At 38.3% G+C, this 72089-nt stretch overlaps 3 protein-coding genes across 3 annotated transcripts in view; 1 reads left to right on the forward strand and 2 right to left on the reverse strand.

The window, feature by feature from the left end:
• The first annotated feature begins 5261 nt into the window (after nt 1–5261).
• On the forward strand, nt 5262–38263 carry LOC140235399 (uncharacterized). Its single transcript, XM_072315425.1, has 15 exons — nt 5262–5942; nt 19511–19581; nt 29705–29831; nt 30231–30305; nt 31084–31172; nt 31664–31737; nt 32400–32640; nt 33400–33477; nt 33806–33866; nt 34368–34467; nt 35285–35388; nt 36018–36302; nt 36831–36962; nt 37311–37370; nt 38042–38263. The coding sequence occupies exons 1-15, from the start codon at nt 5262–5264 to the stop codon at nt 38261–38263; spliced, it is 2400 nt and encodes a 799-aa protein (XP_072171526.1).
• Nucleotides 38264–40976: 2713 nt separating this feature from the next.
• On the reverse strand, nt 40977–56438 carry LOC140235400 (uncharacterized). Its single transcript, XM_072315426.1, has 14 exons — nt 55590–56438; nt 54617–54687; nt 53862–53997; nt 51553–51627; nt 50987–51078; nt 49985–50147; nt 47744–47827; nt 46325–46540; nt 44843–44969; nt 44025–44243; nt 43486–43538; nt 42761–42865; nt 42113–42256; nt 40977–41108 (listed from the first exon to the last, which is right to left on the reverse strand). Exons 1-14 carry the CDS (start codon nt 56436–56438, stop codon nt 40977–40979), a joined length of 2466 nt encoding a protein of 821 aa, XP_072171527.1.
• Nucleotides 56439–62837: 6399 nt separating this feature from the next.
• Nucleotides 62838–72089, reverse strand: part of LOC140235261 (cholesterol 24-hydroxylase-like) — an 18944-nt gene continuing 9692 nt past the window's right edge. Inside the window, exons 6-13 of the mRNA XM_072315294.1 lie at nt 71890–72003; nt 70406–70640; nt 69373–69445; nt 68904–68988; nt 66175–66285; nt 65192–65280; nt 64431–64503; nt 62838–62978 (exon numbers count right to left, since the gene is read on the reverse strand). Coding sequence (XP_072171395.1) covers nt 62838–62978; nt 64431–64503; nt 65192–65280; nt 66175–66285; nt 68904–68988; nt 69373–69445; nt 70406–70640; nt 71890–72003 — 921 coding nt within the window. The remainder of the gene's footprint in view (nt 62979–64430; nt 64504–65191; nt 65281–66174; nt 66286–68903; nt 68989–69372; nt 69446–70405; nt 70641–71889; nt 72004–72089) is intronic.

The raw sequence follows: 72089 nt of genomic DNA on the forward strand, positions 1-72089 counted from the left end.
AGCAGTTCCATTTTAATCTACACTTCTACATCATGAGGCATTGTGGCCATCGGTATAGACGTTTGTTCCTACCAGGCCGGCATTGATCCCTAAAAGGCTGATGACAAATGAGATGGTCACCTCAGGTCAAGAAAGGGAAGACATTATAGACAATCGGTCCCGTCACTGACAGACACTGTGGTCAGTGTGGATTTGACGTGAGAGATGTTTAATCCGAGTTGCCAGGCAACCACCGAGAAGGTGATGAGATGAGACAGAGCTGGAGTTGAAGAGATGACCACTGGTGTCACCATTCACATCCCCTATATAAACTTAAAGAGGAACTGTTAAGACAAACCAAGGTCAGCATATACGTCACTACTACTCGCGGTAGAGGCTTGTTGGGTTCACGTCAACCACGAGTCATACAGCTCACGAGCTTTACACCAAGTAAATGGGCCTAAGGCCCATGAGCTCGACATCAAGTAAAATAGGGCCCGAGCTATACTGTCCTCGAGATCGACACTAGGCAAAAAAGACCCATATGTGCACAAGTTCAATATTTCATAAATTAAGCCCATCACGAGCATAGTGTCGAGCCCGTGGACCTTCTTGCCTAGTGTCGAGCTCGTGGACCGTACTTGCCGAGTTTCTAACTTGTGGGCTGTGTGACATGAGTGTGTATGACTCGTGGACCGTTGTTAATGTCTAGCTCGTGGGCCGTATTACTTGTGAGTGTCTAGCTCGTAGGATGACCCCGGCTTGTTATGTGGACAGCGAAATAGTTCGTCACGAATCATGTCCTGAACGTGTTTCAGAAGGGAAAACTATAGTTCAGACCTTCAGGTAGTTTATAATTCCCTTGGGCTTGCTTATGCGGAGATTTCATCACATACTTTATCATACTTTATATCTAAACTTCCATACACTTTTTGCAAGCACGACGGATTTTATAGCGACCCCATTCAACTATAAGAATATAGAAATATATAATTTTTCCGTTTCAAATGTGAGGCAATGATGAAAGTTCAGATATTAGCAATGTTTTCTCATCACTATAACGTTGTGAACCTGACTCATGGGGGAAGGAGCCATTCCATTACACGCTGCCGGTGATACATTTGATGAAATGTTCTCTTCTGTAAAATGTCATTGTTATTTTCTTTTTTAACTGCAATGATACGCATTAACCAAACCTTATTTACATAAATTGAACTATGTATGTGATTACAAAATGAAATGATTTACTAGTACTCAAATTTTGTAAACACAACTTGTGTATTCACTTCATTTGAATAGCATTTTTAAGTACGAAAAATCCAACTAAACAAAGAAAAATTATTTTATGATGTCTTTTCAATCGCAAATGTGGTTTGATCAAACAAAGATGTACTTGGTACACAAAATAAGCTCTTATTATAATATTCTTTCATGGTAAACATGTGATTATTTCTATTTTTTCATTTTCCTTCTAGGACTTTTAGAAAAAAAAGAAAGTAAAAAGAAAACACCAATTAGTGTCTAGTTTGATCTTAACTGCTTGTAACACACAATGAACTTTCCTTGAGCAGGTATTATGAAAGACGAGGCCTTTAGAAGACAGCACACAAAAATAAGAACATACACAATTCAAATGAAATAATGAAGAGAGGATGACTCTGTGAGGAAAAAAACTGCACAGAAAAGTCGGAAGTTTGTGACGTCAGTCTTAATGAGTCACTATTCAATAACTAAGCGGTCAATAGATGCAACAATATTGAATCCCACTATCTTCGAGGAATTGTCGCTGCTTGATATTACAAACACAGAAACTGGTGTTTGGGGCTTTTGTTTGGCTGGCTTTGTGATATTTCTTTCTTTAGGCTGTTCTATTCCAGTGAGAATAGATAGCCGTAAAGATCAATAAACGACATAAGAAGTGCGCATGCTCTATTATGATGCCCCTCTGCAGTGAAAGCAGGTGCGTCTGACAAAAAGGTGGGCCCGCCGGTGCGGAGGAGTGCTACTCTAGTTTGACTCAGTCATTACAGAAACAGCCAGGCAACATTCTTCCTCCCGCTTTTCTCTCTCTCCCTTTGATCATGTCAGACCCTCTTCTATGTCTCATCCTCCCCCCCCCCCCTCTGCACATAAGTGTTTCACCATGAATCCATCAAATATATTACAAATCAAAAGAAAAAAAAGACGAATACGGTTTCAATCTAAACTTTGACGTTTCGAATTTTGTTAATAAGAAGTGTGTGAATGCCATGGCACTTCATAATGTAGTTAAAGCAATCGTTCTTCGCATGTCCCATCGATTTCATATGTGACTTAGGGTGACAAGGTGATTATGAATCATGCTATAATGCAATATTCTTTCAGTGAAGCAGAGCGTATAAGACGCCAAATATGGCATGGCCTTTTTCGTAACGAAATCAGCAATTTCGTCGAAAAAAATGAACATTTCGTTAACAACATTTCGTTACGAAATAATCATTTCGTCGACGAAATGACTGATTTCGTAACGAAAACGGCCATGTGACACTTGGCGCTCCATACAAATTGTCCATGGTTTAAACCATGGTTTCAATTGTACCACCTTCGTGAATTCGGGCCATTGTGTCTATGTGAGTAGTTTGTCACTTTCAAGAGCCATCACGATGGTATGTAGGTGTCACTACTTCACCATGCGCCAGATCATTGGCTGGAAGCCTACGCTGAGCAAAGGCATAGAGGGCGCTGATCTCAGAGTGCATGCTATCTGTGACTCCATCTCATTATTATTCATTTGGTTTGACGTACTTTTTTTTCCTCGTCGGTCAAAGGTAAACAACCTATACACAGCAATTGCCTTTTTTTTAAAATTAAACTCATTTTTTTTAAATTGGCCAATTCTTATGTACCAACACTGTCAATGTATATACTAATGTAGAGCTATGGGCTTCAGTTAATACACTTTTATTTAGTCATTAATTTTGTCTGCCTGTCTTTTAACCATGCAAGGGACCAGAGTGGTTTTGAGAAGGGGAAGGATTGCTTTTTAATCTGAAGGTACTGGTTCGAATCCCTGATGCGTTCATTCTTGGACATAATGACTTTGCATGACATTATAGGGTAACTGTGATATCATATCATATCACACAAGAGAGGTGGGAATATGTCTAATAATCATCAATTTCTGTTCTGTTGAGAAAGAGACATATGCAAGCCGGGATTACTATTTGTATTTATCAATTCTGGATTACACCTGAATATTTTGGGCTGACAATCAATATAAATGTCTTGTGACATATTAATAGATATGGAAAATAAATCTATCATTTTTGAAATATGTCTTCACATTTTCATTATGAGCCCTAATGAGGGAAAAAGTGGGCGTTTTCAGTTATCAACGCTGAAACGATTAATGTTTCACAAAACTAAAGATATGACAAAATGAAAAATAAGATAAAGAATTGTCCCCATGATTCTTGGCTGGACGCTGAACAGAAGAGTTTGCTTCATCATTATTTGACAGATCTGAGATGACTGCTGGCCCGTCGGATTTCGTGAGGAATTTTGTATTCCAAGAATTCAATGATGTAATTCTTTTGAAATTATTCACCTAGTAACAAGTACTTTCTCACAGTCGATTGAAAGATGGAAGCATCTTATTGTTAGTGTTGCTAGTGGAGTAGGAGATGCAGTGTCTTGCTTTCGTAGTTGATCCAGTTGTTCTGGCAACTCCAAATGTATAGCACCCTGCAAGTATCGCCGCGCTTTAAGTATCTTCCCCTAGCACAATGCACATCAGCTCGAGTCAAATAATCGAATATGAAAGCGAACGATTAGCGGGGAAAACAAAGAGCATTGCGCCGGAAATCGATTGAGTTCTAAATGTGGGGCTGCGTCCATCAAAAGCGATGAAAAGATTCCTCCAGCGCCGCTTTACTGCTGATGTCACGCCCGCCTGAATGGAAGGCCACTTGACGAAGACACCCTCGGTGTCGTCAATGACACTTGACTTGCTCCGTGCTTAAAAATAGAAAATGCATCTTGCCGAGAAACTGGTGATAGCCGGAGCTGAACAGTAACTGTTTCCTAGCTGCAATTTTCGGTCAAAATGCTAATTCACTCCTATGCGTATAGACGAAGGGTTTATATTCGACAAATATTTCGTCAATTGTTAATCAGCATTTACGAGTTTACAGAAACCACAGTCTTACATGATTTTAGAAAGTTTTTTTTTTTTAATCAGTGGCAGATTATCATTTTATTTTATGTCAAAGCTGAACTTTTGTAGCATTGACGAGTAATACCATGACTATTTCGATAATGTTTTATCTTACGCTATGCTTCAAATCCTTGCAATAAGTTATGCAGACGTGCTGCTGTTTAACTTCAATTTTCTAATGTTCAGTCTTTAAAATTGACCGTTTTATGGTACACTAATCAATGTCCTGTGCTATTCTATTTCTGTGTAAGTGACCATAGCATCAACACATCATCAATTATTTCCGCTGCCATTGAGGCATTTTGGTTTCCATGGCCATGGGATATTCACGTTAATCTTTAACCTACCTATGCACGCGGTTATCCACTAATCCCTTACTATCTGGTGTGCAATCGTGACTTGCTGATATCGATACAAGCAAATCGTCTGCAAAACATGTAATCAATAATGCGGAATAAAGGCGCATTTTGTAGCGGGTCGGGCGAACAATGTCACAATCTGTTTAAAGCGATATAAGCAGCGAGGCATTAAACTTAATGCTGTCCCTTCAATGCCTGACTTGCATGAGCATGCGTCGCCAGGACAACTTGATAAGCTTTGAGAAGCATTCGGGGGACATGATTTTGGACATAATCACGTAAGAATGACTCTAAACTGTTGATCCGTCATTTTATCATCTCTTTACCGTGTCTATTAGTTTTTTGGCGGAAGTCTTTAGTGATATTCGGTGTGAAGCGACCTGGAATCGAAGTTTCGTCAACAGAATGCCTAATCAATGCCTAGCGTGAATGTTTGCGCAGTGCAGCAGGGATTTGCGTGTCCACGAGTGAAGGAGTCGAATGGAGCCTTGATAATGCTGTGGATATTATCATATTGCTTGCAATCACATCGTTATGGGAATATTAAATCATCGTTTTGTTTCTATGGATGCTACAGTGCTTTGATCGTGACTACCTGTGAATGGCATCACTGATATTTTGTGCATTATGTTCCAGCGAATCGTGTGCAATCTACTCGTGTTTATTAGAAACGTACCAAAAGTTTATAATCGACATTGCGCGGGCTTTACACACATTCGATGACAAGAATGGAGCAACCGGGGAGTGTAAGTGGAGATCAGACACAAATGGAAGTCGAGCGCAATACAGACTCAAGAAATCAAGCAGTGGCCAATTTCTTCGCCCGATCAAAAGTGGCTCCCCTCCCAAACCTCACCAAAGACCTGACGTCGAAATTTCTTGTCACCGGCTCGGGGGAAAATGGCGGTGGCACGCGAGGTCCTGCTGGCCGCGGGTTCGGCTTGGCTCGACGTCGTGCTAGCAGTTTCAAGCTGGTGCCCGATTTGATGCCGAACATCAACGAAAACAACTCGGTCTCAGACACCTCCCAGACGACCAGTCATCATAATACCGAGGCACGGAAGTGTAGATTGAAGTCGATTGATTCGGAGACGATTACGAGTGAAGAGGATGAGGAAATCTGGAAGGCATTCACCAAGTCGAGACGCGCTGCACGTCGTCGGACCAGCAATAGCCGAGATGGGCGAGGAGGAGGAGAGCGGCCAAGTGATGTCGAGCTCCCACCCAACAGGAAGCTGATGAGGAGACGGAGTACGAGGTTCAGCCTGGGGCAGCTCGGCCTCGATGAGGTCGAAGGGTCGTCGGTTCAGAGTTTCAGCCGGAGGATGTCCGTCAGAGACAGAAACTCGGAATGGAGGAGAATCAGCTTTCTTGTTCAGCAGCAAGAGGAAATGAAGAAGAGAGCTAAGGTATTCAATTTGTAGGAATATGCCTTTAAAGGGGATGGCTAGTAACTGATCAGTGGGAATTAGTGGGAATGCTGGGGGATGATTGTTCCAATTCTTATGGGATTCATTTAAGAGTACTATCTATTGTTGTGTGAAAATTATTTGTTTCAGAACGGTCTCATATTCAAGTAATGTGCAGTTTAATGCCCCGTCACTGTACAGGCATGCTAACCTGGACATTACTTGAATATGAGACCATTCTGAAGCAAATAATTTTCACACAACAATAGATATATAATGTACTCTTAAATGAATCCCACAAGGATTATTGGAACAATCATCCCCCAGCATTCCCACTGATTCCCACTGATCAGTTACTAGCCATCCCCTTTAAATCATTATAATGATTATGATACGTGTTTCTACAGAACATCACATGCTATTTGTGTCCTAGTTTGATGCAGCTTCAGTCGAACTGATGAGTTCGACACAATGCCTTTAACTATACAATAAGGTCACACATTGTACATTGAGTTTTGACATAACCGCTGATAGGAACAACTGGCGATAATTGAAGAGTATCTTAACAGGTCATAATTGCATATAAACGTTCACTTGAAAGGGCTTCTAATCATCGCAGAATGTCCCTTTCAAAGTGAATTCGAGCATGGAGATTATGATTCAAAATCAACTTCTTCGATTCTTACATTCTTTAATCATGGCGACTCGATACTTAATAGCACAACTATATGACAATCGTAGCACTCTTTACACAACCGTCGTATTTTCTATACTCATAATGATATTGAAAAATATTACACATCCTAATGCATTCCGTGACGCAAATAACAAAGAAAAATAGTTGTTGGTATACCATGACGTCGATATTTGAACACTAATAAAGATATGTGCTGTTACTATGTCATTAGGGGAGTTGTACAGAGCGTATAAAAAAAGTAATCCAAATTTGGAGGGCTACCATTTCATAATTGTCAGCTATGGAGAGCTCAATTTGTTTGTAAGGAAAGAGGAACTCTTCCTCTTTTCGTTGGTACCTAATTATGCTGACAAATGTCATGCATGATTGAGCACATGAACTTTACAGACAACAATGACAAATTGCACTTTTTCCAAGTTTGCGTGTTATTGTGAAGGAACAATGCATGTCTCACTGAATGGATGGTATCTCTCAACGAAAGTGGTAACATTACAGGTCAGCCTGCATAACTGCAAGTATGTGTTTAGGGTTAGTGTTTAGGGTTTCTTACAACATTTTATGGTTCATTACCTTTTACATGGCCACCTGTCAGATAACTTGGTCACTCCTGCTAAGGCAAACCCACACAGTCATTTTTTCCTGTCCATATTCAACACATAGCTCGCAGCGCCAAACCAAGTCTTGAATGTGTAGAGAGAAAATGGATAATGGTTTAGCCTTTGTGGGAGTGACCAAAGTAGCGACAATGTGGCCATATTGAAGATTACAGACCATAGAAGGTTAGAAGAAGCCCTAAACACAAACCTGCAGTCATGAAGGCTGGCCTGCTGATGTTACTACTTTCATTGAGAGATCCCATCCGTTCAGTGAGACATGCATTGTTCCTTCACGATAACACTCAAACTTGGAAAAAGTGTAATTTGTCATTGTTGTCTTTAAAGTTCATGTGCTCAATGATGCATGACATTGTCAACATAATTAGATATCAATGGAAAGAAGAAGAGTTACCCTTTTCTCACAACCAACATTGTGCTCTTCATAGCTGACAATTTTGAAATGGTAGCCCTCCAAAGTTGGATTACCTTTTTTTTAATACATATACGTACTATAGATCGAACTTTCTATGAGATATTGACCAGTACTTGATTGTGCTAATTGAACAGTCTCTATGCAATATGCATAACATACCCATGTGTTAATTAATGGAACCTTCTCAAAACATAATTAAGAGACTTCACGGGCCTGTTTCATAAAACTTGTGACCGGTGACAAGTTGTCATAGATGTGACAAGCTACTGAAATCCTTGCATCTGATTGGCTGAGAGCAAATTTGTCATAGATATGTGGCAGTTGTCACTGACAACAAGTTTTATGAAACGGGCCCCACGTCTTCTTGTATTCGACATATTTTAAGATACAGCATACTCAAAAAGCACTTGACTTATTTTCGAAAGCCAGGGGAATGATATTACCCTTAACATGTATGTCAGTAACAAGTTTAAGGAAAGTGTACTTTTCATAAAAAGTGATTTTTTTTAAACAATTGTCTTTATTATTTCTGCAGTACTGTGACATAACAAATTGTTGTAGTCTTCTTATCAAGCCATGACGGTACATGGATTTAACTAAAATATAACTTTTATACAGATAATCCGATTTTCCTAAGACTTCACTAATGTATGACACAAATAATTCTGCATTCATTGAATCCACAAGTACAACACACTCTTGAGGTTAAATTTCCCTTAAAAACCGTATCTCACAAGCACTACCTATGAGACAGCAGTGTGTAATCAGGTGCCTTTGAACTCGGTAATATTGAGAACCTGCAGCGTCTGTAATTTGTCAGTATCGAGTCGTATTTCCGCACTGCACACGTTAGTTTGAGTATCAATCTGTCAATGTTGGTGGTACGGCTTTCATGGATGGCGACCTCTACGTTGGGACAAAAAGTGATGCATTTGTTTTCACGACCGTGCACAGAACAACAAAATGTTTCAAGGAACAGCGAGTGCTCGATCGATTTGGATTTGAGACCCTTCCAGTACTACCACGCAGGTCACGCATTGAAAATTGACACGCACTAATAGTTGTAGTGAACTTTTTTTGTTTTAGTACATGAAATACTAAAATGAGCTCTCTTATTATCATTACACTGACGTCAGATGCCCAACTGCACGCAAAAACAAAAAAAGCAAAACAAACAAACGAACAAACAAACAAGCACGCACTAAAAGTTGTAGTGAACTTTTTTGTTTTATTACAGCTTTGATTAAAAAAAAAAAAAATCCGGATATTTCAAACTAGGGGTAACTTCTGATAACCGTACTAATGCATACACTATACAACATCGACTTTTATACTTGTATTATGTTGGTGAAAAAAAACAACAATAAACAAATCTACAGACAACAATAAAAGCATAACGCACATGGTTGAATACAGCTGGGCTGCGCGTTACGAAATAGCTTTTCTTTGCTAGTACCAGAGAGATTACCAATAGATAAAAACGAAATGATCATCATTTTCAATTAAGTTAAGACCTTCTAAGTGTAACGGTTTTAGAACATCCCGCGGTCTCCAAAACTGATTAAGAAAGTTCACGAATGGTAAAGAAAACGCCTAATTGAAAAGAAAAATGACCGCATTAACGCAGGGCCTATCTAAAAGAGAAAGCACTCCTTCCTAAAATGAGCTCTCTTATTATCATTACACTGACGTCAGATCCCCAACTCTACCCTATGCAAGCAAAAACAAAAAAGCAAAACAAACAAACAAACAAAAACAAGAACAAAAACACAGTTTGCCTAGGAATGTTTACACTAGGCAGGATTGGATCTCAGCTTTAATATTATATATACACCATTTTACAAATTAAAAGCATAGGCCACTGACACCATCCTCTTACCACTGTCGATGCATTTCTGATCGCAACCTACCATACCCAAGTACTCATCAGACGTAAATGACGTATAGTAAGGTCACGTGTAGGCCCTAAATGATAGAGGAATCTATAAAACAATGCAATCTCCCCTACTCCGAAGAATTGAGACTTATATCTCAAGGCGTTAAAACTGAGTCAGAAATAGCCGAGAGCAAGAGGGAATATTGTTATGAGCTAGGCCAGCAAAGGACCGAAAAGAGGTAAACCAGAAGAGAGTGTCGCAATGAAGGAATCTGTATTATCCACTTATCAAGTTCCACCCCTAAAAATGTGTTTACATCCGACGTTTCCTTTTAAAGGATTAAGTAAAGATGTCTGTTCATGGTTAAATCACTAGAAAGTGATGTTAACTCTATCCCCTTCGAAATTCTGATCTATTCTTATGTTTTCCCAGGTTCAGTTTAAAGTCAATGGGTTGGCATTACACAAGTATAGGGGGGGGGGGGGGAAATACAAGAAGAAGAGGAATTCAGGTGCGAGTTTCTTCACTTTGTCTCCCTCTACAAAGTGAAGAAACTCGCACCTGAACCTTCACCCCTCTGAATAATATCTTTCTTTCAAGAAAAAGGAATTGTCTGCGCACTGCCGAGGAGGACAATGAAATCCAACTGCCATTATCATTTTGTTTCTGTATACGATCTCCGTATACGATTCCTCCGTAACGTTTGTGAAGCATGCCTTCTTCTTTTCATACCAGATTGCCTCGTTATAACCTCCTTCTTCTTGAAATAGTGCCATAATCCTCCTGAGCTAGGGTACGAGACAAAAACGAGATGGCAGCGAAGTGCTCAAATCAGGGGGACGAATCGAGCGTTCTTTGGTAGTATTTGGGGATAGTTTCATTGTTGACTAGCTTAGGAGTCCGATTAGTAAACACGAGGTTAGATTTGTGTACAAATTCCCACTTTCTTTTGTCCCCCTCATCGGTTGATCTCTTTGATCAGATTTTTTTTTTTCCGTCAGGAACGTACCGTTATTCGTCTCTCAAAATGCCCCTTTCCTTTTTCACAAACTGCTTATTTAATGCGACGCTTTCTCACCCTCTCATGATATACCGATCTACTGGTGACATTGCTTTCTACTGTCTGTCTGACGTTGAGTTATATCAAAGGTTTAAAGGTCAACGCATTGTTATTGATAAGTGACATCCAATGTCTTGATAACTGTTCATGTATTCATTCACTTTCTATGTCTCGTCCTTGTTGCTATAATCAATACATATGATTCAAGCGTAAAATATGCTTGATATTGAAACTCTACCATTACTTGTAGAAGTCTGATACACATTTTGTACTTAAATGTATATCTTGCCATTCTTCGCAGCGCTGTTCCATCGATGAAACATGCAATGCCCAGCAGCAATACCACACATTTAGACTTCCTCTCAAAGTGATTATATTCTATTACTTGAAAGATGGGCATCATTGTCAGCGCGCAACGCGGCACTGAATTCCAATGTACAGCGAGTGCAATCTCACCAGTTCCAGGTCATGGGTTAATTACCATAGCAACCGGGAAATCGATTTGAATGGGACTTATAGGGTGAATACGGGAGGCGTCGAAAAACATTCATTTTCTGTGCACCTTTGGAATAACATATCAGTCACAGTCGAGTGTCGGGAGAAGTTTCAACAATTGCGGTTAAGTTGCAAAAAGGCTTAAGAGATTAAACCTAAAGCGAGAGGAATTCCAATAGTAGGGTAGAAAAAATAAATCAATCACACAGTCATTGTTGATTAGGGTTGATGCACCTGTGCATCAACCCTAAGACGTGGACATTATTTTTAGACTCATGTGGTTAATATACAGGTGTTGCTCCACGGACAGGTAATGATTTTCCCCTCCACACTCGACTTTCTCTTAGTTTGGAGTTTACAGAGTTGTTGATTGGATGGCTACTCTAATCAATTCTGTGTATGACCGATCCATTTTGATGAATTTCCTAACAGCCTAAAGGTGAAGGGCGGCGAAAGGTGTACGTCAAGATGGATATATAAATGCATTGATGAACGATGCACCAACAGTATCTATCACAAGTAGCCCTTGAATGTTACGCATCATGCGTATTGTCATCATTCAATTCTTCATTCAGTCAGACATTTATTTCTTCTTCTACTGACAATACAATGACAATACAATAGCATAAATGTACGGATCGTAAGGAGAGCATTCGAATCTGAATGGATTTGATCTTTTAGAAGGCCACCATCTTGATAATTACCAAGTTATAGCAGTAACGATAAATTAGCTGTAAAATATACATATTCTTTTTCTGAAGTAGCAATAAAAGACCCAGAACAGATGGTGATATCAATGCTTTAACAATTCGCCTCATTCCCTCTCGATTTTTTTTTCTTGAATTATGCTGATTTCTCTGTGAAAGACAGAACGTGTTTACTGGTATTTCGCTTTCGATCTAACTTGAAATCTCTACCCTTCCCCCCCCCCCCAAAAAAAAAAAAAAAAACACACACACACAAACAAACATGACAGACATTATGTAGGCCTATCCATCTTGCTCCGTACACAATCCCAAGACAGAGTCACAGGGACGATTAGTTGTAGCTTCATGATTAAAGCCTGAAATCAAGTAATTGATATGGCTTTGTAAACTTCCCTCATAGTGAAAAAAGCTGCATTCTCCCAGCCGTATAGGGTGAGAGAATGAATTATGTACTTTGGTATTGTACACGAAGTTACTCCGTTTCTCCGGAGTTCATCAAAGTGCAAGTTAGTCAGTGTTAGTAGTTCTCTATGGCGACATACTAACAAACGACCGGAAAAAAGTCTTCAATTTTGAGCTTTGTGAGATTTGATAACATCAGCAAAAGAATAGAATCGCATTTCAATGAAGGGAGTAAAAAGCACAGCAGCCCAGGAACGCTAACAGGGGTTTATTTTTGTCACCACACGAAATTTTGCTCCTCCCTCTTAAAATCGTCCAAAGTCCATGGCAGCTCTTTGATCAACTTTGGAGAACAATTTTTTCTACAGCGAAGTTGTTCTGCGACATTGAGTTTGGTTGAAAGCGGTTTCCCCCTCACGGAGTCAGTGAACCGACGCGAAGAGGTCGACTCTCGGTAGAGACCGCACAAATAGCATTGAGTGTTGTTCATTTGCAGAGCTGAGGGGATCGGCGACAACATCACTGGAGTCGCGCGTGCAGGTGTGTTGACGCCGCGGCTCTCTCGCTCTTTGAGGTGCCTGTGATCATCGTCAACCGACGCGATCGCTTTATGAACGCCACTTGTGGACATAATTAGGTGATCCGAGTATCCTCTCGGATCACCTTCTGTATCTGTACTGATTCTTTGTTCTTCTTCTTTTTCTTCTTCTTTCTCCGCAAAAGTTGTGTAGAGGTAATCTCGGAAAGTCCTCTTCCTATCAATGTCAAAATTATACCATACATGTATCATGTCCCAAAGACGATCCTCCTAATAAAATCATAGTGATTAGTCGACCGTGACGTCACTATGACGTCATTATATGAAAACACATTTTCATTCATATCTCATTAATGGAATAGAATTTTGCAATGAAATCTACGTCACATACATTTCAAATTATGCGCATTTAACTCATATTCTCAAAATTCATATTTTCTCTTAAAACGTGCGCGTACGCGCGCGTTGAAATATTTGTATGCTCAAATCGAGCTCAAATTTTTTTGCACACGTTTCAGACCATTTGGAGCATTTTTTGAAAAATTGAAAAAATTGGACGGACGCGTACGCGCGCGCACATATTCGCACACACAGCTCATATGCAATGGAAATTTCCCGGTTTTTTACACTAATCGGATGCCTGAAATGTCAAGGAATATTTCTACCAAGTTTCAAGTCAATCCGACTCAATATGACGTCATACGGGCCCGTCAAAGTTGAAATTCCGCGCGCGCGTCAATGGCGATATACAGTGCAACTATGCAAAAAAAAACGCCAATTTTAAATCCGATTTTAATCGTCAGGATGGACGGTAACCCCCCATTTTTTTTACATATTCTGAAAGCTGATGATTTGGACATGTTATTTCATGGGTTGGCGATGCTGGCAAAATGAATAAAAGATATCAAATTCCTTTATAAAGTAAAAAAAGTAAATTTTCAAAATGACGTCATCAAATTTCAAGTTCACTCAAGCGTATCTCACTTATCCTTTGCCAATTTACACCCAGATTTCAGTATGTTGTAGCTTAATATATGATCTTTCATTAATATAATTACAACATTTTGATTGGATGACGGCATCACCTCGTAAAAAGGGATTGAAAGTAATATTGTCAAATTTGATCAGTTTACGTGTTATCTCTATGGGAGAGCAGTTTTTCTGGCAGTGAAAATTGACATGACTCTCTTTTTTGAGCACTAGCTCACTTATGCTTCGGTGAATTTCTCCCAGATTTTAGTATGTTGTAGCTGAGACCTTGGGCTATCTTAACTGTGCCCTCCATTTTTTCATACGATGTCGGCATCACGTCGAAAAACTGGGTTGAAAATGGCACGAGGCTTCGATGCAGCGTCATTTTGCGTAATACACAGGGCCTATGGAGAATGAAACAGGTCATTGCGTAGCGCATCCGACTCGTAATCCTAAGGTCCCTGGTTCGAGGCTCACCCCTGCCAATTTTTTTTTTCTAAACACTTTTGTTCTTTTTTTCTTTAGTTAATCTTAATCTCCCTTTCCTTACTTTATCTTTTTCTGATTTTTTTATGCTTCTCCTTCAAATTTCTATAAAATAACATAGTTTTTTCTTTATTTTTCTTTCTTTGTACTACTTTCTGTGCAATAGATGAACAACAACAATGGCTATCAATCCCATATTTTGCACATGTTTAGTACATGTCACGTACATTATTTCATAAAATAACAACTACTTGATCGGACACCATCTTGGGTATGTAAATTAGGGTCAAAGGTCATAAATATTTCATCCTGTATCTTAGTAAATAAATGTCCTATCTTTCCCATATTTTGCACACGTAAAGACCATGTTACAAGAATCATTTCACAAAATAACTACTTTTTGCTCAGATGCCATCTTTGGTGTGCAAAATGGGGTCAAAGGTCATATGTACTTTTTTCTGTATCTTCGTTATGACGTGTAATCTCTATGGGAGGGAATTTTTCTAGATGTGAAAGTTGACATGATTGTCCTTATCGAGCACTAGCTCACTTACCCTTCAGTGAAATTCTCCCAGATTTTAATATGTTGTAGCTGAGACTTTGCGCTATCGTCTGTGTGCCTTTTTTTTTTCATACGATGTCGGGATCATGCTAAATAACTTGGTTGAAATTAAAGCTTATCTCCGATGTATTGAGATATTTCTTTCTTTTTGCAACTTTCTTTGCAATAACTGAAGAAAAACAGCCTCTATCACCCCAATATTTTGCACATGTTTAGTTCATGTCACGTACATTATTTCATAATATAACAACTACTTGATCGGACACCATCTTGGGTATGTAAATTAGGGTCAAAGGTCATAAATGTTTCATCCTGTATCTTGGTGAATAATTGTCCTAACTTTCCCATATTTTGCACACGCAAAGACCATGTTACAAGAATCATTTCACAAAATAATCACTTTTTGCTCAGATGCCATCTTTGGTGTGCAAAATGGGGTCAAAGGTCAAAATATACTTCATTCTGTATCTTCGTTAGTGCATACGGAATTCGGTACCAAAGATGGCAGGTCTGACTCCCTTTTCTAAATGAGACTTCAAACATCACATGGCCAATGTCCCCTCAACACAGATGAAACCTGTATGGTCATGCCTATTGGGATCAGGACTCAAATCATTGATTTCCCAATAGATCGGATCACCTAATTTGTCAGTGTTGACAAATTCCGAGTCTAGTTGTTCTATGCTTTATTATTCATTATGTTCGTGATGGATCCTGTCAAGCGTATGGCATTTCTTCAGACACCTTGAGACTGGATTCGCGAGGGAGATATTGTCGCTGAGTGGAAGTAATAATACAGCGCTTGCAAATCTCTGCTTAACTCACCGACATCAGAAATACCACAACGGAGGATCAGTGTGGGGGATGCATGGGAGTCCACAATTGAAATCAATCAATTCACTAAAGGAATACCTGTAAAGTGTCCACTGCATATTTCCTGCCGACACATGATTGCAAAATTTTGAGAGAAAGAACTTTAACCGATCGTTGGTCACAGTTCGAACATCATAAATGTATATTTCTCGGGATGATAGTTAAAGGTTGATAACCTTATTTTGAGCCGGAGCTTTTGAACATGATGATCAAAGGAGTACGATGCAAGGACTGCTTGCGATGCTCATAATCCTCCATTAGACATAATTATATGACGGATGTTTTGCGGTAATCTTCTTCCACAAACGTTTTTATCTAATCGGTTGTTCGAGGACGCAAGTTCACTCCGACATCTGTGGCCATTGTACTGTGACACCAGCTATCTGGACGGATAATGTTTCTCATACAGTGACAAGATGATAGTAGAAGGATCTGTGATTAGGTGTTGCTAAGATAATCGGCTCCTGGGGGCTTTTACCTCCCTCTCTCCCAAAAGCGAATAGTAAGTCGATGGGGTTACTACGAAGTTAATTTTTGAGACTTTGACATTTGACTACATTAACGCAGCAGCTGTCGGGCTCCGCGAGAATGGAGCTCGGCGTCATGACATCGTACCGTGTAATACCTTCAATGGACAATAATACCTGGACACTGAAACCGTGACTGTTGCTTTAATTTGTCTTTCACATGGCAGACGATTGAGGCTTTCCCTTTTTGGTCATCTGATATCTGGGAACACGAATTTCAGGCGGTTACATTGTATGAGTTTGGAAGATAGCGTTTGACTTGGATAGGTGCACCGCTAACCAAACCTCATCGTCATAAGAGTTGAATAGACGTCAAGCATCAAGAACAGCATGATGAGTTCAGGTGTATCGCCATCCGATTCCTTCGGTAAACGCCCCGGCACAATGCCTGCTGGTACACCGGGCAGTGGTTCGAAGCCCCTACATCAGCTTCATCACCAGAACAGCCAACATCATGGTCGATATATAACACGTAATCGACGTCGAGCTCGTGCTAGAGATCTCCGCGGTCTTCTCGGTGTTCAAAGCAGCGAACCGACCACACCGGATTCAGGCGAAATTCATTGGTGTCCTAGGCCCGCGTCGCCGTTCAATGTAAGTTCCCCTATTATCTCAGAAAGTTCCCCAGAATTCGCGATGGTATCTTCGTCTCTGTGTTTGGTCAAATTTTACACTATAACATGCAGTATAGCTAGCTGCTCTAGTTGTTATGTTTCCGTGGGCGTCATCTTCCCTACGTCAAAACCAGTAGTCAAAGCCAGTGACTGCTCCAACGAAAATAGAATACCGATATCATTTCTATCTTCTAAAACAAAAACAAACAAAAAAGGAACAAACGAACAAGCAAAACGAAGACGATGATTATAGTCACTTACACACTTATACATGAACTGTATATATTATTGATTATTTACACCACGCATTGCTCATGACGATAGGATACATGTTTAATCGATGAATTACCATGTCCATTTCCGAGAAGCGTTACTACAGCAAGGCGCTGAACTAACGGGTGCTGTTCGTTGTTCCGAAGGTTAGCTATTTCGAAGGTTCGTTATTCCGAAGGTTCGTTAATCCGAAACACACAAATTCCCTATAACTAGAGGTTCGTTAATCCGAAAATGAAAAAGGGTTCGTTAATCCGAACATTTGTGGCGTTATTCCGAAGGTTCGTTATTCCGGAGATTCGTTAATCCGAAAATGAAATTCGGAATTACGAACCTTCGGAATAACGAATCTTCGGACTAAAGAGCCTTCGGAATAACGAACCTTCGGAATAACGAGCTGTAACCGAACTAACAACTTCCATGCAGAGTTAACAGCCGGAGACAATTATAAAACATTCTTATAAAAACTGAATGTTGATTTCAAATCATTCTTCTGCCTTTATAGCGATATAAATGTCGTGCAACCAAATCTTCTCTAGCAAGTTTGTGAGGTTTGGAACCGCTCCGACTATAACAAGAGGGAGATGCGTACAGGCTTAATGATTACTATTTATGCCAACATGATACAGATAATGATGATAATGAATTTTCTGGCTGACATACGAGTCTTTTAAGTGAGAGCTGGAGATACTTCACACAGGAACAATTAGAAAATGGTGCAGGTTCATAGATGATGATTAAGTGTGCAATGCTCCATTCTAGAGAGAGAGTGGCGACTCTTTGCTCCATGTGCACCTCTCAAAGCAAACCTTCGAAGTCTTGTTACAGGCAACACGACTTTTCCGTGCAATAGGTGTTATGGTATTTGGATGAAACTTATACCTCACTATAAAAGTGCATTTTTATAGGGACTCTGCAGCATTCTTAACAGTGATCAGACTCGCGCAGTTCCACGAAATGCACAATTTTGATCACTTTATAGAGTAACTCACTATTTTGTAGTCGAGGACTTATAGCTATCACAAGTTTGTTTTCACTGTTTTCCGTTGTCTTCATTCTTATTTTGTTTTCTGAATGGAGGGTAGTTTACACATTTGTTGTCAACGACGTGGATAATGGCATCGTTTGACACTTGTACAGCAGTTTCCACAATCCTTGTGTCTCATAAACCTACATAACCTTTCATCCACATCAAAAGTTACATCTTCTTTCCACTACTAAAATGTGCTTCTATGGGATTTTCTCAATTCCTAGCAAGTTGTACGAGAGTCTGATCCGATAGCTCTTAAAAATATAACGCCATGTGTTAAAACGTTAAATGGGAATTATTTGATACAGCTTTGATGATTATCGGAGCATGTTAACATCAGTTAGTGACATTAAAACTTGCCTACTGTCTTCTCTTCTAGATCAATAAGTGCGTTTACGTATAGAGAAGTAAGATTATCATTAATGCGAATGTTTTCTTCTGACTTTTCCGCTCGATACTGTCTCGAACAAAGATACCCTCTAGCCAGTGGCTTTCTGAAGGTAATCATTGATTTTGCGGAGAGCTCCATCGCAGCGTCTGTCTTGAATGAAGTGTTGGGGATCCTTGAGAGACCAAAGACAAGGACCTGATAAAGAAAGTTTTGTTTCTAGACTCACGACTGAAATGAGCCGTGCTATCGGTATCGATATCAGTCCAGACTGATATCTCCAGCGATCGATACAGGGGATTTGTCTAATAGATTTTATTCCAGATTCCTACATCCTGCTGAATTGCCTGTTTAATAGACTTATCAAACAGGAGCTGCCCTGTCGGAACAGAGCGTTTAAACCCCTTGAAGCGAAACTTGCTGGATGGGAGATTAACGAGAGAAGATAATCAAATCAAATCAATATGGCATCTTAGCCAATAAAGGACCAGTTGGAAGACATCCCGTGATAATACAGATGTAATTGTGTGGAATCAATTCACTCACAAGAAACATGCAGAGTAATTCCAGGGAAATTTATTGTGTGCATAGATGGAGGATTACAAGAGGCGAGAATCTTAGTTGATATCCTTGACACGCTTTTCAAAGTTTTAGCTGTCCTAGTGGCACAGGAAGAACTCCCTGCTGATTACCATTGCGAAACCATAATCAAAGACTAGGCGATTTCTGAATTAGGCCTTTACACGGTAAAAACTGAAGGCAAAATTATTCTTCAAAACAATCGGTAATGATTAACAATTACAATTTTGTGACGACCACTTAATGAAAATCAAAATACATGTAGATCAACTGCATAAATCGGATAATCTAGCTCAGACAGAGACAGATCTCCTCGCATATTACGCACTATAGTGAGGATATCACAAGTGTGTCTTATAATGATGTTTTTACATTCCAGCAGAGTGGAATATGCCTTGCCTGTATTTTCGACATAGGTTTTGAACACAGTCATTGTTTTTCTCTTCGTTGCTATGACAGGCACGCAAGCGGTTCATCCACGCAGCCAAGATGGTCATCATTCTGAACAGAGTCTACAAGATCATCTTCAAGTGAGTCTTATATAGTGCTTCAAATTCTCGAAACATTTCATTCTCAGTCTTGATAGGACCAATGCAACAACACTCAATGATGACAGAATACGTGTCTCAACTTTTGTCACACGCTTCGTTAATAAGAGACACTCGGATGTTCGTTTGGAAAACTTACAACAGTGTTTTATTCGTATATACAAACATCCATTGAGACCATTGTCGGAAGAACTTGCAAATAGCAATGGTACGCTTCAGTTGTAAGAAGAGTGTTGATCACAATGAACTAATTAGCCATCTATCCATGTTACGTTAAAATATAAGATACATTATACTCTCCTAGTACCAGGCAGATATGGCTTATTATGTTGGTCCTGCTCTGGAGTTAACCTTTAGCTCTAAAATGCATTATATGTCAGGAAAAAATGGATACTGACTGTGTAGCGTCCACCTCAACCATGTCTTGGTGACATCCACTATCACGATTTTCTTCTAAAGTTTGTAATTGTTATCGATGTCTCAGGCCCATCAAAAAGAGGAATCTGTCAGACGAACTTGACTCAAGGTAGGATTCCTTTCATGGTAGAGGTCGGAAAAAAAAAGCTTTTCTTCTAACATTGTTTTTTCCGCATGTTAAAGAGAACTGCGATATGATTTTAGTGAGCTGGATGAATGGTGGCTTAATGGCTCTGCTCAAGCAATTAACCTTTATCATATCATTCAGTATATCGGTGATGTTTTTTGTTTTTGTGTCGAATTGAAATCATGATGATTGTGATGTTATGGTGTCAATGCATAGATAACTTGGTGATGGTGCTGCTGATTTGGGGGAATATAAAGGATAACTAGTGGTGACAGAGGTACATTAATGTGCACAACGATAAGTACGGTTCGTATACCGTCAATCAGCAAGGGTTTTAAGTCACAGAATATGTCGGGATGCTTGAAAAAAAAAATGGCATCCATAACGAATTCGCTGTTGATGATGACCTTATGCTTGAAGTATTTTGATTCATGCTTGCTCCCTTTACATATAACAGCAGCGTTCGTGTTTGCCATTCGAAAACTATCATAATGTATATTTCAACATTGCCTCGTGAGACTGATGGCATCTTGGGTTTGGTTCTTGCATGCATTTTGACTAACAATGATATCAATCCTTGACGGCAAGCATGTAGGAATCGCCTGACGACTGTTTTGATGGCAAACGGTTGAGGAATACCCGCATGCCGTTCGAGTTGAAGTGATTCAAATTTTGTCGTTGCTGTTGTTGTCTCCCATCCATTGTTGATAGGTATGTGTTTCCACGTGAAGAAAACCGCTGAAATCAGGACAATAAAATCCATAGATCTCCCCGCCTACTGTCCTCGCAGAAAGCCTCGGTTAGACTGTATGGCGATGTATTATTATTGACAAAAAGAACGACAAAGATCGATGTCGGAAGGTGCGAGTTTTTAGCAGTCTTGCACGTCCTGAGAACATTGATGAATAAGTAATGCTCAGTTACCACCTTGAAGGACATGGACGATGAACATAGGAATACTCCCCATTCAACATCAGCCTATGTGCATCACAGATTTAATACATTACTACGGTGCCCAGCCCAGCATCGCTTGACTTGGAATTTACGTCTCTCCACATCATAGTCCTTGTACAAAAATATCCTCAGTACAGCGCATGCTACGTTCTAGTATGGTTGCATTTTACTGTACAGAGCTAGGCAAATTTATGTAAATAATTGCAATTTTTACGATTGAAAAGAGAATAAGGGAGAGATGTAATGGGAGTATGCAGAGTTTGTAAATGCTATATATATTGTTCCTCAGCGAGAACATTCGTAACTGGGTTGGGGTTAAACAGACCGCAGTCATTCCAAGAGCCTTATACCAGGGTCATCGCTGCACCTGGCTGAAATCCCTCCCGCAGACTATGACCTTTGACTTCGATTATTGAATGTTCCCAAATGTCGCATGCAGTCACCCATGCACTACAACTTTGAACATGAGGCAGAAAATTTGAGATGTTTGATTATGGACTCCCCTAAGAATCTGTATTAGAGTTTGTGTTGTTCATTATACCGACAAAGGAAGATATATATCTTGAAAGTAATATCAAAATGATATATATTTGCCATACCCGGATCAGAGGATCTAGAAACATAAATCAAAAGTATAATGATTATTCAAATGCTCTTTGATGTAAAATACTCACCTAACTCTACTGGAAGAATGGTGTAGGGGCCTATAAGTATTGATTAAAACTTTCACAAACATAACATCCTATGGTGTCGAGATGTTTAAATCTAGAAATTGTCCTTGCGCTTTAAAAAGAAAAAAAAAATGCCATAATTTCCATGTCCAGAGTTCAGACAATCTCCTCGAAAGGTTTTCGATTGTGAAATTTCTGTCAACAGCAGTAAAAACTTTCCTGTCAGAGATATCTAGAGAGCAGAATTATTCGCTTGTAACTTTACAGTGATGAGATTCCAGTTACAGGCCTACAGTTACCAGTTTGCTATATTGTATAATTCCAAGTTATAATGGTTTCTCACCAACTGGAGCATTGCAAATTTCATAGTTCATTACTTTAGGTAGGCTTTTGAAAAAATGTCATAACAATTTAGTTGAAAGGCTCCAAACAGTCTATTGAATACGTACTTCACATAGACTTGCATGCATCCATCATATATATGATATATATATATATATTCATGGGCTCCTTTATATTCTTTTTGTTTTTCTTTTTTTAAGTGATATAAAAATGTATTTTTGTCTAAACGATGTCGGTATGTAGGCCTATGTCTGTGTGTAGCAAAGTGTAGGTGTGAAGTACATAAGCACAAACCAGCAGATGAAGTAACCCTCCCTTTAGTACTCAAAATAAAACAGGAAAAGTACTCAGAATGTTACCGAAATACATGACAGATCATAAAAAAACGCACATATCTTCGTCAAAAGGGGTCCATGTGTTCCGATGAAATAACCCCTGTTTCACCTTCCCACCTCCGCCGAGGTAGACCAGGTGAAATCCGACCGCTGGACTGTCTCGCCGAGCACGTAGCACTGTTCGATCTCCCGAAGGAGATGGTGAGCGTGTCGTTGGGGTATTGTCTTTCTACCCGAAGTCCCTCAAGCTTTTTCTGCTTGTTCACTAAGTCCAGATTATCAAAATCTCGAAGAATGTTGCTTCTGATATCTTATTCCTGACAGCCGGAATGATGCTGCAACACTTACATTCAACTTCTTTCATGATTCTTAGTTCTCACATCAAGTCCTTTTTGGCCCTTTTCGTTTCCTTCAAAATCATCTTCTCTTCATTTTATTCTGCATTTTCCATCTTTCTGTTTTCTGCTTTAATGTTCTTTTACTCCGTCTTTCTTTCCTTCCTTCCTTCCTTCTGTCTGTCTGTCTCTTTTTTTAAATTCTTTTTCTCCTCTCGGGCAATTTGTCCTCCTTCTCGTCCGACTTCGCCGTTTTCATAATTTTCCTGTTTTCCGTCAGGTTTTAGTTTCTAGAGTCCAAGTTATATCGATACACTTCTATCCTTCCTTCTCTGCTCGTTACTGGATTCTTCCCCCTCCCCTCAAACTTCGAGGTCCCATTGTCCTAGTTTATATTAGCTCTCGACCTACAATTGCCGAACCCCCGAACACCATAGCATCGGGTCTTGTGCTATGACGTGTCTCCCCACTTGTGTAGGGTTAACTTGAGTAACCAGGACAACATCACGTCCCCTTCTCTTCCCTCATCCACATGTCTCCCGCGGAGCTGTTATTCAGAGCGAACTTCAGTGATGGGGTATAGAGTCGTGATAAAAAGTACTGAATATACTTGTACAGTAAACTGCATGATATTGCATTTCCTTTGTGATTGCACTATACTTAAAAGCTTTGAATATTGTTCTTGTGATGAAAAATACTTCGTTAATAATATCCATACAGTCAAACGTTGTATTGAAACGTTATACTCAGAGAGCCGGCTTTAGCCTAGATCTAATCCATGTTACTTGAATGCATGAATGTGATGATGATTTAAGAGTATTTTTTGTTTGTTCTCTCGTTTGTTTGTTATTGCTTTCGTGCTTACTTAAGGAGATTTTTTTTTCTTCCAATTTTAATTCAGGACGCTTGGCTGATCACCTTTCAGCGAGTATTGTAACCCAAGACTTTGATGAATTTACCCTGCACCTGTATGACATTGACCATGAAAGATTTTCCGCTATAAACACGAAGGATACCATGTAGGATACCTGCATGTACATTACGAACATTCACTTATCAAATTTCACCGCTTCCACATCAGGTGATAAATCTTCGATAAACCGACGGGAAGTGACGCCCGTGTAAATCATGTTATGTTGCAAACTTGTAACACTGTCGTAGATCTCTATCATTCCAAGCTCGAAAGTCAAGAGTGCGTAACCTAGTTTGATTTTCTCTCTATCCCCTCGCCCCCCCCCCCCCCCGATACATGATACATACCAGTACTTCTCCGCTGTAGTCTTTCCCCCGATAGAATAAAAAAAAAAAAAACTCGCTATCGATCGATACTGTCGATCTCGTCCTCCGGCAAAGAGAAACGGTAAAATAACTGCAGCCAATCGACAAGTGTTTCGTATGGAAAAGAACAATACTTCCGGATCGAATCATATCGTATCATGACGTCATCTTGAAGAGGCAGTTAAAATGAAAGAAACAACGAATCATGACCCGCGGGATCTTTTTCATTCCGTGAAGTGATTTGCATTACAATCAACTATAGAATACCCACGTGAGTTTACATCAACATTCGGGAATGACTTTTAGAGGTGTTAATTTTATTATCAGGTCCATTTGTAGGATTACAGTTTATGTAATAGTAAGTGCTCAGAGTTGTGGGGGGGTGGTGACTAACGAGGACGTAGAAAAAGACGGACACAAAGAAACGAAAGAAAGAACGAAAAGAACGAAAAGAACCAGCAGAAGAAGTGTAAGCAGCATTAACTTTTATTGCATAGTATTTTTTTTTTTAAGTGGCAACTGCGCTAGTAAAAGACACTGCCATGTTCGTCGCTCTGATATAACAAGCATTAAAAGAAATTGAGTTCATATATGTGTGTTGGGGGAGATGAAAAGATAGGGACAGTGTTGGAAGGACTGCAAATACATTGTTCTGTCTCTTTGGTATTTCTCCATTATCAAAGTCACAAAGTCAACTTTGATATCGAGAAGAACTTTATGATTCAAGTAAGGAGTAAGATGAAGGTAAATTGATTTAGTGCAGGCCTAGTCGTTACTTTGAATTTAAAATTCCCACGAGCTTTCCTTGTATGTTTGTATAACCATGTGAGTCACTGTTCAGTTCAATTATTCAGTCTTCGTCTCCCCCCCCCCCCCCCCAGTGTGTAATGCACGAAATCATTCCATTCAAATCTTTCTTGCGGACAATACACTAGTATCCTTTACCATCCATCTGGATCGAATGTACTTTCTGATGGTGTTAAAGTGTTGGCGAGTGGGTGCGTGTATGCAGACGACGGGATTTTTAATTCAAAACACTTGGTTCAGTTCTCTCTGTACGAGTTTGGTCCTAGAGAAGTGCTATGAGATTCTAATCTCTATTTCCTATTTGCAATCACATTACGCAAATAATCTAATCCCTCCTCTCACAGTGACACTGAGACATCTACACACAAGAAAAGAACACTAGCTTAACGATGTTTGATTTGTTCCAATATCTGCTTGATGTCGGTACAACACCACAGCCTGAACACCGTCTACATTGCTGGCGAGCATTCCGTAACCTTAGTAACAGAAGAGCTACCCGGTGGTTGCTGTCGTAAACGCTGGCAGTGTTTGCAGCTCAAGCAAGCAATGCAATCGAAATTCATGATTAAATTACAGCTGAAGTATCTTCTTTAAGGAACTCATCAGCTCACATAATGTGCAGTCCGCATTTATTCAAAACCCATGTCTGCAGTTGAATCAATATCTGCAGTTTACTCAAAGATTATCAAATCTCAAGAGAGAGAGAGAGCATATTTCTACGCTCATGAGCCGGCAACTAGTTTACATCGTAGCCCTATCCCTTTGTGTGTGTGTGTTAATATAATCTCTACAATCTTTCGTAACTGTATGTTCAAGGTCGCGTCCACAAAAGGTTCGTTTCTACCCAATAGATACTATTCGTGTTGTTAGTTTCAGTTGTTCTCCGACTGGACAAAGGACATTGTATTCTTTCGTTCAAATCACACCCGCTCGTTAAACATTTTCCTCAAACATGTCGACGCTGCCTATTGTTGGTGTTGCCATGTGTTGCCAAGTTCATTGTTGACGGAGTGTCTGATGAGTCCGCTGGGGTTTGGGTGCTAAGTATTGTAGTTTGACAGGTTTGGACCATCAATTACACTCTCTTTCAAGACCCTGTCGATGCGGCATTTCGACAAAAGAGAAACCGATATTTTTGTAGTCGCTGAAATAGAAAAATAGTTCAATGCAGTACTTGTCGCCGGAGTATTTAAACTTGCCGTAGGCCTGCTCTCTATTCCCATCATCCCTTTATGTTTCTTTTAAAGGTAGGGGATACCTTTTACAGACCTCCCAAAATGCAGCAAAACATTAAATATGAACCTCGGGGGACTTGTTTAGGCCACTGCTGAGAAATTTGGAAGTCAACAGTTATCTACAATTTGAATAATGCACAAAAGTCAACTACTCAGTAGTTCTGTGTGTCAGCCACACTTAAGCCTTTTTGTTGCAGTCTGCTGTATTTTTTTTTTTATCTATAAACACAAATCTAAAAGTATAAGAGCTGATGTAATAACATATAGAGTGTGTGGCAAGAATGTATATAGAAATGTTTGTAAGTTTTGATGAACTTTCTTCACAAAATATACATGATGGACACACATGCAGTGCATATGGGTCTGCAAAGGTAGCCTAGTAATGTACTGGAATTTACGGTGAGCCCCGTCAAAAATTCAATTCAAAATCTAACGGTCAATAAAAATGTACAAATGTTACCTTCCACTTTCAATACTTTATAGGAGTTTCTAAAATCATACTCTCTTCAACATACCACTGTATTTATACAACTCTTCATTTGAGGCATGCAAATGGGATTCCCTACCTTTAAACCTCGTAGCTGAGGAACGCGATGATTTTTTTTTTTCAAGAACATTTGCAATGTCCATGTCGTAATATGCTGTGATTATATGTGATATAGAATCTAAAGTTTCGGTTTTTACATTTTTGCTTTGTGGACAGGCTACTATACGCTGGAATAGTTTTTGTACTGATGTGTGCATGTAGTACTGTCAAGTTTGACGCCCGAGTTATTTTCCTCCTTTCGTGTTTGCTCGAAGTAAAAAAAAAAAAAAATCTAAAAAAAAAATCAAAAAAAAAATCATATATTTGGAGCTCAGTATTGATTGTATGCACTTCCAAACCTGGAAAACCACATCACAGGTTAAATGATTTGTCATAAAACGACATTTGATCGATGATGTTTAATTTTGCATGTCAGTGGCATAACACCGGTATTGAACGTGCTGTTGCTACGAAGTATTTGGTAGTTAAACCCTGCGAAAATGTCAACGAGTAGTCCGAACACGGCAAGATGGCGCTAACGACTAGCGAGAATTAAGATAGAAAATTCATAAACGTAAATGAGAAAATAGATGCCTCTTCATATATATAGATTTTGACGTGCGTATCTATACGATAAGGTGTGACATGAATGTGCATTTGTACAAACCGTGTCAACGTTTTAATTCTTTGTAACCTTTCGTAAAAGATACAAAAGAGAGTGATACCATGTACAACGTATATATATATATATATCTTTTTTTTGGGGGGGGGGGGAGGTCTTAATCAATTTGTTTTTCAGCGTTTCTATATCATTTTACCAAATAACTGTCATTCATCACGACGTTTTCTCTCCTTCAGAAGTGGTTTTCTGAAATAAACTTCCCGATAGATTTACCGTTAGGTTACCGTTTCAGATCATAATGTGTGATTTCAGCGAAAATGAGATGGTGGTATCATGACTGCGTCACTGCGCCAGCGGTGCTGGATGAACGTGCGAACGAGCAGCCAGCAGTCACAATGTAGCCAGCAGTCACTCTATCAGTCCCTCCTACTTCACTTTATGGCGGGCCAACAAGTGTTTACGTTCATAGACCTTCCATGTTGGATTGGGTGTTTGGACACCCTATTAAAGAGGTGGTGCTAATTACGGGTGGTTGCAGTAACTTGCTGTAATAAGTGTAGCTAGAAGGTATACCCCTTGACAGGTCCTGGGAATTCCTAACTTTTAACGTGTTAATTTGGCTTTTAAGCCAAGTGGCTTTAATGGCCCATCAAATAGAGGGGGGGGGGGGGTCTCATCTTCAAGATGTGAGGTTTGATGTGACTTCATTTGAAGCAATTTACCTTGCCCGTCCGAAGTTCCTTATCATCTAGAGAGATCATCCCAACAAAATGAATATTCAGAGTCATCTGGTTTGTCTGATAGATCTATTGTGCTCGTATATTTCCCTACATGGTTTTTCAAAATAGTAATCAAAATCCATTTTTTTTTAAATTTGGTTTTCACAGCTTTTCTTGTTTTGTTTTTGTTTTTGTTTTGTTATGCTCGCTCGGATTTTGTTGTTGCTTAAGGACATAATATTATGGTGTTGCTTAAGGACATTATGGTGTTTTACCTGTATTATGTGCTTCCATTTCCAAGGATCATTGCTTTACAAATCATAACTGTTTTTTTTTAAACAAAGATTCAACTGAAGGGTGAAGATTTGGTGTGAGCGAAGCATGCCCTGAATTTTAGTTTATAAAAGAGGCTTGTCTTCATAAAAGAAGTATGGTGTTTGAAATCATAATCACTAAGTATCTTAAATCTTCTGTGCCTTGGTCTGGACAGTGTGTACAACGATATGAGGTCTTTTGTGCCAGCCGGCACTCAAAACACTCGAGGATCAAATGCTACAAAAGGCGTTTTCCAGCTCCTTTCAAAAGCAATGGCTGTACTAAACGCCATGAGTCTGTACGTCATGAGCTTGTTATATCATAACATTCGTGCAATCGCATATATACCTGTCCACTAACTCTCACTGTGAATATAGGACCGCTGTGATTCCAATATTTGAGCCGTACCATAACCCGGTGCAAATGAAGGCTACTAGTAGTAGCCTATATCTCTTCATACGAAAATCTATATAATGGCAATTGGCAATGTTGCATATTCTCACCACTAAAAAAAAAAACCAACAACAACAACTGTATTTATCAGCATACAGCATGTGTGTCTTCAATGCATTCTGTTCTGACGCCCTTAAAAGGAGAGCATGAAGGTGCAATTCCGGTAAATGTATATTTAGTACTCATGCACAACATGCACACGTCAAATGCTGACTCCTTTTGCCGATATATTTGGCGGGCTACACACTCCGGCCCTTTCCCATTCTTGCTGCTCCTTGAATATCATCTAACCATGCTCCCAATGATTAATTCTTTTATTTTTCTCCTCGCAACACTTTATCTTTACGTATTTGGCCATATCATCTCTTTGACATGTTATGTAACTGATTTGATTATTCTTACGATATCTGAAAAAGAAAACAACAGCAAAGTTAGGTGGGGAAAAGGAGTTCATATACGTATGATTATTATATAGCATGACGCTTCTTATATTCACTGCGTTATTTGCTGTGCTGCCTTATACTTATCTCTTTGGAAAAAAATTTGAGAAGCATATTCACTCATTTATATCAATGAACAAGTTGATGTTTTTGACTTTGACCTGATCCGTCTGGAATGCTCTTTTCAGTTTTCAATCAGGAAACTGATGAAAAAAAAAAATTTCTTTGCCTTAAGCTATATTTAGATCACTATCTTTTGCTGAAATCTTGCATCTTGTTGATAATAATGCAGGGGAATCTTATATCAAGTACTTGCGACATGATACCTCAAAATTTCGTAAATCATATTTCAGGAAAATTTTTTAAGGCTTGACGCAAACTCTTTACTATGCCATTGTTTCAAAACTATAGGGAAAACGTAAGATAAAAAGATTTAGATACGAGATACAAACACCCTGATACCAAATTTCTTCGTTGAATTTTACTGGATTGTGAGTTGCTTAAATTATCTTCTTCTATTCCATTTCAGAACCAAGCAAGAAGCAGAGAAAGTTGAACCAATGACATTCACAAGTCTCGCGGAAGAATATCAGTCTGACAATATGAAGCTATCCGGTTTATCGTTTGACCGAAACTACTTCAAAATCAAGAAAGAGGTGAGCGGCTATAGATTTGTTCAATTTTTCTTTGTTTACCGATAGACCCCACATGACATTATGATAACCATGATCCAACTTCTTAGAGATGTCGCAAAACTTACATTTAGTTTGTCGTCACTTAAGCTCACTTACTGAGATTTTGTTTTTTGTTTCTTGTTCTGTTCTAGACAAAAATAAAACCAATATTGTCTATTAGCATGAAAACGGAGCGTGAAATAAGTGAATATCTGAATAGTCAAGATGGCTTTCAGAAGAGCGTAACATAAAAACTGAGAAAACTGTGTCATAACAACTATTTTACCATCTGACACGATAATCGATAATACATGTAGAATGACCCAGGTATAACAAACACATTTTCATCTCAATCTTCCTTTTTTTATGCCAACGCTACAGGTAGGACTGACTCCAGAAGTCAAAAACATCTTGAGCACGCCCAGCCACTCTAGATCGAAGGAACAACTCGGAACGGTATGGCGTCCTCAATTCCCTTGATTCAGTTGTCCAGGTGACACTGTCAATCAAGTTTGTCGCCCGAGTGAGCTCGAGTTCACTTTCACCCTGTTTGCGACTAATCCGTCTATTTTTGTACGCAAGTCCCTCCGGAATTGGCTCAGAGAACTAGAAACTGACACACGAATAAGTCATGGAGGCTTAAGAGATTGAGAGACAATGTATTGCACGAAAAAAATCAAACCGAGAGATTAAGAAGAATAGATAATGTACAAAACATATGATTCGACAAAGGGTGACATTTCGCCTGACTTTGTCATGAAACGTAGATGCATTTTAAGAGAGTTGAAATTGCAATCATATTAACTCTACAGGTACAAGAAATTGAGAGAGTCATGCTACCATATAGGAATGGGAGAAAAAAAATCCAACAACAACAGATAAAAAAAAAATATACACAACTAGTGCAAGAAACATATTCGGCAAACAATGATATTTGTCTGTTTTTGTGATTGGAAAACGAAAACAAGCTACAGCAGGAGTTCAAACCGTGACCAACAAACTTTAGTTGCATTTACGATGTTCAGCCCTTTCTGTTGCAATCATTGCCTCCGTAATCTAAATAAGAAAACACACCAAAAAACAAAAACAAAAAAAAAAACTTTGGTGAGGGAATTTTAATGAGCAACGGACCTCATCCAACGGGTATTCATACATTCGTTTGATAGAGAATATCCCGCACTTATTGATTATCAAATTTCTTTTCCACTTCTTATTTCTTCCATTTCGTGTATAGGCTCTGATTGGTCTTCAAACGATGAAGTCTTTCGCTGAATACCCTCTTCACATGCAGGAAAAACTCGTCAAAGTCGCCTGGTATGAATTGTGAGTATCAATTTCTCTTGACGTTTAATCAATCTATAAGCGTTGAATCAAATAGAATTGAAAGTTAGAGGAAACGTTTCTGCAAAATAGATGATATCGATAAGACTTAGTGTGCAAGCACATTTATTAAATGAGCACGAAATAGGATAATAGCAGAGAAAGCAAAGTAGCAATCCTTGTCTTGGTATATGAAAAGCTTTATCGTAAAACATGTTAAGCTATTTTGAAACTTTTTAAAGTAAAACCATAGGGCAAGAGAGAACCTTCCAAATGATATCGCTCTTGTTAGATAAGAAGAAAATCTTGACAATATGATAACGAATATTCCAAATCTTCTCATCATTTTCTTTGTTTTACTAGCAGCTTTAATGGCAAATATCTCAAATTAACAAAAGTGGACTTAACTCGTTTTACGATCAAACTCTTCATACGCATACATCATTGTTTGCGCATCCATTACTTACAGTTATAACTTGATTCTCATCTTCCAGCATCCCTCCAAAACGGGTCATCATTAGGCAGGGTCATTACGCTGAAAATTTCTACTTCGTCATTTCCGGGTCAGGTGAGTGTTTTAAATAGGTCTACTTTCATTTAAGTTATCATCATCCCATTCCTGAAACCTTGAGCTATAGCCATGACTGCTCGTGAGGTTTTTACAAATATTACGCGCGCTGGGAGAATAATACGGCCAGCATGAATATGTTACGTAACAGCACTCCCAGCACAAGAATAACTTATGTTGACGTTGTTAATTATACAAAGCTGCTAAATTACAGCTAAACAAACAAACCTCGCAACTCTATAATTTCCATTCTACATAAACATATTTACACTTGCGCTGGCAATAATGGTACTCCTCGTTTGCGTTTTCCGACCTGTTCCAGATGTTCCACACAGAAATATATTTGAAAATCATCAAACTTCCAAAAAATATATATACATTAGCCTGCCACTGGTTATTAAAAACGGGACTTGAATGAAAGCATGTACCGTCTAACAGTTCGCGCCTTATAATGTGTGTGTGTGTGTGTGTGTGTTTTCTCAACCAATTTTTAACAGCAACGTGGCTAGTAACAAGGGATACCTTGAAGGCAGTGTCAACTACAAATTCAGCACATGTTATGCCGAAACAAAATAATTGTTGTTATGTTCCTTACCCCGTGCAGCGTCTCTGCAAACTGTCCTTTTGTAATTGTAATCTCGTCCATTTTCCCTTGATCACAGTGGTGGTTACGATTCTGACGACGAACGCCGATACGGGAGAGACGACGGTCCGCACGGCGGCCGTGCTGCGACGAGGAAGCAGCTTCGGTGAGATCGCAATCCTTCATCACGGGCGGCGTACGGCCACCGTGTCCAGCCAAGGCCCCGTCGATCTGTTGGCCATCACACGAGAAGACTTTTTCGACATCTTTATGAGGGGTCAAGCACCGGGACAGGAACCCGAACACATCAGCTTTTTGAGGTGAGCTCATCCACTTGGAGTGAGAAATATAGAGAAAAACAAAAAATATGTGGCGATGAGGCCAGAAGTTGAAACTTGGCGTTGCCGCTTTTTGAAGGAAGTAAGGATGAGAACAGGACTTGTTTCAACTTTTCAAGACGTCATAACACGGCGCCTAGTAAACAAATCACCCTCTCTCCGCACGTTTCGAGAGTGAAGAATTTTCCAGTTGGGAATGATTTAATCATTAGGCTAAAAACAAAGCTCATATTAGCCACCAGTACAGATTAGGATAAAAGTTATTCCGTCTCCTTTCCCCGTTACAGAGAAGCTTTGATAACATAGCGAGCAATGAAAATGCACATGAAAATATGATTTGATTAAAGAGCCATGAAGCCTAACTGTCACAGTTTGGTGACTGTGAAGATAACGACGATGAAGAGAACAGTGCTAAGACAATGAATGTTTATATCTTTGTTAGTATTCCAGGGGCCCGTTGCATAAAAGTTACAATTATGGCACTTTGCCATCCAATGGTAACTTCTATGGAATTCTTGATTTTGATTGGCTGTTGAGTATTGTTGCCATGGTAGTTACTATTGGATGGCAAAGTTACCATAATAGTAACTTTTATGCAACAGGCCCCTGATGTCTCTACTGATATGCAGGTCACGGTATGTGACCAAAAATTGGTTTCAAATACTTCTAATTGGTCGACCTAACATGATTGTATTCCCAAGCCTACTGAGACAATTATTTTGTCAAACTTTCCATCAACAGGCAACTCAACTTCATGAAATACTGGCCGATTGAAATTCTGCTTGGACATCCAGAGATGTGCTTGTTTCACTTCTACAAGTAAGTATAATGCTTTCCTAAAATCTTGAAAGTTTCGAAAGAAATGTTCGTTATTTTCCTCCAACAAACAAGACACATGTGAATGACCACGCCATTTATTGATATGTTATGATAATGAAATACATGTACGATGCAAGACAAGTGTATCAAATTAGCTAGAAGTCCACAAAACAAAGCTCCTCCGTGGAAAAAAATCGTAAAACAAGACGACAAGTCAATTATTGCTTATCGAATATGCTTTTGTGTATTACACGACTGCCTGAATTGTACGAATCACGTGAAATATTTTTAGTCAGTGTGGTTTTACGGTGTGTTTTTTGTCGTACAGGCGTGGCCAGGTCATTGTCCGTGACAGCAACAAGTCAGATTGGATTTACGTGGTCAAATCGGTGAGTCCTGAGCTTTCTAAACTGTCAGTTTCTTCCATACTGTATAAAAGAGTGATTTACCAGAAGAAGATGAAGAAGAAAAAAAAAGAAAAAGATGCAGAGGATGAAGAAGAGGAAGCAGAAGAAAAAGAAGAATTCAAGAAGAAGGAGATGATGATGTAGAAGAAATAAGAGGAAGGAGGAAGGGAAGAAGAAGGAGATCTGAGAAAAACAGATGCCCATTTTTAAAACTTGGACATAATGTTGGAACAGATGTATCAGGCTTGTATGCGCACTGCTAAAATTTTTTTTTTTACCCTGAACCCCGCCCCCTCCCCCCCCCCAAAAAAAAATGAAATAAAGTAAAATAAAGGCGAATTCTATTGATCGACTTTCCTCTTAGATGGTCCTGAATGATGGAAGAATGTTATGTCCTGGACAACATTCATAATGCTCTAAGTGAAAAATTAGATATGCACAAAATTTAGTAACTGGTGAAACCTTGTACTCTCCAACCTGCAGGGAACGTGTCAAGTTTTGATGCAGTTGAAGGCTGCTAAGCGTCACGTCACGGAGAAGTCCAGGAACGGAAACAACTCTCGCATGGTGGCAAATACATTGGGTAAATGTTTGGTCATATTACGACTATCTGTTTCACTTTCCTACTTCTTTTGCAGATTTATATACTCCCAGTTTAGGTATAGAGAGATTTTTTTGAAGGGGGGGGGGGGATAATCCAGAAGAGGAAAAAATCCAGCTCAGCTTGACGCTTTTGCTAATCAGCTATGTAGTGGTAATTCAAAATCAGCGATGTTATACCTCACTTTTCGTGTCTCTTGGTCATTCAAATTGACACAAATACCATTACTTACTGTGTCAAATTAATATGCGCAATTGCATTTTGATTATTGAGTTGTTGATTTTCAGTTGATTGTTCGAAACGTTCAGTTGGTAGTAGAAGGTCTGAACTCATCAGGAAATCCTGTATTAATGTTTTTGTGGCTTCTTATTCTTTCATCTATATAGGTCTAGTGCTAATCTATTCAATGCTTATAGTACTTGGAATATTGGTGCATCTGTTTCTCTTTATGTCAGGAATTTTAATAAGCATATAGGCATATTTATGACAAAAAGGTTTTACACATTTTCATACATCAGTTGTCAAAAAAAAATAATCATACGGAAGTGCCATCTCTGTTACGTTTGAATTTATTTTACGTGTATGTGTGCATCTCGTAATTGTTACGAGATGTATCTCCACATTTTTTCTCATTTATTATTTCAATTTTATTATCTTTCTGTCTCCTTTCTTTCTCTTTCCTTTCTCTTTCTCCTCTCTCTCTCTATCTCTGATTTTATATTTCACTACAACTTGTTATACTGTTTAACGTTGCTGCCATCTTGATTTTAAGTCAGACATATTATCTTTTTTTTTTCAGATTACGATGCTCGAAAAGGTCGAAGGAAGACCATGTCTCTTCCGGACATCGAACCACTCAAGCTGGCAGCGCCCAAGAAATTTTTACTCGGGAACAACAGACCGGTAAATCAAAGATAAAAAGAATAATACATGTTTCCGATATATGCAGACATGACAGAGGCAGTACAGAAATACTTGACTGGTTTCACTGAGCTAGTGAGATTCAACGTTTCACCAACTTCCGACTTTACATGAATTTTGTCATTTATCTGATATGATGCTGGTGACGAGTTCTGAGATTGTCTGCGTTTGTGGCCATTATAATTGCATTTTGAAATCTTGATACCTTATTCCCACACAAAGATTGAATAAAGCATTTGCTAATTTGTTTGAGGGTGAAAATCTACAAAGAAAAAGCTGTCATGTTCCCATTTTCTCAGGAAATTCTATACATTGTGCTAAATTGTGTATTGAAAATGTCTATGGTCATCTGCCCGCAGAAGGGCTCTGGTATAAAATTTCGACCCGTAATCGAATTTAAGTGTGTGACATAATTCCACAATAAGAGTTTTGAAAACTCCTTCGTATGGTAAAATCATCATTTTTGTGATTTTTCGAACACCCAAGCCGTATGGCATTTGTAGCACCTAAGGTATATAGTATATAACTTATTCTTTGTACAATACCACTGCATTCCCAGCTCATGCATACAGGCAAAGGATAATAACAATTTGTCTCCTCTCGTATCTTAGCAACTGACACTGCAGCACATGGACATCCGTAGCATCTCGGAGTCCTCCACCTTTCTGACCCGAGCAAAGGGTCTCTCGGAGAGCGATGATGAAGAGTCGGAGAGTTTGAGCGGTCACCTGACTCCCGGTCAGGTGATTGCTCACGTGCCGACCATCCTGCCTGACATCGACCTGAGGAAAGGAGCCACGCCCAGTCAGCAGTCCTTCTCTCCCAGCACATTCAGAGAATACAACTCGAAGCGGCCGTCCCGGGCCAGCAGCCGTAACCACCACAAGAGCAAATCAGTAAGAATCAAAAAGCTGATTTATGTAGCATTGCCATTTGAACGAGTTCATAGACTCTTCTTATTGTTGCATGAAAGAATGAAAAGTCTGGAAAAAACGGGTACTAAGTATAAATGAAAGAGTATCAATACATATTTCAGAAACGGAGGCACACATTTTTTTTTCACATCAACTCCTCTCGTTGTAATCCTGTCGTTGTTATATCAGTAGTCATGAAATTAGAATAAATGAAAATGATTAAAATACAGTTTAAACGGTATGGGGTGAGTTTTACATGGACATCATTTAAATTGCCATTAGTATACTTTAGGTGTGGCACTCCTTCATCATCGGTCGATCGAGGCATAAGGATAACTAGTTTGTGAAACCTGTGATCGAGACATTTGCATATACCATGCAATGATGGAGATGATGATGACGACGACAACGACGACGACGATGATGACGATGATGATGACGATGATGATGATGGTAGTGGTGGTGGTGATTATGATGGTGATGATTTCTTTGTATTTCTGTCATTTCAAGGTGTCTCCACCCAACATTAACTACCCGGAACCAGCGGATGTTCAACAAAGGCGTGCCTCCGTTCCCATGGATACCAGGAAGGATGTGTCCGTCTTCATCCAAGTTGAGCTGCTCCAACCTAAAGACTGCTTCGTAAGTTATATTATCGGGATGGTGGCCTATGTTTGAGAATTTCTGATTGAAAAAAAAAAAACCCACACACACAACAGTATGCACCCAAAAATACCTCGTGCCGTGCACTGTCCTCTATGTAAAAGTAATCAGCTACTGAATAATAATGACTCAGGAAATCAGTTAAAGAATATCTAGAAATAAGACATATGGCATGGCTGATGCGATGACCTTTTCTGCTGGTTTGTGCGTTCAATCTATGGTTTTGTTTGATGTGTAAAGCAGTACCCTTGTTTTCTCCCAGTTGAACCTTGCACTATCACATGCATGTTTCTATTATTTATCCCTTTTTTCCTCTCCACTCGGCAGGGTCTCTCTTCTCTCGATCTAGAGCTCGGATTTGACACGTCACAATCTTCCGTCAGTCTGGTAAGTAGTGACGCATCTCAAATATACTTTTTATTCTTCCTCATAAAGATCCACGATGCGTCCTTTAGGCAACTCAAATAACATTTGGACATATACACTCAGATAAGATATCTTCTGCATTGTTGCACGGCATATCATGTATGCACTGACGTCTAAAGCAAGATGTTTCTCGACCAGAAATGCAAATGTTCATCATTACAAATTCTCTTTTAAGTCCTAAAGCACACGTGTACATGGTAGCCTTTGTAACCGTGTGCGCGTGGTCGTATGCTGTTGCATGGAACTGTTCTCCAAACTTAGATCATTGTTTATACACTTATTGGCCGGGTAGTTCACTCATTGCGTCACATTCAAATCGGTTTCTGAATAGATGAATACATGAAAAGGGCTTCTAATCAAGGAAAAACGTATTTTAGAGAAGTTTACTGTGATATATTGGCCTGGACGAAGGACGATGTTATTTTACAACGCAGGAAGTTGTGTACGTGTTCTTAGTTCCAGTGGGGTCTTGGAACAATCCCTTCACAGAATAGACGACCATTGTTGCTTATACAAATTGAGCCTGCTTAAAACAAACAAATGCTGTCATATCACCGGAATTTCATATGCTTCCTCTGGGAAACCTTTCTCGGATTTGTCAACCATTTTCTCCTTGTATTCATCTCTTGCAGGTTAGCCGAGGAGCCGAGTGTATCATGATCAAGAAGGACTTTTTCGTGAAGCACGCCACCAGCGCCGTCAAACGGAACGTCCGCTCCATGGTGTACCCGTACCCTTCGGCTGAGACGTTGCAGCAGAATCTCCAGAGCCACACGGACTGGTCGCACTACAAGGAAGAAACGCTCACGGGAATCCTGGGGGACAAGTCACGGTCGAGAGACCTAAAGACGTGACGCATCACGTGACGCATCACGTGACAATGGATCACGTGACAAACTCTTTCCTGAAGAAGATGCTTGGTGATGGTGGATCACTGCAGGTTATACGAGTATGTGCCTTTGCAGGAGAATCTCCATCATCAGATAATAATCAATGCAACTTTTGGTTCTCTATCAAACAGATATGATCACCTTTGTAACATGAGTGCAGCAGGCACTATTGCAGGTACCAAGTCAGCAAGTTGAGTACGATGCCAGACTTATGAAAACAAAAAAACAAACAAATAAAACAGGAAAATGCAATATTCAGGGTCAATATACATTTTATGCAAGTTAATGTGTTGTGTCCTTAAAAAGTAACAAATTGCGACAGTTGGGGCGCTCTCTCTGAAGTCACCAGGAAATGAAAATAACGACTAGGAGATATTCTGCTTTAAAGTATTGGGTCTATATACAATTCCACTTCAGATAGCTTGGTGATATTTTGAACCACAAAATATCATATACTGAACGGTACTTCCACCATTTAGACCTATACCACGAGTGCTTCTAATCAGGTGTGTTCGGCATACAAAATGTCTCAAAGAATAATGATGATGACAAAAATAATCTAACACTTCATAGATCAACAGTATGGTCGCTAAGATTGGGTATTGCCTTGACGAATACACAACCCCTATATAGAAACTAATGCACTTTGATTCGAAAGACCATTACAGAAAACATTGCGCACCTTGTGAAAATATCTTATGCAAAAGGGGCGCTTTTATGCGATGTCACTGACGTGAAACAGTGGTATACACTATGGTCATTTTATAAGTACATGTACTGCTCTGGTGTGAGACGATAAGGCTTGGAAGGGCACACTGTCATGTGATTTGCCTTTCGATAACTTATCAATATATGTTATGCCAGAATAAATGTCCACTAAGGCAGTCCAGTGCTCCATGAGCGAGCATGATGTGATGCATGTATTTATGCATTAAGGGAGATGTAATATTCATTCAGATTATTTCCGTTTATCATAAGTGCAGGACAAAGAAAATGTTTGTTAAGATTTTTATCCTATCAACTTCTGAAAGGGAACGACTTGAGGTAAGGTTAGATTTCATACACATGAAAAAAAAAATCCAAGATTTTACAACACAAACATACACACACACATGATGCGTACTAATGTAGAGATACACCAAGAGAAACAAAAATTAGAGATATAAGCAATACACAAACAGCATTTCAGAAATCAATGTGTTGTTTTTTTTTTATTCAAACCCTAAACACTTTGCATAGAAATTACATTTGCACTTGAAAAATAATAATAATCAGGCTATAATTCTGATGTAGGAACGGATAAAATGGTAAGACGTTCGCAAGTCCAGCAAATGATATTTGAAGTCAACTAATGAGACTTGGGTATGTATACGCTCACTGAACTTTGACCAGATCATGACTGTTGTGATCAGATTTCGTTTAATTATTTCGGTTTACATGCATGCATGTGGTTATCTCTTCTGTTCGAAATATACATCGTTAGTGATGAACTGACAACTCTCTTACTTCTTGTACCTTATCATAAAAGTCTATTATGAACGAACAAACACCTCGCTGTAAATTTGAAAGAGTTGGTAACAGGGTTCTTTTCGTAGAAGTCTGAGTAAGTTTCCATGACATTTCATGACTATGTAATTCATTATTTCCGTCCTTAGGTATATTTTGTCGGCTGATAACTTTGTCAGGTTGTGGAACTTGCTAACGGACGAATGTGCAATATGGGATCTGGGTATTCGTTTGTTTTTGTCACCTCTAAATGTTTTTATTGATGCAAAAACAACAATAAGCTTGCAAGCCTGTTATTGAGTGTAAAATATAGAAAAGACCCCATAATGGGAATGTGTGTTTTAAGTGTATGTACATCTGTGAAATAAATATTTTAGATCGATACCTCGACAAAATCTTCTTGCATCTCGTAGTTTTGTTTTGTTTTCTTTTGTTGTGTGTGTGTGTGTGTGTGTGTGTGTGTGTGTGTGTGTGTGTGTGTGTGTGTGTGTGTTAGGGATATAATTTACACAAGCAGCCATCTTGGAAGTGTGCAATCCCATTAACGAGTAATTTCAAACACTGACAAATAATGCAGTTGTACAAGCACTGTCGACGTGTTATGTTCTTGGCGGCATACTAAATAATACCTGACTCTCCCACCTCCCTGTTAGTACGATACAAAACTTCGAAGTGGAATTAACTCTGGCAGAGAAGGCCAAGTGAGGGAGTAGATACAAGTCATATCCCATATCTCTCTAGTCACAGCAGCTAGTATAAGTAGTCATGTGCAAATAAATTAACTAAAGTGTTTACTTCATAAGATGTTTATAAAGTGTCTACTTTATAAACATTTCATAAAGTGTTTACTTTACAAACTTTATAAAATGAGCTGCATCGGTAATCATTATCATAATGGTCCTCTCCCTCCGAACTAAAGTGTTTACTTTATAAACATTTTATAAAGTGTTTACTTCATAAACTTTATAAAATGAGCTGCATCGGTAATCATTATCATAATGGTCCTCTCCCTCCGTCTATAGGCCTACGTCTTCTTCCTTCCGTCAGTCTGTCTGTCTGTCTGTCTATCTCTCTCTCACACACACACACGCAGACACACTCACACGCACACAGACATACACATGCTTACACACACACACAAGCACATCTTCATATGCATTTCGTCATGATATCATATCGATCCCTCGGACACTTTCTTCTTGAACTGCACGACGTCTCCGAGAGTGTGGGATTTATAGGTCTCCCAGTCTGCCTGTTCCTGGAGTAGTTCTTGCAGGCGAGCCTTCGGGGGCCAGGGAGGCACCTGGATGGGAAAAAACGGTAGGAGAAATGGAAACATCCAATGATGCCGTGACGCCGACTTTTGTTGTTGTTTTTTATGACCTGTTTTCCAACAGGTGTTTGGCATTGATTTAAACGATCATTGGGACTTATATTAAGCGTTAAGTTTCCCTTTCGACCAGTTTTTGGCATAGAATCTTTTAGATTTTTTGTTAGACAGAATTTACCCACCTAAACAAACTACGAGAATTAAGACCGATGGCTTTCATACATGCATCAGATTCGAGTCCCCAACAAGCAGTAATGCCTTCTTTTTTTTCAAGGGAATTTATCATCATCGCGAAGAGGAGACTTAAGCAATTGTTACGTGGGTAGGAAAGACGTATACCCCATGCATGCAATAGAGCCCACATCACTTCATCTCTCATAACGAGTAAGGACAATCCAGCCAGGTGAAGCGGTCAAACCCATCACAAACCCGACTAGTGAGGCCCCGAGGGTCACAGTCACTGAGGTGACATCTCGCTATCCTGACAGACTTACAGGAGATTGCCATAATAATGAATGATACTGACAATGCTTAAATTACCATAACAATTATTCATCGATCTTCAAAAGCATGATACATCGCAGACATGGCGATATACTTGATACATAACACAATTATGCTGCAAGCATTCTAGAGTACATGATACCTCGTGACTAAAAATGATGACGTGATAGGCAAGTACACCCCATTCATGGCAGTAATGCAACGTTCTACTATGAAGAAGGCATTTTCACCTAAAAGGCGAAAGAAGGAAAAAGTATTTTTGCAAGGACAAATGAAAGGAATTTTCAGATATTCTTTCTCTATGAGATGCAAAGCTAGAACTTCATGATGTGACATGTAAACGGAATAGGCTCTGCAGTTAACCCTCCATATGATCGACTATCTGTTTTTACAGCATTATTCTGTCGTGAATCGGAATGAAATCATGCACTGAAATATTTCTTTCTAAAATCGTAAAGACATTCCTCCCTCACCGTGCGAACAAGGCGATCTCTGGCCAGTCCTGAGAGATGTTGCAGGAAAAAGCTCCTGGAGATGAGGATGCACTCTGCTCCGTCTGACGTCAGAGTTAGACTTGGGGAACCCCCGCTGAGTTTGAAGAAGAGTGACGCTAAACCCTGTGCGGAAAAAAAAATAACTATGGTACATCAGGGATGCTGAGCGGAATGGCGACAGCATGAATGTCACCGTAATAACAATCTCGATTAATCCAGAGTGGGGTTACACACAAACCATTTCTTTTTATTTGCTACAGAAAAGACCTCTAATTTCTTCAAGCCTAGCAAAAATTCACACACACACACACACACACACACACACACACACACACAAAAGCACAAAAACCTTAATCCGGTTTACAAACGAGCAGGAAAATATCTTCTTTTTTTTCGGTCTCTCTTTCGGTCCATTTTATTAGTGGATGAATCTCCAATATAAGCACAAATTCTCCATAAGCCGAAAGCGAAAAAGAAAATAAAAGACCTTTAGCTATGATGTGTACACGTCTTTGCGTCAGTTCATTGCAAACGTGCATGTTTGTTTGTTTTTGTTTTTTTTTTGGCGGGAAAGAAGGGGGGTGGTGTTGGTGGGTAAAAAGGATGAATAGTGATGATAAGACTTACGAATACGTCTCCGGCCTGACACCTGTGAAGACGGACAAACACCGACTTCCTTTCTTTGCTGCCCTCGCTCGTCTTGTCGGAGAGAAAGGACGCCATCAACGTTGTCTGTGTGCAGAACAACAATACTATAATTATTAAGCCTTGAGGCATTCACATTTTATTCACTCTTCTATGTTGACATCAATCTGGGTTTATACAAAAGATGGTAATAAATCTCACATTATGAAGATCAACGCATATATCATGCACATAGCATTTAGAAAAAAGTGGATACAAGTATAATGACAAAGAAACAAACTGACAAAATCGTAATGTCAGAATGTTAGATTCTCTATGACACCAGTCTATGACAATATGGTGTGCTCTATCGTCACGTGACAATTATTTTCTTTTGCAACAACAGCAATTTAATGCAGTTTGTCCATTTTGTCCATCTTGTACGTGTTATATCAAGGTCCAAACATGTTTCCCAAATTAATCTAACTCCAATCGATTCAATGAACAATGGTGATGACGAAAGTAATGTGGAGTGATGTAGTGGTAGTGTGATTTTTGAGAGCATGTATTTGGTACGTCCATTTGGGAGAGCTCCTGATTGGTGTTTGATATTCAAAGAAATCAAAATGTATGAAGTTAAGCTCTTTGCCTGTTAGGATATTGTCCTGTTAATCATGATCATACTTTAGCAAACCATGTGTCAGCTATCTAAATAATGATCCACTTACCGCAACTTCTGCCAACCGCGGACTGTGGCTGCGAGCCTCCAGGCTGTCCAGCACTGCAAAGAATGGAAGACAAAAAAATATAATTTTTACATCTCCTATTATGCATAGATACAATTTATGGAGATTACATTACCGGAAATTGACGCTCGATATGTTGTCATGTATAAGTTTTCATCTTCCATCTCTTTACATTCGGCTATACGTTACTGATGCAGGACCTACTTCAGTCGGCTCTTTCTACTCCTGATCCTCTTCATGCATCATTCGTTTTTCTTCATGAGAATATCAAACTGCTGCTTTTGATTCTTCTTTCATCTTCTTTCTTTTCTTCATCTTCTCCTCTTACATTTTCCCTTCTGATTATTAATTCTTCTTTTCTCTTTCCTTCCCATTTCTAGTTCGACTCTTTCACTCATTATTCTAAAAAGTTTGATACTTCTACTTATGCCAAGGCAATAGAGACAAATGATAAATTGAATAGAACGATATTCAGAAAAAAAAATAACCATCGGGAAGTGGACAGCTGCTTTCTGACTCACGTGAGATCGGCTCCTCGGCTTCCAAAACATCGGCGTTGCTCGTCTTCGGCTTGTTCTGATAGAGCTCGGTGGAGAAGACTTTCCTTGCAGCGTTGGCGAATCGTTTGGAGGCCGAATTTCCCCTCGAGGACTCGGCGCTCTTCGGCACTGACTCGGTCAGACTTTCGGCGTCCGAATGCTCCGATACTGTAATGATCGGCGGCAGCTTCGCTCGGCTCTCTACAAGATTTTTTTACAAGCATGGATATGTGATCAGAGCACTCTCATTTTCTTACAAGTGAAAACTTTGCTGTCACCAAGAACTAACGGAATATAAGAATAATTGGTCCATTGATTTCGTGGAATCGGTGTTTGCTCAATTTCACTATTACTCTAGATGGCTGCGGCTGAAAACATTCTATACTGTCTTGTGTGGAACGTGCAATACATTGATATTTTCAGGTATGAAGAAGAAGAAGGAAAAAAAAGAAGACATGACATTACGTATTAGTGACAGCCTGATAGCTTTATGTCCACTCGCAAGGGTTGAAAATATTTTTACAGTGTAGTTGGTTCCAAAGTGGTACACTGCATCTATAATCAAGTGAGTTTAGGTAGTATGATATAACACACCATTAATGAGTTTGGTATGGTATATTTTTGTAGATTGAAGAATTCAAGATATTACTCCCAATCCACGATTCTTATTCATCATATCACAGTCAAATAGATGAATTCAGCATCACAAACTGAATATATCAGCGTCACTTCACACATTGATACTATTCAACATGTCATTTATCATGTATGAACCTAATGTGAGAGTAAATCCGACTTACTCAGATTGACTCTTGTAGGCGGTGGGGCCTTCGTGGGATTGGCCCGCTTCTGCCGGGTGTTGATCAAACGGGGAGTCGGCGACTGAATTCGTGGTTCCTTCAGCTGCTTCAATACATCACACGCCCCCTAATTTAAGCAAAAACAATTTGATTAGTGGCATCTTAATTATCTTTTTTTTTTCATTTCTTATATGGAGGGCAGTATTTACATCGTAGTGATAATGAAATGACTACAATGTCAGAGTATATTTTGTTATCTCCATTGTATTTCTTTATTGATAACGAGAAAATAAGAAACGTTTAAAATAATGAGCCTGAAAATCACGACAAAAACTTACTTAACGGATCATGACAATTTGAATAGAGCAGAATTGATAAACACACATGCAGGAATTGACATATTAGTACACTGTAAAAACATCGGTGTTACATTTAACACCACGGGTGTTAAATCTAACACCGATCAAACTTCAATAAAGGACCACACCCACAGGTGTTAAAAATGCACTGTGATGGTGTTGAAAAGTGTTCACCTGACACTTCGTGGTGTTAATTTGACACTGTACCTGGTGTTATTTTGACACTGTACTGGTGTTAATTCAAAAATGACACCACATGGTGTTGATTTGACATTTGCTGGTGTTAATATCACTGGTTTAACACCCGTCCAGCTTCAATAAGGAACCACACCAGCTGGTGTTACTTTGGTGTAAATTTATTTTCACATTTTTTTCAAAAATCTAGTATTTTAATGTAAAATTTCTAATTGTCTTGTTTAAATTAAAAATCAACAAGAAGCGCAGTTACTAAGAAACTCTTCAAAAAACAGTTTAAAATTTGGAAATGACACCCGTAGGTGTTAAATTAACACCATAAATGAGCACCGAAAATTTAACACCAGCTCGGTGTTCACTATTTAACACCTGACTTTTTGCAGTGTACGCATTTAAGACATATTTTTATGCAATGATATAAGAGTATCTTAAGCCTTTGCATTGAAGAAAAGAAAATGTGTAAGTACACTTCATTACTTAATTCATCAATACTTTATTTAGAGTTTGTACATGATTATGCTTCTTCAACAAATGCCCTAACGAGTTAGAACTCTGTATTAGCTTGAGTAATTTGTCGTTGGGCTGAAATCGCCATCATGTCAAGTGACAGTGAGAGTTACCACGTGGGGAAATGTCGGTCCAAGATATTACAATATCTAGTGTAATCAACTTTATAAATTCATTATCAATAAGTTGTATAACATCGCAATGTTTTGTCTGCAAGTGGCATGATAAAGCCACCATCTAAGTTAAACTGAATAAAGGGTGATACTTAAGTGACCCGAAAGAGAATGTAGAATATTTCATAAATTCAACTCAATTCAATTTATTTTACAAAACATTCACATTTAACACAAATTATTGTAACACTAATTTTTGAAGATACACTTTAAAAAATGTTGAAAATTACACTTTAGCGATGACATACCGACTTAATGACGTAGATCCACTCGGACTGGTTGCTGTTCCGACAAATGACAGCGCCCCTCCGGAAGTAGGCCAGCATGCAGACAGTCGGGTTGTTCTTCGGTAGCTTCTCGACCGGCCAGTCCTGGAACGCCTCGATGGTCTTCATGAAACTCTGCAGGTCGTTGTCGCCGCCGTCTTCTCTGTCGTTTTTCTGCATGAAAATGTTGACGTACGTCTAGGCGAGAGAGAGAGAGAAAAAAAAAATAGTCGTTTATAACAATAATCACGTATTCTGTGGTGAGGGCACTGCTTGAATTTACTGCTTCAGCATCATCTCGCCCTATCATTGTTTGGTAATAGGGCTTTTGGAAAAATGGTACAGTACAACTGTACCATCATTATGGCATAACTCCCCCTCAGCATTAGATGTACATGATAGATTTTGACAAATTAAAATTTCTGATAAAAACTCATCTTTTTGATGATTGTTACTACTAATTACATGTGAATATAGAGATGTTTCGATTATTTTGTTTCCATGTATACACGCATAGAGACTATCATATGGTATTATGCGTTCGAGAACCGATTATCATTATTATATCTACATATCTAACAAAGATAACCTTTCAGCATGGTATTCAGCGAGCCCATTTACGATGCTACAGATTAATCGACAACAACAACAACAGCAAACTCATTAGCTACAATTACTGGTAGCCGTTGGCTTAAATTTCATCACAAATAAAGGCCTACACGCTGATCGTCTTCGTTCATTAAGTGTATCTCAGGATTTGACTTCAGGTGCGTTTGAGACAAAAACAAAAACAAAACACAAACAAAGAAACAAACAACATAATCATACGAAGAAAAAATGTCATGCGGACATGAAAATTCAACTGGTGTGCATTACTTGTCAGTGTTGAATAGTTATTGACCAAGCGGTTAGTCGGTCGCTGAGTTCATCAATAGCACGAACACAATGGCCCGAATTTCCAAACGTGGCCGATATTCAGATCACGACTTAACTAAATAGTCTAAATCGTTTAGACCATGTATCATTAGATCTTGTGTCCTGTTTAGGAAATGTTACGTCAAATGGCTAAATTTAGACCATGGACTTTATATAGGCTATGGTTTTAAAAATTCATGGTTTAGAAAGCTAGGCGAAGTTTCTGGATTCAGGCCATTATGTGTGCTAATTATTTCCATGTCTACGTATAAACCACCAATTCGACAACAAAATCTTTATGCTATGAAGGCATGATTTACTTCAGGCAAGAAAAAAATGAAAATGGAAAAAATAAAGAATTTAGAAACAATATTTTACACTTCGTCTAGCTACGATGGTTCTTATACATTTTTATACCTATCTTGCCATAAAATTTGTTCATTTGCAACACATTTTTTACAATATTACTCGGTTTTGATGCTGTACCTCTTTATCGATTGTAAGCACTTCGACGTCTTCCTGACATATGACCGTATGAGGGCGTGGTTCGTTCATCAGCAATTCCTTTTCCTGTTGACAAGAAAGACAGCAACCTTGTTTATACAGACATATGAACAAGTTAGTGGAGAGTAATTACTGACAATATAAGCAAATAAAAATCATTAAAGGGATTATACAGTTTCGGTTGAGATGAGGTTTCATGTTTCAAACGTTTTTTGGTGAAGACTTTTTGAGATAATGAGAAACCTCTTATGAAATATGAAAGAGCATATACAGGACTCCACACTAACTTTTTTTTTTTGGTGGCCCGATGGGGCCACCAAAATCATCAATTTCAAATTTTTGGTGGCCCGAGAGAAAAATTTGGTGGCCCGAAAAAAAATTAAAAAGTCCTGTTTTTTTTTTTATGAGTCAAATATTTAAGTTTTATCATAGTAAGAATTGGAAGCAGGACATACCTACTCATAAATAAACCTCAACAAACTCGCAACACTCACTCTCAGGCACTCATTCAGTCTTTTTTATCCATTCTTTACACAAATTTAACAGCTAATTCCCGGCGCAAAAAGTTACGAATTTATTGACATACTTTTCAACAAAAAAAAAAAATGGTGGCCCGAGGCGGGCCACCAAATTTGAAATTTTTTGAAATTTGGTGGCCCGACTTTCACTTTTGGTGGCCCAGGGCCTCCGGGCCACCATTAGTGTCGAGCCCTGGCATATAATTCTAATAGAAATTGAGAGTTTATTTGATTAAAATTGGTTTTGAAATGGCTGAGATATCAAAAAAAAAACCCGTCCTGATAAAAGGTGGGACATTATCCTTTATTAGGATCACTTTGTTTTGCTTTATTTTGGGATATCTCAGCAATTTCGAAAAGGATTTTCATCAAATACACTTGGAATTCCTCTTGGAATTGTATGCTTCTCAAAATTTCATAAAGCGGTTTCTAAGTATCTCACGAAAAGTAAAGAGCTGAATTCTCACCTCAGCCAATACTATACTATCCCTTTGATTAATCAATCAACTTAACAATGGAGCCGTGAAAGCATTCATCTTCAAAGCATAAGTTTCAGACAAAGAGATTTACAGGGGTACATCTCTTTTTTTTTCAAATCACTTCTAGCTGATGTGTTGGAATCAAGACATGTCCCTGAATAAAATGTTTCTCTTGTTCAGAAATATTTCCCTAGTCGGCGACATTGCTAATCTGACTCCATTTTATATGTTTTACGAAAGGTTCAAATTAAATGGGGCAAATCAGTCATTTCATTGTTCATGCAAGTCCATTACTTTGGAATAAATCGTTATAAGGTATGCGAGAAACTTACAATATTGATATAGGCAAAGTTCGAATTATTAACATCTTTTGAAGTTTATCCGCAAGTTGTTTGTCTCGTTCTACATTGTTTATTATGCGCTGTTCTATATTTGTATCATTTTAGACTTTCACTTATTTTAAGCGCCTTGGGCACTTCTGTAGATATGGTGCTTCATAAGTAACCATTATCATCATTGTGAAAAATATGCGTAATACAATATGTATGAATGTTGTTGATGTGTACGACTGTGTGTATGTATGTAGGCCTTATGTGTGTAGATGTATAAATATATACATGTGTGTATGCACTGTAAAAACATCGGTGTTAGTTTTAACACCATGGGTGTTAAATCTTACACCGATCAAGCTTCAATAGAGGACCACACCCACAGGTGCAGAAAATGTATTGTGACGGTGTTAAAAAGTGTTCACCTGGCACTTCGTGGTGTTAATTTGACACTGTGGCTGGTGATATTTTGACACTGCGCTAGAGTTAATTCATTAATGACACCGCATGGTGTTGATTTGATATTGGTGGTGTTAATTTCAATGGTATAACACCCGTCCAGCTTCAATAGGAGACCACACCAACTGGTGTTACTGTGGTGTAAATGTATTTACACATTTTTTCAAAAATCAAGTACTTTATCGGAAAATTCTTCATTGTCTTGTTGAAGTTCAGAATTAACAAGAAATTCAGTAACTAAGAAACTATTAAAAAAAAAACAATTTAACACCATGAACGAGCACCGGAAATTTAACACCAGCTCGGTGTTTCATATTTAACACCGGACTTTTTGCAGTGTGTAAATGGCATAATTATGCATGTGTAGATACAACTGTGCGAGGAGACGAACTAAGAAAAGGAAAGGCAGATAAAGAAGCAGGTTTTTGATCGTCTTACCCCAAACGAGCTCCCTAGGCGCAAAAAGTTGACCAGTCTCACTCGAGCCTGATTGGTTCCCTGGTCTATTGTTGTCGTGGTAACCAGCGCCGTGCCGGACAACATCAGGTAGAAATTCTCAGCTCGATGGCCCTGTCGTATGATCACACGTCTCTTTTCGATACTAAACAAAAGAAAAAAACCCACCCATAACCGTAGTTCAAAATATGTCAGGATATAGCAGAAAATACCGCAACATGGCGCGTGGATGGTCATCAGATCTTAACAAATATTACCAAACTCAGAATGGGAAGATAAGGTCTTCTTTATGCAGGGCAACCTCTTCAATGTTGATACTGCTCTACCAGAGGGCCCTGCCATTATTATTACCCTAGGCGTTGCCAGGTATTAATTTATACACCTGGGTCGAGAGGGATATTGTGGATATTACTACTGTAGTTATAGAAATAATTAATGACTGTAATCATTGTATATGTAATTTCAATGGAAACGGATTGGTCGTAAAGTTAATCATCCATATTCTAAACAAAGAATTAAAAGAAAAGGAACATTGTGCAAACTACGTGAATCATTGCCGAGACAAGCAGGTAATAGAGGTTGAATGTATTGTATGAAGGAAACGACTCTCAATGGTTAGAATAAATTATCTTTAGTTGTTGCTCGGACCTATATAAATTCCTCACATGTGACAACAGCATCACGACAAGCTATAAGATGAGAGTAAATTACTGATATATAAACTAAAACTTTGTCTAAAATACGTATGGTTATCTTCATGACCAACTTGACTTTGTTAAACATTGTTAGTTTGCATAGAATTATTATTATTATCATTATTAATACTATATTATTATCTTTTATTATTACTATTACTATTATTGATATTCTTATTATTATTGCATTTTTTTTTGCAGTTATCATGAATAATTCTCATCTTGCTTTATCATTGTTATCGTTATTCTTAGAGAGAATTATCACTGATGTAAGATTTACTCGTTGTACCTGTTGTACCAGCCGAACTTTGCCATCGCTTCTTGCATCTTGATGGGGAATTCACAAAACGTATCCAACACGCTTCTTAGACATATTAATACCTGTTGGAAACACAAAGAAAGACGTGTTGGCATTGTAAAAACTGGTCCTACGCTAGCCATTATGACTATTTCAAAGGGGTATGCAATGATTGAATGATAGTAGTGACCATGGCAATGACTCACACATCTATATCGGATTTGTTGCTTTATGGCTGTATCATATGAACTGCAATCATTGCACCTTGTATGTATTAGTTGTAAATTGCTTTGTGAAATGGTGTCATGCTGGTATTATACTACAACCAAGAACTACTGTAATTCATGCGACTTTTGGTATTAGACTGTGATACTCTTACTTGAAATAAAAGATAACAAATCTCACTTGATTGGGTTGATTCACTTGAGTCATTTCCCTTCTCTGAAATAAACAACACTCCAGGTACAAACAAATTGTCAAATATTTACTAGTAATCAAGTCAATATATCGCAACCAGTGGGTAGTCACAAAGATTTAAAAATGGAATTTCAGTGTACCTTGTTTATTTCCTCCGGAGTTCGATCCTCTACTTCTTTTGTCATTATTCGCTTCACTTCAGCACTGAGTTGTCCCTAGAAATATACGGAGAGAATGAATACAGAAAAAAAAACCCCCGATGGATATATGTTGGATAATCGTAGTACATGGTGTGGTTCTATCAAAGTTTGTGGTGAATCATACCTTTTCAGAAGTAAGACAGGTTATTTTGAAGCTTGTACATTGTGAAAATCAATTGTTACTTTTCCATTAAGCGACCGTCTCAATAATATCATTGATCGCCAACACATCTTAGTTTGATATTAATCATAAGCCGAGTCTCGTTGGTTTAACCAAACTCATAAAATTCACAATGGTTCATTCGGAACGGTTAAAAGGGGATAGAGATGGTTTCTGTGTAAAATCAATATTCTGAGAGTAATGTTGGTTACCTCGCACACCTGTTCGGGGCAGAAAATAAGTCTTTACATTATTGTATATTCTCTGCACCATGCGAGGTCATACGGTTTAAGTGAACTGTGACCCGGATAATGTTCCATTAATTGCTCTGAAGTTTGCATCGATTGCGTAACCCTTTCGATGTATAGTAGCTCAGGCTTAAGTGAGAAAATCGATGCGTGTCGATAAAAGCCCTACCTTTGGCGGCTGGCTACACACTGTATAGAACTTTCTTACTTGCTGGTGGCGCCGTTACAGAAAGAACGAAGATAACTTAAGTCTACTGATGCATTACAGTCCGACGGCCCCCATGTATTATTTGCAAGCAACCACTACTCAGAACCGTCAACAGATGGGAATTAATGACATAACGTCGGCCTTATGCCAAAAGGGCCTTAAAGAACTTCCCCTGTTATGCCAAAAGGGCACTAATAGTGTACACAGTCTATAGTGTTAAGGGCCTTTTGGCATAACAGCAGAAGTGGTTTAAGGCCCTTACCTTATGCAGTGAGTACTGTTATTTGGACTTCATTCAAGTTTTAAATTAGTAACTCAACACACACGTGTGTGTCAAACACATGGCACATGAAGACACGCATGCCTTGATTCACCATCATCATGCCTTACACTTTCTCCTTTACGGTACACACGACTACATGCAGGGATATAAGAACTTAGGTTTAAGAACATAAGATCTTCATGTATCTATTACATTGTTACATTATAACACATTTAAGTAAGAATCTGTTACATGTGACTAAATTGAACTTTTTATTGTTATCAAAAGGAGAGATCAGCGATGTATAGTTTGTACGTGTCACGCACTTACAAAGTATTCTATTATATATTTCAATAATTATGGTAAAGAAACGAAGAATTAGCTATTGTTCTAGCATTCATGCTATTACAATGAAAAGACACAGCCAACAGTTAATTATATTTCTTGTCGTTTTCATAAGGGATTGGCAATCTAAGATTTTTTTTCCTATTTACATTTTGTGGTTCTAATTCGGCGTTTTCTGATTTGAATTCTGTTTGTTTGTATGTTTGTTTGTTTTTTTGATAAAACAAAACAAGACTTGTCATCCTAAGAAATGGTTTCTTCGTGGTAAAAGAAATATTTGCACATTCGACAGAGGCTGCTACGGTGAACTCCGATTAAAACGAACGCGGTTATAACGAAATTCCGGTTACACGAAATAAGAATTTAGGCTCCAATATTATCAGCTCTATGTTCTTCATTGTGTATTTGTTCGGTTATAACGAAATTTTGATATAATTTTGTTATAACGAAAGAAGACTGCCGGTCCCGAGCACTGTGTTATAACGGGAGTCCACTGTACATAAAAGAGAGTGGACCTGTACACAGTAAGTCTGGTGTTCATAGGATCAGACGTGCTTGGATGATTTCGTATGACGACTAAAACCAGTTACCTGGAACAAGCCACAAGGAGCTGGCATTATTCCTTTTACCCGTTTTCAAGAGAGTACCATTATTGCCATTCTCATTCAGCTATAAATATACAGGGGCCTCTCCAGCTATAGGTTGTCAGTTTGTTATCATGCAAGCAAGTTACATCGTGATTACTGCGTTTTCTGAAAAAAAAAAAACTGTTTTTTGTAAAGGCCTATTTCTTTACAGCTTCAAGCGTATAAGGGCATCTCAAAGTTAGAGACGCCTTGGGTGGATAATCTCTACATTGGCTGGAAGTAAACTTTTCCCAATCTTTCACTTTTATTTGACTTATACCCTTTATTGTCACCAAACATCGGAATGGTGAAGATGAACATTAGCGGGCAAAACCTGTTTCTGTTTCGTTTTGATCGAATAAAGCGAAGCAAAACAAGACAAATCAAGATTACACCTTACCTCTTTCTTGGCCTTGTAATGGTTGGGATCAAAGAACAAGCCAGATTTATTTTGTGGTGACGGCGGTCCACCGAGACAAATGCCATCTGCTGTCTGGTCGTTCTTGTATCTAGAAATAAATATAAACCCGCTGTTTCTTTCCATAAAAAACAAAACGACAAACAGACAAGGAAAAGACCGCCCGAATATAAACATTTCTATCATGCTAAAATTCTGTATAGATACGTGAAGTTTTCTCATGTATATGGATTCATAGAATTTCATATATTAGCACCGTAAGTATAGGCCGGCACCACGTAACTATAGCACCACAAAGGAAATAGAATGTTCCAAATCATGGCAGTCCTCAAACGCGTTGTTGTCTGCATCTTACTGTTACGGTACAAGTACAAGGTTCTTATTGTTACGGTATAAGGTATATAGAGTAATGATAATCATATATATTCACATATAATGAATTGTATATACATCATAATTATATCTATATAGATATAGATATGAATATATAATGATCCGTGTGCACAGTGCATGTGGTCTAAGTAGATACAATCCGACATCAGAGATCATCCTGATCATACAGGAGAATTCAAATATAGTTGACAATAATTATATATACTTGAAAGTTGAATAAGAATGATATGAAACCCGAACTCACTTACGTCAAACTTTTCCTACCGAAAGAAATGCACATTGCCATGTCCCGGTAAACGAATGTATCATTTATTTTCTGGCAATAGATAAAGCGGAATACCTACCTCCTACTTATCTGGAAAGATCTCATCACCATCTGCAAAAGTCGAACCGCTTTCCGGAAACGATCACACGACTGATGGAATGAGAACACATGACAATATTTGCGTTACTATCACCTCAAAAACATCAAGTTTTCATGTTTCTCCTATTTGGACTTCACCTAATAAGCAAAAATAAGCATCATTCGCGTCAGCTTTTGGAATACGTGTACATTCATTTACAATGGATTATTAATATTGGTTGCATACAGCCCTATATTAAACATAATAATTCTTCTTAATGTGACTTTTAACGGGCAGTGGTACATTACATGTACATTGTATAGCCGTGTCCATAAAATTGACCGTGGAGTGATAAGTAATTTGGGTTACAAATAAGAAATGTTCTCCTCGAAACAGAAGTATATTCTAGGTAAATACATCGTACTATAGTGTACATTTTCCTCATCAGCCTATTCGACAACAGCGTAAAAAAAACAAACAAACAAACAAGACAAATATTGTCACTTTCAGCAGTTTAGGACATGGCTCGCAACTAACCAAGTATCACGAAAACTACAATATGTATGTTTAACGCTATGAATGTGTAATTTTCTCGATACATAATAAATATACTAATATAGGTCTATATATAACTTTGATGCAAAACAAAGATAAACACCATTTCCCAATATTTCAAAGTAAGGTTATCATCAAATAGAGAATTAAATCTTTTCAATGATTTTGCACTCGTTATATAACAAGTGTTTTTAAGATTTTTCCAAAATCATCATGTCTCGTTTTCTTTAATTTTCAGCACATTAAATCTCAAAAATCTCAAACTTATGAAAATGGATATCTGTAATTGCAGCTACACTCTTCACAATACAGTTACAATTGTTGCTGACATCCCAATATCAGACTTTCTGAGTGATACTGGTATATACAGCGCGTAGAGGTAATGCAAATAAAACAAGCCAGCGACCATTAACTTTACCAAGTTTGGTGTGGCGGGTATGGCCATGAGTTGTACGTTGAGCAGGTGTCTGCTGCGTCCACGTCTGATTCGTCTACCGTCTCGCGGAGAGTCGTGTAAGCTCTCACGACTCGAGCTCCCGCTTCTTCTTCGAAGGCTCGATGACCGCCTCGTGCGGGAGACGTGACTTCGACTCACGCTGGAGCGTCGCCTACCCAGGCTTCTGGAGTTCGTCGAGGAGTCTTTCCTCCCACCTAGGTTCAGCAGGCTCATCTGTTTGGATAACGTCTTCGGCTTTGGGCGATCAACGGAGTATGAGTTGACGATATCTACAGTCCCGTCGCTGAAGTTGCTAATCCGGCGCGCGTAGAGGCGCTCGTCGTAGACATCGCTGATGGCCTCGTTCTGCTGAGCGAGCTCGTGCAGCGCCTTCAACCGAAAACTGGAACTCCGTCGAAGATTTCGACGCCGTTGGGGCTCTCCGCTGTGGACTTGGGCAACTGCACGTTGTAGGGCAGTTGGAGAGTTTGATGTGCTTGGGAGTTGCGACGAAACAAATACATTTTGACCACTAGTCCGACGAATGAAAGGAGTTCTTTTGATCGATCTGGTCATCGACTGAGTTGACATTCGACGTCTACCAGGTGGTCGGCTCAAATCACCAGTATTGTAGGAACATGTAGCTCCTGCATTCTGGCCGTCCGAAATCGTAGCCGGTAAACGACTCAACGTCGAATCCAACACCACAACGCGTGACTTAGTACTTCTGGTTTCATCTCTCACCTCGGAAATATTTGTCGCTGGGTCAATGGGCTTTAGGATTTGTCCTCCTCCTTGGATCGAGGGAAATTCCACTCGTCCTGCCGTCATTTTGAAAGCATATAGGACTATGTGCAATCAATTGGACTTGGTAGCCATTAGCTTGCAGAAACAATGTGTAAAGGCAGTGAATACACTGGCGTTGGACCTTTCCGTACGCCCCTTACATGTTTCCTTACAGCTGTAGACTATTCTGCACTAAAAGGGACGCATGATTTCACCATTCACAGCTCAGCTTTTTGATCTGACAAATCTGAGCGATACAAATTTGTCGAAAGAATAAGCTCTATACTAGTCAAAGTATCAGTCCATTTGCACTTGAGACGCCCGAAACAAGGCAAAACTATTATATCACATTCTTAAAATCTCACGTGAAATTCTTGTTCTATCCAAAGGCGTTTATCCAAACACATTGAGTTCGCAACCTAGAAAAAGTCGATGCACCTGGGCTCGCTTAGACTCTATAATTTGATGTGATGTTTAGAGTCCCAAGCTGTGTCATCAGCTCCAGCCTTTTGAAAATCTCTTATATTTGCTGAGTATGTTTCTTATGCGCATCTAGATCCGAGGCAGATGTATGAAGCACAAGTCCAGTGGCTTGGCCACCTGATCAAGCCTCATCTGCTCAACCAGCAGTCAATGCAAGTGATCCCTGGGGTGCGATGATCGTTGTTTGGCAAAATATCAAAGAAGGAGATGCATCAACAAACACCGAAAGAGCGAGATGGGACATGGCGTAATATGCGCCCTGTCGAAGATTATGCTTGCTGCACAATATTGAAGGCCCTGCCAGTCAGAACGCAATAATAATGGATTTTCCCCAGAGGGGCATTTCGCTGGCCACTCCACCAGCAAGTTGGGCGTAACATGCAGGTGTATCCAAGATACACAGAACTAAATGTTCGCTATAATGCACAGATCGATCGCCTGTTTAGATGGTGTGCTATACATATTGAGGAAGGACGTCCCCATTGGTCACAGCTTAAAGGGCATTGCCTTCCTCGCACTGACCAAGGACAATACCCCGGACGAACTTAAAGAAAGGGTTGATCGATTAATTAGGAGCAGATTCGCTCGATAGGGTACGTAATCCCTTTCCGTTCCTGAAAGGCCCCTCTCCGAACGGTCATTGTCCATGGATCAGGTCCACGTTCCTTTGTTGTCAAAATTACGTGAATGAAGATGGCGTGTAGTCTGAACTTGAATTCCGTGAGGATTCGTTGCACATTCGTGAAATGAAATATGTCTGCTTTCGCGATCTTCAAGCCAAAGGTAGGGTGTGGTCCACTCGAAGACCTATCCCACAGATGCTTTTGAAATTGGGTCTTCCTTCACTAGGAATCCGGGATTTACGCGTTCTCAAAAGATTCTGAAGTAAGGACTGATTCATCTTAACAAGAGGAAGGCAAAATTCCTATCCATCGTTGAAGATGGCAAGGAATCGATTGCGAATGAATAGACGGCAAATACATCTGGATTGCTGTTTGTATTCATTTATGGAAGGAAGAAGGAAGACCAAGGTAATAGAAGTGAGTGACAGGGAGGATGCGGTGCACCTATCAAATGGCGATGTTTCCACCATATCAACACCCATTCTCCCACACACAAAATATAATATACAATACAAACATATGTCCTGATAGATGCGTACATACATGAATTTATACATCTATACACACCGACATCGACGCACAAACACACACACACACACACACACACACATTATATATATATATATATATATATATATATATATATATATATATATCTTGGAATTTTCCACGTGTTGAACTTCGAATGTTGTAATTATTAGAAGAAAGAGTCTCAAGTACGCCATGGATCCAACGATTACAAAAAATTTTTATTACAAAATTTTCGGTCTGCCTCAGACCTTCGTCAGTGCAAAGACAATGATGGACAATGATAAACATGAATCATAACAACAATGCTATGCGCGTCATGCGCGTAGTGCGTTGCCCTGGAGCTGCGTTGTCAAGGAGAGCTCTGGTCACTGGAGATCTTCTAATAATTATATATATATATATATATATATATATATATATATATATCTACATTATATATAATATAAACCTGAGAATAATTTTTCGAGCGAGTTTTCCCACAGAGAAAGATGGTTATCATGAGCCTATCATGGAAACCATAAGCCTCTGAAAATGTTTCTTTCGAGGAAAACTTGTTGGCCTCTTGTGTTTCAAACGTAATGATTATGGCTATAAACCCCCCTTTTCAAAGGGAAATGAAACCTAGATATGCGTGTGGATTGGATGAATGCAGCAATGCATGTACTAGTAGAACATATCAGCGAAGTTTGAAGAAAATCGGACAATACGTTTTAAAGTTATGGATTTCTAATATATCGGAGCAGCCAACGCTGGATGTGACGATTTCTGCAGTTTGTGAAGTCACGTTGGTACAACGATATTACGAAATATAAAGAGAATCCCCCGAAATATATATATATATATATATATATATATATATATATATATATATATATATATATATTAATGAAAAGTACACGCACCTTCCTCGAATTGTTACGGACATAAAATTATGTTAAAGGTAATATTACTCTCCGTGCTTTCTGAAAGAGTTAAGTCAAGTGCTCTTTCAGTTAAGTTCAGCATGCTATAAAAATTAAAATTTGTTGAATTTTCTTTGTATCGTTGTCTATAGGGCCTACATGACATCAAAAAGCGTTGTAATCTACTCATCCAGCGATGACTGCACCAAAACTTTAGAATTTAAAAACTTACAATAGCAATGTCCCGTTTTCCGCAAACTACACGAATTTGTTCTAGTAATACATGTATCGCTGCATTCCATCAATTCACATACATGTTTGGGTTTTATTCTGCTTTAAATGCCCTGTATTCATTCTATAACAGTTTATACAGGACACTATACGGCATTACCTAAACTTTCTAAAAACCTGTTAATTTTTTACATTTTTTTAAATAAAGAAAGACGTAATGACTTTTGATTCTCAACATCGGAATATTGCACTATATACAAAGCTAGAGCCACATCGTGAATCAGGACTGTAAATACAGTAACTAGTGTATGTATACATGTGTATGCTTTCTGGACTGTATGTAGTAATTACATGTTTGTATTACTTGACCTTCCAATATCTTCTTTCTTAATCTTCAAAGTATCATGCAGCCTATCACAAAGATGACATTGATCTGCGTGTTTATTTGTGGAAGAACGTGATTCTTTTCTTTTTTTTTTACCAGTGGCTGCTGCAAAATGGTCTATAATGAGATCTTGGAATTTTTTGACTGAGTTAAAATTCATTACAGAACTTGGAAGATCATTCCACCCAGATAAGTCAAATCTGAGGACTTGCGTGATTATGTAATACAACTGATATAAGAATACACGTCATGCAAAAAAAAAAAGTGAGTAAGAGACACAAAAGCAAACATGATTATGCATGAATTTAATATCAGTGTGCATGAATTTAATACTTGTTATCTGTACTGTAAGAATTTGTTAGGAAAAATACATTTTTAATCTCAAAAGAGCAAAGACATGACAGAGTACTGCATGATGTTCAAAATTCAAGACACTAAATTCTCTGTGCAGGAATTCTGATACACAATATACACATTGTACTCATAAAAACACTCTTACCAAGAATGTATTACATCTTAGTTAAACTAAGCCACAAAACAAAAACAAAAATATTACAGAAGGCACAAACACATGAGAAGAAAGATTTTTCGATTATTCTTTTTCTGAAGCTGCACTTCATTAAACACACATTTGAGTCTTGCACATTCCTTGTCACTTGTAATTCAGTTCATGTCGGTTGACATGACTATGTATCAGCATTTGAGATATCATTTACAAGGAACACTTCAGTGAACTGTCAAGTGCACAAATTGTCCAAAAAAAAAAGAGAGGCTGTCAAAAACAAAAATTTGGATGTACATTGTAATTGTAGACTGAAATCTGTCAAAGAGTGATCACATGGAACATGTCAAGAAAATAAAGAAGTAAATCATATCTATCTTCCCACAAAATTTCGACTTCTTGTCAACCACATAATTAATAGCCATTGTTTCATATATAAGTCTATTTCACAATGTCATTTTGGTATTAATCTGATCTAGAGATTAGTACCTTTGAAAATCTGACCTGCACTTATTACAGAGGTAGCAAAAATGAGTCAATTGGTGCAGATATGAATGCAGAATACACACTCTCCACTTGATTAATTCATTATTGACTCCAGTCAGATGGCTTAATAGACATTTATATATTCATAGGTTGGACAAAAGTGCTGTCAAGTACAGTTTATCAATGTCAATAATCTCTGCCCTCACACACAAAAAAAAGAAAAGAAAATGGAACAAGGAACTATTTCTATGTATTCCTCCATATAGAAGTATCTTTTCCAGCAACTTTGTGAATGATGTGTGACACTTTGTGGGAGCTGGGCGCCTTTGAATGTTTCTACAGATAAATGGTGCTATATAAATGTTGTTTCATCATCATCATCATCATCATCATCATCATCATCATCATCATCAAGTACTCTCAAGAAAGTTGCAGTGCATAATTAGATATGATAGTTATTTATCTATTAGGTATTTTATTGCCTATCTAGGCTGCTCACATGTCATATCACATTTACAAGCCCTGCATTGCATTATCTCCTGGGTATAGACATTGAAAATTTGGTACATGTATTACCAGGATGACATTATGTGGTTTTACAAAGTACTGTAGTTTAGGTGACATACTTTCCTAAAAGATGGACCACATGATAAAAAAAAAAAAGCTGAACCTCAATGTCACACATTGTCAAAATGTAATGTCTTAAAGAATATCACAGTGTCCTAAAGAGTGGCTCAATGCATTGTGTCTTTAACAGCCATAATATTTATCCCATTTTATGTTTGTATATCCTATAAAACAAGTTCTGTCTACTATATGTTTTATTATTACCTGCATCACATTATATCAGTTTAAAATGCTCTAACTGTAAACTGATAAATTTTGGATATACATGGTATGCCTACTGACATACAATGTATTGCATTTTTGAGTGACACACAGTTTACAAGCTCTACTTTTCAGTAAATCACACTTTTCCATCACTATATATTCATGTTTTGTCACCATGGCAAAGTACAATGTTTGTATAATTATATATTCAATCATTCATACTTACATTATTCTGTATCAAACATCATAATACATATTTCTTACAGGTTGTGCATAATATGATTTATCACATGTATACTTTGTATTTGTATTATCTTTTGATGGATGGAAATAAGGCACAATTGAATTGAACCGAATTGAATTGAGAGAGTAACAAATCTCAGCTACAGATCTATACAGATCTATTCCCTCCTCCTAATCTCCTTGGTATATTACAACATGTACTACTGAAAGACCAGGAAAAGTGATGTATACACCGAGATGCTTTCATGTATTTGTTTTTCACTACACAGCTAGTATAATAGAAAGTGCAGCGATTGACTGTTTGTTTGTTTGTGTGTGTGTGTGTGTGTGTGTGAGTATGTGTGTGTCAAAATGCCACAAGATGAGAGGGCTCTCATGCCAGACTAGTAAAACTTTGCAAGTGATGATGATTTTTCAATTGAATAACCACTAAAAAGGTTGGACAACATTTTGGTTATACCACCTGGAACGTGTTGTTTCTACATAGGTCATCTGTATGAGATGAAAAAACACATGACTGGAAATAAACACAGGGTAAGGAGTTTTTGTCTTCTGTGTTTGTTCTTTCAGGGGTATTCTACTGGTTCACAGAACCATTCCTCCTTGAATCATTATTGCACAATATTTACACTAGTTGAAAAATCACAATAGGCTGGATATGTGACCCAAAGAGAAATGTGTGCATTTTTCTTAGAGTACAATGCCATTTGGACTTAATCTCAGCTGCATGTTAAATGACTTATATTGTCAAATTATTATATAATGAAAAACACACAAATATGCACATTGCACATTTTGCAATGCCTCCAAAATGTCTTACATGTATTCAATGAAATCATGAAACCAATCTACAAGTAAACATTAACCATTTTGCCTTAATGGCACATGCCAAATGCCCCAAAATACAGTCAGATACAGCAGTTAAGTCCTTCTGCACATAATCTTTGGTGATCAGTGAAAGTTTGTGTCTAAAATACCTAAATCTACATGTTTAATTAAATGAAAAATGTTTTGTTACTTTAGATATGAATTTATCACGGCATGGAAATACTGTATGTGGAATTCTATGATCTTTCCCTTGTTTCCTCACAAAATGTACCGTACTTCAAACAATCTCAAAGAAGGAAGCTCCACATTGAATCTTGATTAGTACCATTGGTTAATTACATGATATGGATGGAAACACAGCTGGCACCCGACATTTCGCGGGTGACACAATGCCACCGCTCAGTCGCGTAGGGTGATGAACGTCCGACAGCCGTCTATGGGTTTGTTGGTCAGTTCATGCTTCATGACAAACCTTTGCCCCGGAACCAGCTCAAACGTGAAATGCCTCAGCAGCTTGGCAAGAATCACACGACTCTCAATCTGAAGAGTAAAAAAACAAAAAACAAATATACAATATTGTCTACAAACAATCATTTTTACTTTCCAATGCTCATAACATTTTGAAAAGATGAAAATAATCAAGAACTTTGCACAGACTCCTTAGGATTCAAGCACTGATTCTAAGTCTATTTTCAAATTCTCTCCAGCTCATATTCATTTCGCAGTGTGAGTCTACAGTTAGCCATACATGTTTTTTTTTTTCACTGTTTTAACACTATATGATTTTTTTTAATTTTTTTTTCCAAAAGAAGAAAAAAGGGATAAAAAGAAAAAAATACAGGCTACACATTTCCTGCCTAAACAAAAAAAAAAATACATTTTCGTCAGAAACTTGGATTTTAACAATAGAGAATATCTATAAATTATCAGAAACAAATTTTACCATTTTAAAGAAATGTATTCAGGAATTCAGACATTTTTTATATGTTTTTTTAAATGCTGTAACAGAAAAACAAAGTACTGTGCAAGCTTTTTGTGAACAGTGTCTTTGTTCAACTTCTATCATTTGTATCCCATCACATTACTGTCATAAATTCAGACAATAAAGCCCAAGAAAAAAAAAATTACCATTTGGCTGAAATAGTTCCAAAAAAGATGAAAGTGTGATATCTTAATTCAATCAATCCTGCCTTGATTTGAGAGCCCGAGAATATTTTGCCGAGATTGTTTGGTTTCCATAAATGATCATTCCTGTTTGAGTGTTGGACTTTATTCAATATAGAGCACTAACGTTGGATCAATGGTGTGAGTAAATAATACCAGTACACAAAGGGGACAACGCCCTCATGGTTGACTGGCAGTTTAACTGATACAACAGTGGCAAGCATACTAGTACTTGTCTACATCTAAATAGTTTTCGAACCAGTTTTCTTAAAACTATGCCTGTCTAGTGGACACCTTTTCTATCAATGTTGCATAGTAGGGATGATCTGAAATAAATTGTGATATATCATACAGCACGGCAGAGCTACATGTGAAAGGAACCTTGATAGACATCAAAACTAGAAAGTCATTGTTCTTTGACTCTATTGGGTCGCTATGGTGACAGGTTACATTTATTTGTTTTCTTAACCACCATCCATGTCAAACTTTTCTCCCTGTGGTCGTCTTCTACCATTTCAATCCCTTCATAATGCATTTTCAGTGAATAATATTATACATTACCACAATATGTTAATCAGCTAACACTAGATATACTTCTTTTTTTAAACAAAAATCCCTGCTGAATTATAATGGTCTTCTGTGTTACTATAACATTGTCTAATGACTTTAATGTTGTGGCAAAGTTTTGGGGAATGCCAACAAATAGATAATAAAATTGCTTAGCAATTAGTGACAGTGTGTACAGGTTAATTGAGCTGGGGTGGCTTATTCATCAAAGATGTGTACACATGTAAATATACTAGCATTACAACTCAAATTGTATCTTACCATCGCCACGTTCTGCCCAATGCAGTTCCTCTGGCCAAGACTGAATGGCATGTAGGCATACATGTAACGAGACCTAAGAACACAAATTTACAGAGATACTTCATCAGAATCATGTTTGTAGATAGTACAAAATAAATGGAGAAATGATTCTTTATTGAATTTATCGTTCCTGGATTGTATACCGGTTCTCTGATTCTGATAGGGATAAAAGAAGTGTTGAGTAGATGGAAAAAAAAAAAAACAGTACCCATGCTCACACATTCTCTCATACTAAAACACACTACAAAAACAGTTATTACAAGGAAATCAATCTATTCACAAGGACATGATTCAGCGCTATACACGGCTTACAAACACTGGAAGTGAACACAAAGAGCTGATTGAATGAAACATAAAAGTATTTCTTGGTTGTGTAATTGTTAATTTGCCCTTGTCATGACCATCTTCTTTAGAGGGTGAAAATTCTTACACAGTCAAACTAATGTTCTGTTAATACCTCTTATACAGATCTGAATGTTTCACAAAAGAGGGGCGAGACAGTGTACGACATCATAAATATATTTGTGCATTCTATCATGGAAAGTCATTTTTACATTAGCTCTCTGCCAGCACAAGGAAAGAAAGAATTAATTTAACATCTGTTCCCAGTTAGCTCTGGTGACAAACAAAAACTGTTTCACCAAAAAATTAATTTATGATTGTATGCCATGGCACAAATTCAAAGGCCATCTGCAAAAAAGTTTGAAAAAGTTAGAACTCACTCTCCATCTGCAGATTTGAACCTCTCAGGTCTGAACTCCTCGGGATTGTCATAGTAACGATCCATCGTCCCCATGACAAAATGGTTAAACTAAACAGTGCACAATATGAAATGAAGGAAAGAAAAAAAAAGGATCCCTGAATGTTACAAAACATAGTGGCAAATGCAATTTTTCCTTGTTACTGTAGCTACTGCAATTGTTGTCACTAAACTGAAAAAAAGAGTACAGTAAAAGCAGCTGCCCTCGTGGGCATGGCCACCTGCTGTGTATGGCTACTGATCCCCCACCCCAAAAATAAAAACATGTTAAAGACCCTGTCTACAATGGCCACTCTTTTCCTCTGAGCTCCTTTAGTTGGCCTCTATAGACAGATTTGACTGTATGCAGTAGAGGGATTTCCCTTATGCTTGCACACTTTGTGATAGTCTATGGCCTGTAAAGAGTTTAGTGTGGTGCTCTTTTTCAACCAAGGAGCTTGAGATTTGGTGTGCTTTTTGATCTGAGGTGACTTTTGAAACAAGACACCACAACTCCACAAACCGTGACCCATACACGTAAGGTTGATTCAGTGATATTCCAGATGATAAGAGAATCATGGGTAGTCCAAGGGATTATACAGGGTTAGTTGGTCACCTACCAGTTGGAAAATACTAAAAGTATGTATTCAATTTGTACAGCTATTAGTATACTACTAGTAGTTTGTTTAAAGGTCAATGACAGGCGGTGTAAATTAATAATAATGAAATGATGATGATGATGATGATGATGATGATGATGATGATGATGATGATGATGATGATGATGATAATAATAATCATAATCATAATCATAATCATAATAAAAATAATAATTATTATTATTATAACTATAATTATCATACCAATAATAACAATCCCATGATGATAATAGCTAGTATTTATACAGCACATTTCACACTTGTTAAGTATTTCAATGCACTTAACAGACTATCTAAAATGACTGACCCTTATATTTGTTCCCTTTGGTATTCTGTATCCAGCGCTCTCAAGCTCGGCAGCGGTGACTCTGGAGGCACCAGACACTGATGGATATTGTCGCATGGTCTCCTTTAACACCTAGTAGGCAGCAGGGTGAGAATATCAGTGAAAATCTGACTGACATTATTTGATTTGAATAGTATATATATATATATATATATCTATATCTATCTATCTATCTATCTATCTAATTTATATATCTATATCTATATACAGATATAAATAAATGTATATATAAATATATATATATATAGATATATATAGATATATAGATATATATAGAGAGAGAGGTCTCGACAATTACTTTTTTCTCTGGGGCATGTTCGGGCCACTAAAATCTTTACATTTGAAATTTCAGTGACCTGATAAAAAGAGATGCGGGGGCCCAAAATAAAAGAAAACATAACAATCAATTCTGAATCCTAGTTGCCCGATTGGGCCACCAAAAGAGAGTCTTTTTTCAACTTTGGTGGCCAGACATCAATTTTTTAGTGCCCCAGCAGGGCCCGCACTACTGGTCTAAGACTACTGGGCCATGACTACTGTACTGTCGAGCCCTGATATATATGTATTCATACACACCCGACTGTGCAAACATGAACACCCCAGCCCACTGCAGCAACATCAACTACAGCTCTAATGAAGTTCCATTAACTCTCTATGTGCCATGGTGGAAACCCCCTGTGTGCCACCTTATTCCGAGACACGAAGGTAGTCATGCTTTGAAAAAAAATTGTTTTTCTAATTTGTATAACCTCTACAAATTTCTGTTAGGGTGGGCATAATAGTAGGCAAAGTGAAAGAGGAATGCAAACTTTGTTTCAATATAAATTGTATGACGAATCTATTTTCAATTTCTCTTTCGAATGACCAGTTAGTACATTACTGTAAAGGCATGACTTTTGCACATAAAACCGTGACAGAAACTTAGAATGTACGAGCAAATCTAGTTGAGAACACCGCTTGATACTCAATCACCACATAGAATGCAAGCCGTATATGAGAGGAACAAAAGCACGAAAAACGCTTTTATTGTGCAGCTGGATTAGCAGTGATTAGCGATTTATCGATCAGTTTTGGCGGCTTTGTTTGTTGAGCAGAATATGCGAAGTTGGCAAGCCGTCGACTGAGCCGGACGTGCGAACGTGGCACATAAAGAGTTAAAGAGATCAAAAGCTTAAAGGTAGGGAATCCCATTTGCATGTCTTAAATGAAAGGTTGCATAAATACAGTGGTATGTTGAAGAGAGTATCATTTTAGAAACTCCCATAAAGTATTGAAAGTGGAAGGTAACATTTAGTACATTTTTATTGACCGTTAGATTTTGAACTGAATTTTTTTCGGGGCTCACCGTAAATTCCAGTACATTGCTAGGCTACCTTTGCAGATCCATGCACTGCATGTGTGTCCATCATGTATATTTTGTGAAGAAAGTTCATCAAAACTTACAAACATTTCTATATACATTCTTGCCACACACTCTATATGCTATTACATCAGCTCTTATACTTTTAGATTTGTGTTTATAGATAAAAAAAAAATACAGTAGACTGCAACAAAAAGGCTTAAGTGTGGCTGACACACAAAACTATTGAGTAGTTGAGTTTTGTGCATTGTTCAAATTGTAGATAACTGTTGACTTCCAGATTTCTCAGCAGTGGCCTAAACAAGTCCCCTGGGGTTCATATTCAATGTTTTGCTGCATTTTGGGAGGTCTGTAGAAGGTATCCCCTACCTTTAATAGCCAATAAAAACTGTTTGTTGAAATCTAGCCACGCCTACTTCTGACTCCTTCTTTCTCCTCTAGTATGAAGAAGCAACAGTACAGTTGAACACAGTACAAACCCTTCCTAGCACAATATACAAATAACTTGCAATCAGTAGTTGAGGAATTATCTCAGTGCTTTCCTTTTATTTGCATCTTAGTTACTGTGTTTTTAACAAATCAGCCCATGATGAATCTGAAACTAATTACTATTGTTTCATCAGTTCAAGTTCAGGTTCAAGTTTTTTTTATTTCACCTCCTACAAATTGAGGATACAATGAAATATTTGAGTACTGACTATACATATAATGACACAAAATCAGTACAACAATGACATTAACATAGTGACATGTAACAAAGAAACAGGGAATTATTGTTAACAGAGATACAAATAAATGTTATAATCTTTATGGTAAACTCAAACACAAAGTTGTTGGAAATGGAAGGGACTGCTAAACAGCAGAGCTTGTAGTTTATTTGCTCATAAAGTCTGTACTTCTTGGAGTAAGTATATATCTGTCATTGAGATTTTCTTTTTGTTCAAGAATCCTAAAAACATACAAAAGACTTTGGTTAAATAAATGAGGTCAAAACTACCTTTTGAAACCGACTGTTGAAACCATTGCAGTACATGTAACAACAGCTGACACCAGCCATTGCCAAATTTACTGCCACAAGGAAGTAAAAAACTGAAATTATGATTATGATGTTCTTGTGTGTGAATTTCTTAGTAGATGAAAATTGTTATGTATTGTGTTTGTTATTGGTTACACATAAAGACATTTGTGGCAAAGCGGGGAATTTTAATGTGGTCATAAAACCTTTCTTCAAATCATGAGCCCACCGAAAGTGCCAAACATCTTTAATACTGTTGTCTGACTGTAAACTCTGGTCTAGTGTTGAAGACTATACTGCTAGAATGCTACTTACAAGCATGAGGTATTCTAATTTGGGAAGGTCTTGGAAGTCTACATCCGGCTTACTTCCAAGTACTTCCTCAATTTCAGCCAGGACTCTGCAAAATGAAAACATTTTCTGTGAATGCATAGATATAATGAAACCTCTAACCTTCCTCATTCACCTCAAAAACAGGAAGTCAGTGACAAAAATTGAATACATGAATAAGATATACAGGTGGCAGGGGGTGAACAATTCAATCACATATCAACTGTAAGCCAAACTGCACTCCTACATGATAAAAAGTGAGAAATGTCATTAAGAGGAGAGATAATTAGAATACCCCCAAATCTCACAACATTTTCCACTCACTTTTTAAAGACAGTTTAAATATCACTACTAAGTAAATTTGCATTGCCAAAATGATCAAGAATAATTACAAAAATCACATGGAATGAGATAATTAGAATATGACCTATATTTTACAACATTTTCCACTCACTTTTTTAGGACATCAGGGTATCTACATATTTGTTGCAGTGCGAAAGCGAGGTGGTTGCCAGTTGTCTCTTGCCCTGCCAAGTGTGACATCAAACAAATTTTAAACATGATTACAAAAAGCCTTGTTCTTCAATTTAAATTCTGTACAGCCCCATAGTGTTTTGCCAACATACAAAAAACAAAACTGAACCAAAAAACAAACATACATTGATTTTTGAAGGGTGTGCCTCTTTGCCTCTTTACCCCACAAGGAACAATAATGAAGATGAACTCTAACCCCCCCCCCCCCACACACACACACTTTACACATTAAAAAATGTTTTCTTGAGTCTATGATTTGACAATGCATGGGCTCAAATCCACGTACAGACGTTGTATGGGGAAATGTCCTCATAGTTTAGTTTTTCAATTAAAGTTCAAAGTTCAATTCCACCACATGTTGAAGTTGTAAGAATGAAGGGATTTAAAGAAAAATAAAACAAATCTATGTTTGAGTTGACCTTAATCTATACAATGAAATCAAATGGACATACCAACGGATGTTTAATCACAACCAGACCAAAAGAAAAACAGAAAAAAATTATAAGAAAAGTGTAAAGTACAAAGTGTCTTTGGTGTCAATTTACATTTGTAATGTCACCAACTTGAAATTCTCTCATTGGCATCTGTTGCCACATCACTTTCCCACCTTAAATCAATTATTTCTAGGTTACTACAACATCATAAACATGTTATGTTAAGGATAAGATTTTCTTGTTTGATCTCATGTCAAAAAAAAACATCTAAACCTTGGAATGTCATACTGTAAAACACTATGTCAAATTTTCGCAAATGGAGCCGATGGCCTTCTTCGCGGGATGAAATTTTCGCGAGTTACCTCTAGCATTCAATGCATGATAGTGAAGACAAGAACTTTCCCGTGCATTTTAATTTTGCGAATCTTGGCTCTCGCGAAATTTGCGAAATCAAAATGCACACGAACATTCCTCGTTTTACAGCAATACTGTCATACTTGCAATGCCAGATTGCCGTACCTGCAATAAAGAAGAGTAAAAACTCATCAATCATCTCATTCAGCCCAAAGTTCTGGCTTCCTTCGAGCTCCTTGCTGGCATCCAGGATGAAAGTCAGAACATCCTTGGGTTGCTCCTCTCCACGGGCTCTCAATTCAAGCCGACTGAGGACGCAGTCTTTGGCCATTTGGCGTAGGAAGTGGACGGCACCGCGAATTTCCTTTCGAAGTTTGCGGGCTTCAGCCGTAGGCAAATACTGTTGGCAAGAAGGAAAGGATATTCCATGGTGTTTGGTTACACTCTTGACAACATCAACACTAGTTTACACCAAGAGTGCACTTTTACAAGGATCACTGCCTGGTAGTTTGTACATGATTTTGACGACAACACTGATTGACGCAGGATGACATTTGAAAACACTTTGTATCCAGTGGAAAGAGCACTAGATAAATAACAATGCTCATGAAAATCATCAAGAAATCACAGGTGACTTTGTTTGAAGGTAAAACACATGTAGCCAGGTCAAAAAACAAACTAACTGTTGAAACCAGTCAGATTTTCAACTGATGGTATCCACTGGAATCACACTGGTCCCACACTGAATCCATTTGACCCAACTGGTATATGATACAAATATACAAGTTGTTCAACTGGAGGTTACTGATTCATATATTATTGACCAGCTCATTCAAGTTGAAACCGATGGAATGAACTGACACATCATCTGTTGAGAATGAGAAGGGCGTTAAGTTGTCTCGAACAGTATGGGTTTAGTGGTAACTTAACGGCCTTATCATTCTCAACTGACGACATATTCTGACATATACTCAGTCAATTCCTGTTGAAACAAAAGGAATAAATCAAGCAATTTTATACAAGACACAAGTGGCAGTTACACACAAGTTGTTTCCAGTTGAAACAATTTGAATACACTGGCGCACTCTGAAATATACTAGTTAATTCCAGTTGAAACAAATGGAATGAACTATAGGCGATTTCATACCACTCTGAATGTACTGGACACAATTAACTGGCAGATTTACCAGTTGATTCCACTTAAAAGCATATGGCAGGGCCGGCGGAATGTTTTCAAAAGTGTGGGGGCCCACTTCCGGGTTTCATGAGCTAACAAGTGGAAAAAAAAAGGTCCTCAGCTCATCTCTCCCCTTCCATTACCAGGTTTCTTCAGCTGACAAGCAAAAAAAATACAAAATTTAAAAAAAAAAGGTCTTCAGTGGAAAAATATAACCTTACCGCGCTCACACTTCAAGATCTCTATCTATTTCTATTCAGTGCCACTTACATACTTCCGGGTTAAAAAAAGTGTGGGGCCCCAAAGTGATGACACCTTATGTATTCCTTTGTATGGTGCACAAAAAGGGTGGGGGCCCAAGACCCCATGGCCCCCACGCTTCCGCCAGCCATGTATGGTATAAACTGGCATACTAAAACATCAACCAGTTGATTCCATGCCCACGTGAATGAAACAAAAAGTAAGTGCTTACTGGATACCATGGCATCACTATGGATTTTTGAAGGCCTTTGAGGCAGGTTGAGGCGGCCACAGGAAATGGGGATTGAGGGTCCTCAATGATGTTCAAGTCCAAACCAAAACCCAGCTGAATCAAGAAACAACCAAAATGAAATCACTTCAACAACTTCTAGAAAATCATTTTTCTAAATCATTCACAATCAGATTTTCCCC

This window comes from Diadema setosum, chromosome 11, assembly GCF_964275005.1.
Source record: "Diadema setosum chromosome 11, eeDiaSeto1, whole genome shotgun sequence".
NCBI lineage: Eukaryota > Metazoa > Echinodermata > Echinoidea > Diadematoida > Diadematidae > Diadema > Diadema setosum.

Coding starts and splice junctions, on each gene's coding strand:
- LOC140235399 (XM_072315425.1), top strand. CDS start 5,262: ATGGAGCAACCGGGGAGTGTAAGTGGAGATCAGACACAAATGGAAGTC. Junction 30,306..31,083: donor CGAAGGAACAACTCGGAACG/GTATGGCGTCCT, acceptor TTTCGTGTATAG/GCTCTGATTGGTCTTCAAAC. Junction 31,173..31,663: donor AAAGTCGCCTGGTATGAATT/GTGAGTATCAAT, acceptor CTCATCTTCCAG/CATCCCTCCAAAACGGGTCA.
- LOC140235400 (XM_072315426.1), bottom strand. CDS start 56,438: ATGACGGCAGGACGAGTGGAATTTCCCTCGATCCAAGGAGGAGGACAA. Junction 53,998..54,616: donor TCTTTCCAGATAAGTAGGAG/GTAGGTATTCCG, acceptor TTTTATGGAAAG/AAACAGCGGGTTTATATTTA. Junction 46,541..47,743: donor TGCTTACAATCGATAAAGAG/GTACAGCATCAA, acceptor TCTCTCGCCTAG/ACGTACGTCAACATTTTCAT.